This window comes from Strongylocentrotus purpuratus, unplaced genomic scaffold (assembly GCF_000002235.5).
Source record: "Strongylocentrotus purpuratus isolate Spur 01 unplaced genomic scaffold, Spur_5.0 spur5_scaffold_15, whole genome shotgun sequence".
Lineage (NCBI taxonomy): Eukaryota > Metazoa > Echinodermata > Echinoidea > Camarodonta > Strongylocentrotidae > Strongylocentrotus > Strongylocentrotus purpuratus.
In genome coordinates this window covers 9,223,784-9,294,213 of record NW_022145600.1, presented here as the reverse complement: position 1 = coordinate 9,294,213, position 70,430 = coordinate 9,223,784, and the positions used below count along the sequence as shown (strand labels likewise).

The 70,430-nt window shown below is 37.8% G+C and overlaps 2 protein-coding genes across 2 annotated transcripts in view; one reads left to right on the top strand and one right to left on the bottom strand.

Moving 5' to 3' along the window:
* Positions 1 to 608, bottom strand: part of LOC100890708 — an 8,339-nt gene extending 7,731 nt beyond the window's left edge. The window contains exon 1 of the mRNA XM_030985515.1: positions 400 to 608. The gene's annotated coding sequence lies outside the window, so the exon portion shown is untranslated. The remainder of the gene's footprint in view (positions 1 to 399) is intronic.
* Positions 609 to 17,892: 17,284 nt separating this feature from the next.
* On the top strand, positions 17,893 to 41,964 carry LOC115924010 (protein Skeletor, isoforms B/C-like). The gene is made up of 15 exons (XM_030985514.1): positions 17,893 to 18,085; positions 19,501 to 19,650; positions 25,117 to 25,189; positions 26,627 to 26,735; positions 27,327 to 27,498; positions 30,424 to 30,499; positions 30,828 to 31,059; positions 31,874 to 32,110; positions 32,546 to 32,684; positions 34,439 to 34,549; positions 35,989 to 36,228; positions 36,849 to 37,042; positions 37,770 to 37,797; positions 40,166 to 40,332; positions 41,739 to 41,964. Exons 1-15 carry the CDS (start codon positions 18,037 to 18,039, stop codon positions 41,922 to 41,924), a joined length of 2,163 nt encoding a protein of 720 aa, XP_030841374.1. The 5' UTR covers positions 17,893 to 18,036; the 3' UTR covers positions 41,925 to 41,964.
* The last annotated feature ends 28,466 nt before the right edge of the window (positions 41,965 to 70,430 follow it).

The following is a 70,430-nucleotide window of genomic DNA, read 5'->3' as shown; positions in this document are numbered from 1 at the left end:
CAGTACACTGTATCACATACGTACACCCAGTCACACAGTGGAAAACACTGACATGAAGACACAGTGTGAACAATTTGCCAAAATAGTTTAAACTATAGCCAACATCATGAAATGTTCACAGTGTGGTAAATTGGTGTGCAGGATTGTTTTTCCCTTGATTTAAAAAGGCAATGATAGAAAAAAAAATGTGGAATTATGAATCAACAATATCAAATCTTCCAAATAGAACCGATGAAGCTTCACTGCAACACATATAATATCATATCCTTACCTTGAAAAATATGAATAACGATTTCATGCTAGAAAGGTGCGATCGATTCTTTAAAACCGAAACGCAATCCATTTTATCAATGTCAGGCAACAAAACATTATAACGAAAGGTCTAGGCCTACAACTTACATGTGTCTCGTGCCTTTGTGAGTGGGCTTAACTCTGACGTGATAGTCTCCCAAGCTTTCGAGTGGTATCTCGACCTCCGGCACGATCTCGACTCGTTCTCCACATCGGCACTCTGGATACTGTCGATGAGGCTCTCCCAGCTTGCAGCTTACCACCGCTTGGAGGTACTCGGGTACCGGCTCCTTCTCGGGGACACGTGCCCGGCCTCCTCCTCCGGCGCGCGAAGCGGTCCGCGAACACCGAGGCGAGGACGTGATTTACGCCCAAGCCCACGCACAAAAGAACACAAATTAATACTTTATCCATGATAAAAGTTAAGGCCCGGAGTTAAGGGGGTGACTAGTTTCTTCCAGGAGAGAAGATGTTGTTTGTTTACTATTTACCCTATGACTAAATTAATGTTAGGCCTACTATGAGTCACTGTGACATTGATTTGTAAATACGTGTTCTTCCAACTACACCTTCTTGCGTTCTGATAACTAATAATTTGGCGAGTGTTTTACCAAATGTAATTTCCTAAAAGTTTTCCACTTGTTCGCAGAGGTGACGTAAGTAGCTTTGTGTGACGTCACTTGTTTTCAGTTGTAGGTTTTGTACCAGACTGCTGCTATTTAAAAAAGGAATACTGGGAGAGGGTGGGTCGTAAATGAAATTCACACGAATTCAACTATGAAATATGAACAAGGAAACAAAGTCCGACTGTTTGGTTTAAAAGGAAAGACTGTTTATTAGACTCATATCTAACTGAGCTAGATAAACTTCTGGTAAAAGGAAAAGCAACAGAAAAAACAAAAATCAGAGTAAGACCACGGGATTTTCTCGTCCTCATTCTAGGCGGTCTGTAAAATTCATCACAAATTCTGGGTCGGTCGGCACTTTTCTCGGTAATCTTACATACTTCCCTTCAAAATATCATGGCTTTACGCTGATACGTATTTAATAGCCAGGTCAAGTTTTCTGGTTTCTTATTAGAATTAATGAAACAGCTTGGGAAGACCAAAAGAGACTGGGTTGAGGGGTAGAAAAATCTAGTGGGCGACTTCGAACGAGGCTATTTAGCGCTCCACACATTAACGCAGTTGTACTGTTGTATCAGTAATACCATTGTATTCGAACAATAGATCTTTATGAATGGAAAACTTCTGGAATTTTCGAACCATTCATTTTGTTCCTACCTTGTCTACCTTTTGCAAATGTGTTGGGTCTCATTCAAATACAATTTGCTCTCGTAAAAAGTTCGCTTTGTGAATATAAATAGGATATATACATGTAGTTATCATAATATAGAGATATCGACTGTTACGAGAGGACTGGCTGTTTCTATACGCTCTAGGGAAATTAGCCTCTGCTGCTATCACCCCGAGTGTATCCCTACTAAAGGGTCCCGCCGACAGTTTTTTTTGTATTCTACTTCACAAGCAATGCTACAAACGTTGGTGGGGGAGGGGATCAAGACCCTCCCCCAAATATTCAAGCCCCTCCCCCCTCCCCCCCCCCAAAAAAAAAAAAAAATAAAATAAAATAAATTAAAAAAAATAAAATAAAAAATTGCGAGGCAAAAATTGTCATCAACAATATTGCGTGAGGATAATTATATTGAGAATTTCGCTACAGCAAGTTAGATATACTATTTTCATGTAAATGTCCCTTTATTCTAAAAATCACACCACTTTAGAAGTTAACATTATTAAAACTTCCTTACAATACGTCTTCATAATCAACTTATTGCCTCTTTCAAATATTTTGTTCTCTTCTTCGTGCTCAGAGTGAATCAAAATCTTCATTCCATTGCAAGTCCGTCTCTGAAAGTTACCAGGGACTAGCATAGGCTAGGGACAATAAAGTTTGACCTACCTCTGATTACACTCCTTTATGCTAATTTTAATTTTAGAATTTATTTTCTACTATAAGTCAATAATGACATCATATTTGTTCCAAGCAAACAGTGGTAGGTATTGGGGGTAATTCCCTGGTATCCATAGCAACAGGTGTCTAGGGTGACGTAGGTCTATTATCCAGAGGCGGGTTCAGAATTTTGTTTAAAAAACAAAAAGAGGACACAATATCCTTGGGGTGGTCTACTAAAGTATGCCACTTATACCCAAGTCACATCGAAAGACCAACACTACACCGACAAAGACCCGAACGAAAATATTACATTAAAGATACCATGTCCCTTTTGCAGCCAACATCAAATTCTGTAGAACATTGCAGGAATCATGAATATGTCATGTATGTCCTATTAATGACTGCTTTGAGAGAAATAGTTGTTTTTATAAGCTCAATGGAAGGTTAGAATTGTGCTATTGCCCGAGGCGTGCCAAGGGCAATAGCCAATTGAAACCATCCCGAGAGCGTATAAAAACGACTATTTCTCGAATATTAAAGCAGTCATTAATACTTTTATATGCCGAATAGAGTCAACTTATGACACCACCTTGGCCTTTATCTAGTTTATCTGGACATTTTTTTTTTTTTTTTTATGAGTGTATCTTTGAGAGTAGACTAAAAAATAAAAAATAAAAATAAAAAGACTTTTGTCAAAGGTGGGATTAGATCTCTTGCGCACCAACGAAGATGTGAGTAAAATCACCGCCTTAGACCGCTCGGCCATCGCGCACTGATACCAATTCTAGCAGTTTTCTCTAATCTATAGATTAAAATGGATTGAAAACGGCTTCGCGTGCTGGAAACTTCGCGGCAGCTCCATTAAACGGGCCCTTCTTTTACTTTTGCAATGCATTGGCACGAACTTAGATCAAGATCCATCGGCAGATGTTGTTTTTGGAAGTTTATTTCGTCTTCATGTCAACAATACAAGATAAAATTGTCGGTAAGATCGATCGAGATTCAATTGTATTGAAATTACCGACCATTCATCGCACACGTACGGTATCCTCCATCGCTCAGACCATTTTTTAACATGTCAACCTATGGGTATTTCATCAAGACTGAACTATTTTCCCGGTAACCATGGTTACTGGGATTTTAGAACTATTTTTTAGAACTATTACATGGGTTCGGAATTTACCGGGAATTTTACAGGAATAGTTAAAGTTTATGAATGCAATTTCGACCATCAGATGGCTGGATTTCTTAAGTGAGGTATATAATACCTTTAAGTCTATGGCCAAGAATCGGTCGGTTTGGAGTCGGTCTAAAGTCGGTTTGGCGGTGTGACTGAGGCAGGCGCGTACGCAGGGGGGGGGGGGGGGGTTATTATTTTTTTTTTTCAGTTATACCAATGACTGACCTAAAGAGTCGTTGCGAAATTTTAGCCCGATTTAAAAATGTTAACCCCCCCCCCCCCCCTTGAAAAAAAATCCTGCGTACGCGCCTGGACTGAGGTATAGAATATGAAGGGGCCGCACAGGCCAGTTGTGCCTCTCCTTTATTCCGCCACTGCCTATATCACATTACCCATGTTACCCTTCATAATTACAGTCTTAGGTCTCAAAATACCCGGTGAACAGCTGTACCATTGATGTAATAAATAGCATAGTTGTTACGTACATGACACCATTTTGATAATGCAAACTATATTTCGGGGGGGGGGGTGTGTATTCAACAAATTTACGCTACACTGAACCGACGCAAGAGCTTTCTACATGTTCTATAAAGTCTATTTAAATCATAGAAACATGATTTCATTGTTGAATTTTACAAGAAGTTTTAATGGATGTAACCTGATTCTGAACGAACTCAGAAATCTTCAAAACGAACACCAATTTCAATACAGACGTACGTCAGAAGAAAAAAACAAATACAAAAACATCCTGAACATTCTTTTCAGTTCTATTTGAAGAAGGCGGGTGGAACAATACTTGACTGTGTTTCAAAGCGGTTAAAAAACTGTTCCCATGGAAATGTTTGACGCAAGAATTGTTAGTGATCTAAGTAACTTTGTGGAATCGCGTAACCATATAGTAAAAGTGGCCCAGAGGCCCGGGAGACCGAATGATCCACGAATATCGGTCTCGTGAAACTTCCAAATAAAATTTGTGTCAGAAGGCCCATGAGACCCAAATTATCGTATCGAAGGGCAGTGGCGACACATAGGTCCAGAGGGCACCGAGTTATAGCTTAGGCCTTATGCCTATATTAAATCGATACAACATGCAAGGTAAATGGACTTAACAGTTGGGGCGGGTGTTCTGTCTTCTTTTCAAGTAGTATTTCCCCTCTCCCCTTTGTTCTATCTCTTTTCCCTTGCTCCCCTTTTCCATATTTCCCTTTATTTTCTTCTTTTTCTCTTTTTTTTCTGGTTATCCTCGTTGGTCCCCCTACCCTCCATGGCTAGTATACTATTGTGGGCCTTCGGTCTCAAAGTGTATTTAATGACTCGTGAACCTTTGAAATCGCCATCAGATTGGGTCCACGAGAGCGAAGGTTTTGGCCTCATGGGCCGTCCGTCTGGTGAACCTGTGGTGTCACCCATGTCGACTTTGACAGTCGGGTGACCAGCTGGGATATGATTTCTCTCTTCTATGGCCACAACGATCTCCAGTGCGTCCGGCCCAGACAATATAGAGTCTTGAAATGCTTACAAATATGTATTAATGATTATTTGAAACCGAGACGTTTCAGAACGGACAAACTGTATACATTTTCATCTTGTATCTAAATAAACCACAAATACTGTAATGGTATGTAAGGTGCCAAGGTCTATATTAAAGTGAGTGGATGTCACCTAAATGTGCATCATACGGTTCACAGTTTCACTCCTGCCGCGGCAGTAATGTTCTGTGGCAAGACGTTAATATTAATTTACCACTCTCCGTCCAGGTGCAGTAAATGGGTACCTATATAGTAGGAATGTATTCATTGAATGCTTTGAGCACCTTAGGTCAGCTGAGCTAAAGCTAAGGTAATAATAGTACTTTGAAGACGTCTTGAACATCCCCTTGGATGGATCATTCGCAATACGACTAATGTAGCTATTAGTAGTAGTAGTAGTAGTAGTAGTAGTAGTAGTAGTAGTAGTAGTAGTAGTAGTAGTAGTAGAAGTAGTATTACTATATCTTCGTGTTTGCCTTCACGCCCTCCCCTCCATTTCTTTTAAATAGGTGAAATGAATAAAGGTGACAGAGAGAGAGAGAGGAGAGAAAGCGAGAGACAGAAAGAGTTGACAAAGTAATGTGAGAACGAGCGAAAGAGAGGGAGGGAGGCGAAAGAGAGAGAGGGAGAGAGAGGGCGAAAGAGAGAGAAGGGGAGGGCATAGGGACGCTCAATACTCGAGTTCAATTTTTTTAAGGTCAGGTGCTTACGGATGATAAAAGACTCATTGACGTACATGAATGACGTACACAATCATGATCAATAGAAACAAAATCATGGAATTTGATTCGGTAAACATCGCAAAATCTGTAGGGTACAGTTGTCAATATTCAATAATCATTGTCAGACTTGAACATTGATTTTTACCATTTTATTTCGGTATTCCAAATACTGACCCATACTATTTGGTAGAAATGCGATAGATTCTTTTTTTCCTCAAAAAATAGTCAACGTTGAAGAAGATTAACAATAAAGAAAATAAAGGAAATCAATAAATACCAATACTTATGTACATCATTTTTTTTTTTTTTTTAATATTACATTAATTACCATGATATTTATCTCTATCATAACATATACTCTTTGATTTACTCTAACTTGATGATTAAGTTTTCGTTTCCTGAAATGAATTTTACGGTTTATTTCAGCTCATAAAAACTACAACCATCTATTTGTGTCATGACATAACTCTCGGATAAACTCTTCAAATACAGCTTCTGACAAGTCCCCGGTGATCGCGACGATGATGACGACGACGATGATGAAGATGAAGGCAGCACAGGAAATTAAAGGCTTCGCATTTCGAATCATGTGCGCAGGCAGCAGCGCATCGGATAAGGCTGTTGACGGTAAAGCCCTCGGGTTGTAAATTGGTCAATTCTACTAGGCAGTGGTCGGCGAGCACCCGGCCCGGACCGCCTGAGAAATCGCTTAACATCTGGAATCTCCGAGTTACGCTGTAAAGATTGGTACCAGCTCCTGAAAAAAGCATCGATGAACGGTCTGAATATTGCTTAGAAACATGGCTCACTAAATTTAGAAATTCACATGCCAAACTGAAAACTTGTAAGATAAAATTGCAATGGGAATCAGGCGCGTACGCGGGGGGGGGGGGGGGGGGGGGGGGGGGGGGGGGGGGGGGGGGGGGGGGGGGGGGGGGGGGGGGGGTTTTTTAAAAAACCCCCCCCCCCTTGAGTTTTTTTTATTGTATTTTTTTTTATTGTGAAACCCCCCCCCCCCCCCCCCCCCTCCCCACCCCCCCCCCCCCCCCTCCCCCCCCCCCCCCCCCCCTTTTGGATTTTTTTTTTTTTTGGCTGACCTAAAATAGGTGCCCTTACCCCCTTAACCCCCCCCCCCCCCCCCACGAAACAAAATGTCAAATTTTCCAATTTCGAGACCAAAAAAAAAAAAGTGTCCCCCTTACCCCCCCCCCCCCCCCCCCCCCCCCCCCCCCCCCCCCCCCCCCCCCACTGAGCGACTATTCGGCTGGCTGAGTCGTTGCGATTTTTTTTTAACTATAAAAAAAAATTAAAAAAATAAAAAAATGTCCGCTTACCCCTTAGGTTTTATGATTAATATGCCAAGGTCAAAGGTTGTAATAAAAGATAAATTGACATGTCAATATAGGCTTTTTATTCTCATCATTATTCCAGAACATGATAATTCGAGCCATAATCTTAACTGAATTGAGGCGGAGGCTAATTGGAGACGCAGTCGCGTTTATTTTCTTTGATAATTTGAATCAATGAATCATCACAAATATTAATTTCATGATCGAATTTTAGAACAGTGTCTCTTATTTACAATATATCATTATGCATGAGGAAGCAGTTCCCCACGAAATTGGTGTTTTGGTAGAAAGTTTTACTCATAAGAAATTTATCAAAGTATGACTTTATAGAACCAAAAATGTTCAAGATGAATGCTGTCATTGGCTTTGTCGCTTGTATTTTTTAAATTACCTATCAGTTTCTGCTTAATAAATGTGTTAATATATTTCATGAGTTTTGTCTGGGGCTGTCTTATTATCAAGCAATCTGCTTACAATGACAGTCCTTCTTCAGTAAATAATGTTATGATGTGTTATAATGTTTGAGGAAATTTAGTATTTTGTTACAGCTTATCATTTCGTCTTTGAAAATAACATTTGTATATATATATATATGTCAGTAAAATACTTATTGTACTTTATATTTTTGTTATCGAAAAACTGTGAACTTACATGAATGCAGAAGAAAATAAAATCAAATAAAATAAAATCAAAGATGTGATTGTATATTTTCATTCCAACTCAAATGTTAGATTAGACGCGTTGTTGACAATGTTAGACTTTGGGATGTTTGACAAAAGTTTTGTTGACATCCCGCCCCACTCATTTATACGGCATATAAATCACATCTTACGCGTCGCGTAAGATTTTTTAAATGATTAAAATTACACACATAGGCACACCCCCAACGCTCACCCACACTGTAAAAAAATATTAGTCGAAATAACTCAATAAAATTGAGGAAAAGAATTGCCTTATTTTTATTAAGTAAATATTACCTACGGCATCTTAAGTAGAATTTACTTATTTTGCTGAATAAATTTTTACTCAGTTAAATCGAGTTACATTAACGTAAATAATTTAAGTATTGTTATCATTTTAGATAATTAAAAAAAAGCTATGATAGGATTACATATTGCACGATTTGCTACCCATCTAATTTAACAAGTAACATCCACTAATCATTCACTACTTCTATTTAAGATTAATCACTAATCACTATAAACACTACTTCTATTTAAGATTTACATACGCTTCAATTCGACACATATTGAAAGGCTCCAAATTTTATATATACTTGATCGTAGCATCTTGATAGGAAAATTGGTTGACAATTTCCTGAAATATCAAGTTTTGATTTGTTTTGAACTGGGTAACAATTAAAAATTGTCTTGTCTTTGCCTAGCCATGTTAAATGAATTATTAAATGTTTTAAAGTCCTTAAATTTTCATTCAACCACAAAAAAGAATTGTTTTATTTAAAAAAGAGTTTAATTTGGTCTTAATGAATATTCATAAATTATGTAAATATTTCTATTACGCACTGCATCGGTCCTTACTTTAAAAAGATAAGAATAATCAACATAAATTGTTTGAGTAATACGTATAATTTCTGATTTTGAGTTAAAATTACTAAATTAATACAAGCTGAAATTACTTAAAGTTTTTATGTATTTGATTTTACTTAAATATTCCACGTATGTTCTACTAAATTGAAAGTTTGAGTTAGCAAGACTTAAATTTAGTGCGTAAGTGGCAAAACTAATGTTTTCAAGTAAATTCTACATGGAAAAAATACGTAAAAATTACCAATGAACAAATTATTTTTACAGTGCACACGGTAGCATCCAATATGCCTACGCCCATACACAACATAAAGGGCAGTCTTTGATAAATCACATAGTTTTACTTTAACTCGCTGTGATGAATGCATGTGGTCCTTACAACTTTTCAGATTATGCTTGCATCACCATTCTTGTGTGGACTCCAGTATTTTCATGGACGGAGTTATGGGGGGCCCGGGGGGCTACTAAAAAAACATTAAAAATTTTAGACTGTAATCCACGACAGTCTCTCCCCCTGTCCACACACATTTTCCGTGATTAGCTATACCGTTTCGCGATAGTGATACCGTTTCGCGATAGTTTTACGATGAAATTGTGTGTGTGGACGCTCACTAACGATACGTCGTATAACGAAACTAGTCTAACGAAACGCAGGTTTGGGCGTCGTTTCGAACTGAAACTCAATAAAGAATCACGCCTAATCACGCCTAATCACGGAAAATGTTGTGTGTGGACAGGGGGAGTGTAACTCGTGTAACTAACTGGGCGGGGCTTAACGTGACCTCGAGCGAAAGGAGACCAGACTGTACAGTTTCAGGATTACTTTCTTCTGTTTATGGACATCCTTGAATGTATACGATGATTATTTATATGAAGTTTCTTGTGTGTGGACACTTTGGAATTTATACTATGATTCTTTATACGACGTTTCGTTATAAAGTTTCGGGATAAATTGTTTTGTGTGTGGACACGCTGGACAAAAAAAAGAGAAGATAATAGTAGCGATAACGGGCACATTAAAAACAACAAAAAAGAGAGATAACAGAGACAAGCTCTCACTTTTAAAGGTATGTTTTTTAATCTTCAATCCCTTCGGGGTAGGTGGGTGCATGCAACCACAAATTTTGTGCACATCTTTCTTTTCGTTTATGTACTAATGAAGGTGTACCATAGTTTGGCCTGGGGAGGAGGCGTGTCCTGTGCATGGATCGAACAGTAATTCGTCATAATTATGATTCATTCCAGAATGAAAGACGAAGGTGATTGTGACGTAATCATTTGCGCACGCGTAGTACGGAGATCACATTCAATGGATAAAGACAAATAGCAAAATCAATAATTTCACTTTTCGTCTCTTGATAGTCTCCATATACGGGTACGGTTTACATTTGAAATGATCTGAAGGTTTTAGGCATGTTTTATTTCTTTCCATATTTAGCATATTTATGCGTTGTGGAGCTGTTTATATTAGTTTGCCTTTTATAGTTCACGGTTTAATATAGACCTATTGAAAAAAGTGTTTCCAATGCAAAGTCACAGATCATTACTATACTGGGGAGCCGTTTTAATCAAGCAAAATTCAGATAAGCACAAAAAGACAGAAAAAAGGAAAATGATTGAGGGTTTTCCACTTGGACTGTAAAGGGGTGGGGGCACCAGCGGGCTTTGTCCTCTGATATTTCACGATGTAAACAAATTTCGTTTTTCGGGCCACTTTTCATTCCACGTAATCACGCCGATCTTTGAGAACGAGCCGTTTTTATTCCCCAAAGATTTAATGTTCTGAAGGTCGTAAATCCGATAATTAAGCAGGGTACGTAATGAGCTAATTAAGAAAAAAAATCAAGGAGGGAATTATACAATTTTTCGATTTATTAACGCTTTTAACTTTTCTGAGACTCCGAAACTTCGGAATTATTCCGAAGTTTCGGAGTCTCAGAAATGTAAAAGCGTTAATAAATCAAGAAATTTATATTTTTGGTAAATTTATCTTCATTTAACAGCTAATGAAGATAAAGTTATCTTCGTTAACATAGCTAAATGAAGATAAATTTATCTTCGTTAACACAGTTTAATGAAGATAAATATATCTTCGTTAACAGCTAAATGAGGATAAATTTATCTTCATTAACAGCTAAATTAGGATAAATTTATCCTCGTTAACACAGTTTAATGAGAATAAGTCAGAAATGTGGGTGGTAGTGTGTGGAGATGTGAAAGAAAAATCAAGGAATCAGTTTGAGAAAGAAAAATCAAGGAATCAGTTTGATGAAATTTTGAGGAAAAGTGAACAAAAAATCGTTCATTTTGAAAAGATATACTGTTTATAGAAGATAAATTTATCCTCATTTAGCTGTTAAATGAAGATAATTTATCCTCATTTAGCTGTTAAATGAAAAAAATTATCCTCATTAAAAACTGTGTTAACGAAGATATATTTATCTTCATTTAGCTGTGTTAACGAAGATAAATTTATCTTCATTTAGCTGTTAAATGAAGCTAAATGAGGATAAATTTATCTTCATTTAACAGCTAAATTTACGATAAATTTATCCTCGTTACCACAGTTTAATGAGAATAAGTCAGAAATGTGGGTGGTAGTGTGTGGAGATGTGAAAGAAAAATCAAGGAATCAGTTTATGATATTTTGAGGAAAAGTGAACAAAAATTCGTTCATTTTGAAAAGATATACTGTAATATCGAAATAACGTCTTGCCCAGTATGTAACTTCGGACAAACGATCGTTCGGATTAAACACAGCATACGTTCAGACAAACGAACAATTTATACACTGTTGGTCGTAAAGGTGGAATAATTTTGTTTACCCCAATTTATGGAATGATTTTGACGTTGATGTATTCCTAATAGATCTAGAAAATAGTTTATATTCTCAGATTTTATTGAATAATAATATAATGTACGAGTGTTTGTTTGCGTGACTGCTAAAACATGTGTATGCTACTATGCTTATCAACTAGGGGACTTACGTCCTTAAGTCATAAATGACAGTAATGAGGATTAATGCCTCACAAAAGGGCACTAATATAGCACATCGACACGGTGTTTATCATGGGGCCTCACAGTTACGAGGCCATTGTTTTGCCTTTAAATCATGACTGTACGCAGCGGGGGCTATGGTAAGTGGCAGCCCCCACAAATAACATAAAAAGAAAAGAAAGAAAATGCAATATATTATTAATAATTCATTGCATTTTCCCCCGGTCCCCAAGAGGGAAAATTCCTCTGTACGACCATGCACAATGGTTCACGGCATGGCAACACAGAGGTTGGTTTTTTAGGGGGGACCGGGGGAAAATGCAATGAATTAGTTTATTTTTATTTGTTTATTTGTGGGGGGTTGTCCCCTACCCCAGGACCCGCTGCGTACAGTCACGATACAGTGGCAAAGCAATTGCCTCGTAACTGTGAGGCACCAGGATCAAAACCGTGTTGATGTGCTATGTTAGTGCCCTATTGTGAGGCATTAATCCTCGTTATTGTCAGTTATGACTTAGTTTATAACTATACACATCCTTTAGTTGTCACGCAAAACAAACACTCGTAAATAATTATTCAATAAAATCTGAGAATGTTTGCAGTAATTGTAGTTGTGGTCGGACGCAGTGATTTACTCAAGACAAGGTTTTACGGGAATGTCGCACTTTATTTTGGAATCTCTGGCTTCACATTTGTTACTTCATTTCTTTCGTATTCTTCTTTCCAAGTCTTTCATTCCATCATTCCTTCGTTCATTCCTTTGTTCATTCCTTCGTTCGTTCCTTCGTTCATTCCTTTGTTCATTCCTTCGTTCATTCCTTCGTTCATTTCTTTGTTCATTCCTTCGTTCATTCCTTCGTTCATTCCTTCGTTCATTCCTTTGTTTATTCCTTTTTTTATTCCTTTGTTCATTTCTTCGTTCGTTCCTTCGTTCATTCTTTGTTCATTCCTTCGTTCATTCCTTCGTTCATTCCTTCGTTCATTCCTTCGTTCATTCCTTCGATCATTCCTTTGTTTATTCCTTTGTTTATTCTTTGTTCATTCCGTGGAAACTGTGAACAAGAACGTAATAAAATGCAATTACTAAACAAGCTATGGGATATAAATGCCTCCAACTATTTGTTACATAAACCAATACTGAAAAAGGCAAAGTATAAATGTTCATTTATAGTAGACTAATCAGGTTCCAATGGCGGATCCAGGGGGGCCGAAACGGCCGCGGCTCCCCTATTGGCGGCGCAAAAAAAAGGAAGAAAAAAAGAGGAAGAAAAGAAAAGAAAAAAAAAAGAAAGGCGAAGAGAAGAAAAAAAAGGAGAGAAAAAAACAGAGAGAGATAGAGAGAAAAAAGGAGAAAAGAAAAAGAAGGAAAATTGTAGAGATCGAGCACAAAATAGGGAGCGCACAAAATTCTTCAGATAGCTGAAACAAAAAGAGCAAGTAAATGATGGCAAGTAGTTTTGTTTTTTAGAGATGGGCAGCAGAAAAGAGGGAAAGAAAAAAAATTGGGAAGGAGATGTTCTATCATAATAAATTTCTAAATATTATAAGATTGTAATAAGGAAAATTTTAACTTTTTAAAAACAATTAGTGAAGGGGAAGTTTTCAAATCGTTATGCAGAGTATTCCAAAATTTAGGGCCTTCAAAAATGAACGCGTTCTGTGAAGAACATGTTCTCAAAAGAGGTAAGTGAAACCCATCGGATTGTCGAGTGGGGTATCTATGAACAGCATGGTTTTTAAGGAACATATCATTAAACACAGAGGGCAGTATATCATTATTGTAATTAAACATAAATTGACCGAGCTGAAATAAGTACAAATCCTTAATTTGTAAGATGTTAATTAAAAAAAACAGAGGATCAGTATGGGAGCGTATGGGGGCATTACAGATAATGCGAATAACTCTCTTTTGCAGCAATAGAACTCTTTCCAACAATGTATGATGTGTATTGCCCCAAACTAGAAGACCGTAATTCAAATATGGCAAGATCAATGAAGAATACAGCATAAATAAGTGATGATTATGGTAAGTACAATTTAAGTCTATTAATAACACCAATATTGCGCGAAATGATTTTACAAATATTATCAGTGTGTGGTTTCCAAGAAAGTTTATCATCGACTGTTATACCCAAGAATTTGGTAAGAGGGACATGTTTCAAAGGGGTATTGTCAAAAATAATGTCAGAGGGTAATGAATCCAAAGAGTTAATTAATAGCATGTAGTTCGTGTTCTGGAGATTAAGTGACAATTTATTTGCTTGTATCCATTGCAATATATTTAATAACTCGGCATTGATTTTATCAACCAGGAAGTTACAATTTACTTTTTTAGCTTTTTATTAATTCTGCCTGTCCTTGTATGTGTGTATATATGTCTTAGTTAATGTAATGTCTATATTGTCTAATTTTGCTTTTAATTACTGAAGATTTTACTTTTGGGTTATAGAAAAAGGGGACCAGCCTAGTTAGGTCAATGACCTTTTCTGGTCCCTCACATCCCTACTCCACCCATTAATCATTTTTTAGTGTTACTGTTGTTGTTTTATTTTTTTTATTATTTTATTATATTTTATATATATAGTGCATTTTGTATAATTGTATTTTGAATGTTATTGGATGTGAAATAAACTGACTTGAACTTAAACTTGAAAAAAATAAATTAGTATCATCTGCAAATAAAATAAACGACAGGGAGTTAGACGATTTACAAAAGTCATTTATATAAAGAATAAAAAGTAGCGGGCCTAGCAGACTACATTGTGGGACACCACAACTAATATTGCATAATTCAGATGCATGCTCGTTTAAGTGTACATATTGCTGTCTGTTAGAGGTAACTCCTGAACCACTCCAAGGCCTTTCCACGTACACCATGATAGTGCGATAGTTTGTAAAGTAAAATTTCGTGATTGATCGTGTCAAAGGCCTTGGAGAAGTCCAGGAATGTACCTACAGTGTGTGACGATGTATCGATTGCGTGGGCAACCTTCTCAACAAAAGACATTAAAGCATGGACGGTGCTGTGCTTTTCTCTGAAACCAAATTAGAAGTTTGAAAATACATCATATTTTTTCAAAAAGAATATCATCCGGATATAAATTATTCTTTCCAAAACTTTAGGAAATGAAGATAATAAAGAATCGGGCGGTAGTTACCCACATCCAGTTTACCACCCTTTTTAAATAACGGAATAATTTTGGCTATTTTCATAGAATTAGGAAATTTACTATGTAAAAGTGATATATTAAGATGTGAACCAATGGATGGATGGGGGGGGGGGACTGAATTCAGTCAAGTAATAAGAGTCGAGAATGGTACAGCAAATCGTCTTCTTTCTTTAATAATTAATGAAACATCAAAGCTTCCACGCTTCGCGCGGAAGGGGAAAACTGCATTCAAACACGGATTAAGAGTCGAGAATGGTACAACGAATAGTGTTCTTCTCTAATAATTTAATAAAACGTCAAAGCTTCCGCGCTTCGCGCGTAATGGGGGGGGGGGGGGTGTGTGTGTGTGTGTGTGTGTGTGGGGGGGGGGCAGCGAGCTGCCCGAATATGAATTTTTGATATCTTTTCTAGTTTATTTTGGTAATAAATAACACTTTCACAAAATACATATTATGTTAAAATTTTTCACACCGCAGCATTGCACTGGGAGAAATATAGAATGAATATTTTGTTGGATTTTCAGGAAGTTTTTGATCGCTCGTTATCAATAAAGAGCAAATTCTTAAATTCAAACCAACAGTAAATCCTACATTATCATAACCAAGGAGTGTCTATTTCTGTCAGGCACAGTGGTGACTTACATCTATCAATACAGTACTGTGGAGTGCACTTGAAGGACACTTGACAATGTCATGCCTAGTCTTGTTTCAAGGCACAAGTTACACATTGTGAATCAGTTTAAACTGAATTCAAATGAACATGCATTACAATGTTAACTATTATTTAGATCTATTGGGAATAAATCATTGTTGAAATCATTCCATAAATTGGGGTAAAAAGAACTATTCCACCTTCATGACCAACAGTCTATAATTATTATCTATAACAAATTATTTTAGGCTTCCAAGTGTTACAATACATCAGTGTATTCAGTATCTTTAGCGCAGTACCCGGATGACTGACCAATATTGTTTTCGTACTGCTCAGTCATCCGGGAACTTCAACTATTAGTCTATCACACGAAAACAAAGCCATATTTACCGAGGTAAGTCAAATTTTGTTATTCCGCTAGTCAGCCTGATATAGATATTAATAACAATATTACATGGCTTATTTCGTGTGATAGTATATTGCTCTCGCTATGACAACATTGGACTCGTCTCCGACTCGTGCAATATTGTCATAGCTCGAGCAATATATTCTTGTAACATACTCAAAGCCATCCAATATATATATATATATATATATATATATATATTCAAAGTAAAGAACCCCCTCCCCAAATATTTTGTTGTTTGTGTGTGTTTAGATATGGCTACAACAACAAAACATAAACCAATACATAGAACTACAACATAGACAATCGGTCACACGATAATTGATAGATGTTATAAAGAAGAAGAATGAAAGAAAACAATGCTGTGGCTGTATCGATTGAAATGAAGGTCTGCATAAGTGCGTCAACTAGTAATAAGATATGGTTTTGTATGACGGTTTTATGTTCCGGTGATACTAATCTTCCGCCGTCTGTATTTTATACATAACAGCAACCAAATTTTGAACTTCAACCCTTGAACCAACACTTTACTTACCTCTAACGTTAACCCTTACCCAAAACCTAAACCTAAACCTCAACCTCAACCTAAACCTAAATCTATCCTTGAACCCAATCGCAAATAAAACCCTAATTGCCGGATCACCGCAGATGGCTGGCTTCGGATGCATTATATGGTGATAAATTGTGAGAATAACGATATTTTTCTGCTTTGAATAGGATTGCTTGTTTGTTGATGACCTTGTTTAGAGTCAAGTAAAATCAGCAATCGAGACGGACTTGGTGTAGTTAATATTTTGTTCTTTATGACACGATCGCATCTTTCTTTTTATTTTAGATTTCAAACAGTAATTTCTCTCTTTCTCTGTCTCTCTCTCTCTCTCTCTCTCTCTCTCTCTCTCTCTCTTATCCCCTCTCATTCTCCCCTCCCTCTCTCTCTTCCCCTTCTATCTCTCTCTCTCTCTCTCTCTCTCTCTCTCTCTCTCTCTCTCGTGTCTATTTATTTAGTTTTTAGTGTCCAAATTTCACTGTCTGTCTCTCTCTTTGTCTCTTGATTCCTCTCTCTCTCTCACTCTCTCGCTCTCCCTCTCTCCAAACCCTTTTCTTTCTTTTACGTCAGACCCTCTCTCTTTCTCCCCCGCTCTCACCCACTCTCTCCCTCTTTCTCGCCCTCCCCTTTCTCTCTCTCTCTCTCTCTCTCTTTCTTTCACTCTCTTTGCCACAAATATCTCTATCCCCCTTCTCTCTCTCTGTCTCTCTCTCTCTCTGTCTCTTCCCCCTCTCTCCCCCCTCTCCCTCCCCTTCTCTCTCTCGCTCTCTCTCTCTCTCTCTCTCTCTCTCTCTCTCTCTCGTGTCTATATATTTCTCTATTTCTCTCAGACCCTCTCTCTCTCCCCCGTTCCCACCACCCTCTCCCTCTTTCTCGCCCTCCCATCCCCTTTATCTATCTCTCTCTTTCTCTTTGTCTCTTTGCCAAAAATATTTATCTGGACAAATGCACACGTACTAAAGAATTCTAAAAACGACGCATGTACTATTATTAAATTATTAGTTTTCATTTTTTTTTGTCTACCTCTAGACTTCTCTCTTCCCCCTTTCCACTTCTCTCTCCTTTTTTTTTCTCTCTCTCTCTTCCTCTTTCTCCCCCTCTCTCTCCCTCTCTTTCTCTCGATATTTTTTTTCTCTCTTTCTCTCCCCTTTTCTTTCTCTCTCTCTTCGCCACAAATATTTCTCCGGTCAAATGCACAGGTACCAAATAATTTTCACAACGACGCAATGTTCTATTATAAACTGATTAGTTTTCGAATTGTGATTTCTACCTCTTTCTCTCTCTCTCTCTCTTTTCTCTTTCTCTCTCCCCATATCTCTCTATCCCTCTCTCTCTCTCTCTCTCTCTCTCTCTTTCTTTCTTCCTATTCTTTATCTCGCTTTGGCTCGACTATTTCCACGGGTAAATGCACAATCACTATATGTTTATAATTTTTTTTTATCGTGTTCCAGTTTCGGGTTGATACGGATGCGCATTATGATATTATCTACATTCCATCTCTATTCATTAAAATCACAGCTACTTTCGGTGCCATTAAATCAATACACTCCCTCTTATTTCATTTTTGCCGAATCAGTACCGGTTATTCGCAACCAAACCCAAACGGTGCGCCGTCAATTTCTGTGTGTATTAACAACTGTCACGCAAAGAGGAAGCGATCGAACTTTAGGAACCCGCCATTACCAACTTCAACGATGGCAGTCCCCAAAATGATGGTTGTATTGCTGGCACTATTACTGCATTGTAAGTATGTCATATGGATATTATAATTGATATCACAGTTTTTGCGACGCGTTGCTTGTTTTATGTGATTCTGTGTAGACAACCGATATTGTTTAATTTGATTTGATTTGATTTATTGGTTTCTGCTTTTTTTTTGGTTTTCATCATGCATTTTCATGAACATTATATAGTTTGATACAATCTTTCAAATGTTTAAAGCAAAGTAGCTTGACGTGCCCATAGCCCTCAACAACATTAACAAAAGGTAGAAGAGTGACTTGCAGAGAAGAAAAAGAAAGGGGAGAGAGAAGTTTTGGTTTTCTGTTAATACAATATTGTGTAGAACGAATGTGAGGGAATGGGATTGAACGGGCTTTCAATTTAAACAACAGGAACGATTTGTCACTCTGGAAATAATAGCAAGTATGCATTATGATTCATAAACAAAACAAAATATGGTAGGTATAGTGAGATATAAAACATAGATACTTTTAACAAGGAATTTAGAGTCCCTGTAAAAGGTCGGAAAAGGTCAACAAACTTTGATAATGCTACTACTACTACTTCTACTACTATTACTACTACTACTTCTACTACTACTACTACTACTACTACTACTACTACTACTACTGATAGTACTACTACTACTACTACTACTGCTACTTCTACTACTACTACTACTACTACTGTTGCTGCTAATGGTGATGATAATTAGGAGGAAGAGGAGGATTTTGATAAACAATAATAATGATAAAGATAATGATAATGGCAATAATAATAATCTTCATCACAATAATCATGATAATGATAATAATTATGGTAGTAATCTTAATATTAATAACAAAGTAATCATAGCGATATTTTGATAAGGATAATAATAGAGGCGATGCTATTAAGCCAACGATACAATTTATATCAGACATGATTTATGTAGCAAGAACACATTTATGAGATTTGCATACAAGAAAAAAAGATGCATTTGAACGAATATTCAGACATTTTAATCAATTATATATCAATTAATCAATTTATTACATAGATTACACACATGTGCATTAATATGGGGGGGGGGGGCTCTGGTCTGAGTCAAACATGAACTCCGTTGATACACATATTATAAGAAGGCTTTAAAATTAGTTAACGTGAGGAATTTCCTGTTTTTTGTACTATTTTATGACACACATTGGTTTCTGTAACTTTCTTAAATCTTCCTTGGTGTTTTTTTTCTGTTTTGTGATCGCATAATGTATATTGGTCATTGCACACTTCTTTACATATTGTTGTTATGTTTAATTCTGCTGTGTATTGTTCAACCTATGAAAAAATATTTTTTCTGTTGCATGATAACAGTTGACTTAATAAATTCAAATTCAGTATTCATCGATTTGCTTTTTAATTTTATTCACCCGTTTTTCCCCCCCCCCCCCCCCCCCCAGTGGCTTCCCACGCCGATGCTCAACCAGCTTATCACGGGAAACTGGTAGGGTCACTTAGTTCTTACGCTCACAGTGTTCAGGGGACGGTTTATGCAGAGGACGATAGGACTTTGAGAATCATTGGATTCTCATACGACGGGACTGCACCAGGTAAATGAGGCCTTGAAGATGATGATGATGATGGCTGTGATGATGGTGATGGTGATGAGGATGGAGATGATGATGGTGATGGTGATGATGGTGGTGGTGATGATGATGATGGTGATGGTAATGATGATAATGGAGATAATAGTGATGATGATGATGATGGTGATAATAGGGGTGATGATGATGATGGTGATGGTGATGATGATGATGGTGATGGTGATGATGGTGGTGGTGATGATGATGATGGTGATGGTAATGATGATAATGGAGATAATAGTGATGATGATGATGATGGTGATAATAGGGGTGATGATGATGGTGATGGTGATGATGATGATGATGATGGTGATGATGATGGTGATGATGATGATGATGGTGATGATGATGAAGATGGTGATGATGATGAAGATGGTGATGATGATGATGATGATGATGGTGGTGATAATAGGGGTGATGATGATGAAGATGATGATGATGGTGATGATGATGATGGTGATGATGGTGATGGTGATGATGATGGTGATGGTGATGATGATGATGATGATGGTGATGATGATGGTGATGATGATGATGATGGTGATGATGATGGTGATGATGATGAAGATGGTGATGATGATGATGATGATGGTGGTGATAATAGGGGTGATGATGATGATGATGATGATGATGATGGTGATGATGATGGTGATGGTGATGGTGATGGTGATGATGATGGTGATAATAGTGATGATGATGAAGATGGTGATGATGATGATGATGATGATAATGGTGATGATGATGATGATGGTGATGGTGATGATGATGGTGATGATGGTGATGATGATGGTGGTGATGATGATGATGGTGTTGATAATAATGTTGATGATGGTGATAATGATGGTGATGGTGATGGTGGTGGTTATGATGATGGTGGTGATGATGGTGATGGTGGTGATGATGATGGTGGTGATGATGATGATGGTTATGATAATAATGTTGATGATGGTGATAATGATAGTGATGGTGGTGGTTATGATGATGGTGATGGTGGTGATGATGATGATGATGATGAAGATGGTTTTGGAGGTTATGATGATGGTGATGAAGATAGTAATGATGATGATGGTGATGATGATGGTGATGACGATGATGGTGATGATGGTGATGATGGTGATGGTGGTGATGATGATGATGATGGTGATGATGGTGATGATGGTGATGGTGGTGATGATGATGATGGTGATGATGATGATGGTGATGGTGGTGATGGTGATGATGATGATGATGATGATGATGGTGATGATGGTGGTGATGGTGATGATGATGGTGATAATAATAATGTTGATGATGGTAATAATAAAGGTGTTGGTGATGGTGATGGTGGTGATTGTGATGGTGATGACGATAACGATGATAATGGTAGTGGTGACAATCATGATGATAATGAATATAACTAGAAAATAGGAAGGTGATGATAATGCTTATGATGATATTGATAATTGGGAGAAAAAAGTTCAGTATACAATTATTAACGTGCACTTTTACACACTTGAAAACTGAAAACGGTGTATGTACTGTAAAATCCTTATTCTAAACACAACTAAAAAGTAACTTCCCCCAGAGCAACTACTCCTAATTTCTGAACCGCAACATTTTTTTGACATATTAAGTTAGTAGGGACTGTGCCTGTGGTTTTTATTTAATTCATGCGTGAAAATCAGTGGTATCTGGAAGTTATGCTTAAAATGAGCGTATTTCAAAATTCAAAAGATTTTCATTTTTCTCGCGTACTTATGGCAAACCAAAAGGGTTTATGTTTATCTCTTGTATCTCTTCCAACATACATATTCAATGTTTTCATATGTATGTCATTATAATATATGCATCTTTTCAATATGTTTGTCTTTTTAATATATTCATCATTGTATATGTTCATCCTAAAGCTATTTTTAGTATTTTTTAAATTTATTCATCTATTCAATATGTTCATCATTGTTCGGAAGGGGGGGGGGGACACTGGTTTTACCTAATAGTTTAGAGAAGAAATGGAGCTGTTGAAAGAAAAACAATACCAATACCAAATAATATAAATTAATATAAATGTGTCCAACTTTAACAAATACTACTATTACTACTACTACTACTACTACTACTACTACTACTACTACTACTACTACTACTACTACTACTACTACTACTGATGCTACTGCTGCTGCTGCTGCTATTACTACTACTACTACTACTCACTGGTGTACTGATGGGGGGGCATGGGGTCAGTTGCCCCTTAACAAATTAAAAAGTGGTTTATTGTCAATTCGATACCAGTGATTTACAATGGATGCTAAAATGGCATGGTTTTTCCATGACCTTCCGGGGGCTCTACCCCTGAACCCCACCAAGAGCCCTACGACGGGCCCCTGGTTGCTAATCTGACAGTAATTAAATGCCTAAATACCCTGAGCTTCCGGGGGCTCCGCCCTCTGGACCCCACCAGGGCCCTTAGACGGGCCCCTATAAATGCTCATTTTTTTTTACCGTAATAAATTGCCTACAAGAACCTAATCTTCAGGGAGGCTATACCCACTGGACCCCACCAAGGGCCCCTGGATGCTCATTTGATCGTAATTTAATGCCTAAAACACCTAAGATTTTTGGGGCTACGCCCCCTTTACCTCACTAGAATTAGTGACCTGCATGCCAGTGTCACAAATAAGGTATCAAAATATGCTCATCCGACCGTAAATAATTGCTTAAAATCCCCCGAGCTTCCAGGAACTCTGCCCCCTGGACCCCATCTTGGGCCCTAAGGCGGGCCACTGGTTGCTATTCTGACCGCTAATAAATGCCTTAAACCCCTGAGCTTCACGGGGCAACGCCCTCGGACCCCCGCTTGGGCTTTGCCCTGGGTCAATTTACGCACCACTTGCTTCGCTCGCTTTGCTCTACCTGATAGTAAATACTTTAGCCTCACCCCCCCCCCCCACTTTGAGAAAGACGTTCCACGGGCCCTGCATGTAACATGTTAGAGTGGGGGTGATGCAGATTGTTTGCTCATTACGCCACTGCTCCCTCATCCCTCGCATTTCGTCCCCCCCCCCCCCCCCCAGGCCATGAAAAGGAATCGCCGCCCCTGCTGTCTATACCATTATACTATCTATACTCCCTATATTAGTAAGAGCATGTACATTACGAAGCTTATACCGTCGCTCTGTTACGTTTCAAAAGGTCATGAGGGTAGGGATAATACATTTGTAGGTTGAGAGATGCTTCTTTTTCAGCAGAAAGGAAAGACGCGTTAAACTCTATTCAGTTTAAAAGTGGTGTTTAATAAAAAGGGCTCTTTCTAGAAAAGGGGCACTTATAGTTAGAATTGTAAAGAAAAAAAAACATTGTATAGAAAGGGGCACTTTTCGTGCTTGTGAAAGTCTGGGTATTGTTCCTCGCCTACCCACTGCTCCACTGACTTACATTATACTGGGAAACCTGTTTAGCCGCTCAAATTTTAGATTTTTTAAATATTAGTTCATTTTGTTACGAGAAAGGGGGAAAAGAAGTGAAAGGGGAACTTATAAGCATAATAAAGGAGTACTTAACAGTAGGGGCACCGTGGGTTTCAAAAAAATGTCAGAGCTAAATATCGGTCGGAGCGATTTTCAAATTTCAGGGGGCAAAAAAGAAATTATTGCTCACATATAGTTTTATGTAGCTTGATATATCATGGTAATTTTGAGGGAAAAGCGATAATCGTTCGCCTTTGCTGCTCTTCAATACTACTATGACAATCAGTATTAAATATTTTGTCAAGGACTAATGATAAATTCGTTTAACAGTTGATTCCCTCCGTTGATTCTTTTGTTTGGATTATTTGGCGGGGAGAGATAGACGTGAACGGTCTCACGCTTAACGACGTTGTATTTTTATTCTTATTTGTTCGTCGTCCCTACAATGCTGTTCGAATATAAAAAACAGCTTTTATTGTTAGGCTTCCCGAAAGAAGTTTCAATTGTTGTTAAGCAATTTTTGGTTGCACCCTGTAGATTATGATGATGTGTTTGATCTTGTTTTCAATAACAAAATCAAACAGATGATAATAGACCAGTTCATGGTTAGCATATGTCCCAAATGACCCCGAATATCCACAGATCTTCAAAACATGAAGAGGCCCCACTTTGTACATTTTGAAATAATCACTCTTATGTAGCGATGGAGGTGGTACATGAATTGCCTTTGCTTGCCTTTGCTTTGCTTTTTCATGGAATGCACTGCTTTTGCATAAACGAATAATGATAAAGGGACTGTGCATGTGGTTTTATTTAACTGGGGGCTTGGGTGCAGTCGCCCCCCCAATAAAATTCAAACGTGGTTCATTTCTAATTCGATACCAGTGATTAACAAATGTTGCTGAAATGACATGACTTTCCGGTATTTGTTCTCACTTTTTTTGTAAATTATACTTTTGTATATACGTTTGTTGGAAATGACAAATTCCTAAAATTACAGTAAGTCAATAAATAAGTATCAGAGCCCTCGAAACGGCGGGTCTCCGCGGGGCTCGAGCCCCCCTCCCCCCCACTAACACACACCCACACACTTAAAATAAAGTAGGCCTATGTTAAAGAATGAAAGAAAAAATAGTGACCTGTCAGTGTCTCAAATGAGGTATCAAAAAATGCTCATCTGACCGTAATTAAATATATACAACCCCTGAGCTTGCGGGGGCTCCGCCCCCTGGATACTCATCTGAAGGAAATTAAATACCTAAAACCAAGGACCCTGAGGCGGGCCCCTGGATGCTCATCTGACCGTAATTTAATGGCTAAAACCCCTGTGCTTCTGGCAGCTTCGCCCCTGAACCCCATTAGGGGCCCTAAGGCGGGCCCCTGAATGCTCATCTGACCGTAATTTAATGGCTAAAACCCCTGTGCTTCTGGCAGCTTCGCCCCTGAACCCCAGTAGGGGCCCTAAGGCGGGCCCCTGAATGCTCATCTGACCGTAATGCCCATGGACCCCACGCCAATTTACGCTCCACTCGCTTCGCTAGCTACGCTCTTTCTGGTCGTAAATACTTTAGCCCCCCCCCCCCCCACTTCGAAAAACGTTCCGCTGGGCCTGCTTGTAACGTTTAAGACTCGGGTGGTAATGCGAAATTGTTTTCCTCCCCCTCTAAACTGCTACTATTAATACTACTACTAATACTACTACTACTACTACTACTACTACTACTTCTACTACTACTACTACTACTACTACTACTACTACTACTACTACTTCTACTACTACTACTACTACTACTACTACTACTTCTACTACTACTACTACTACTACTACTACTACTACTACTACTACTACTACTACTACTACTTCTACTACTACTACTACTACTTCTACTACTACTACTACTACTAAAACTACTACTTTGATGATAACAACGCTCATTAATTTCTATGCCTCACATTTGTGTTCTCCATCTCTTCTTATGCTCATCAATAGATGCGTTCCTATATGGAGGAGAGACGAGCTCACCATCCGGCGCTGGCTTCATCATTCCAAAAGAGGATGGAACGTAAGAATTTATGTTTGATAGAAACAAGATTTTAAAGACTTTCAAAAAATCAACCTTAGAAAGTTTCAATGCCCTCGTCGGCCACCTTCGGAAATGCGCGAACATTATAATGAACAACACCGTAAAATCAACCTAGGGCAAGTTTAAAAGCCTTGTCCATCCTTAATTGAAATGTGCGAACGTCACAGTGACGTATAAGTAATGCGAATATGATTTATATGGGGTATATATTGAACTGGCTTTGTGGTGATTTCTCGAAAGACTTTGTGATCGTTCGTACATGTGTATTTGTCTTTTAGTCATTGTAATTCTCTGTCCATATTTTGCACTGTTTCCCTCCTTTCTCTTTCTTTTAAATATCTCCCTTAATATCATAACTTAAGTATCCTTTCTAATCTAGCTCTCCATCCTCTCTCTCTCTCTCTCTCTCTCTCTCTCTCACATGGTGCACCCGCAAACCTACTGTCAATTTGTTTAAAGCTAATTGTAATGTTTCCTTTTAGTCACTTATGCCTGGATTACATTTGGCTTGCGATTAGTCTACGTTGCCCGTATCCTGCTCGTATCCCCTTTTCCGTTCGGCCTTTGTGCGGAGGCAGGAGGCGGCCGTGAGATTTTCGTACGGATTCACGGGCTCCGCAGCCTTTACGATTTTGTTTCGCGAGAAGTTAAACAAATTTGAAATAATCGTAAGCCCGTAGCCCGTATACATGTCGTAGGTGGCATTGCACAATCCCCGCACGGGCATCGCCCGGAGGCCTCGCACTGATTGTGCAGCAAACGTACGATTTTTCGGTGAACATGGGGACAAAGAAAATCGTACGGAGATTGTAGACGCATGGGGCATTCGCACGGCAATTGCACAGCTATCGCAAGGTTGCTGTACGGTCACCGCGCCTTCTCCGCGCAACCTTTGCACGGAAGCTGCACGGGCTCCGTACGATTTCCGTGCGGAGGCTGCGGAGACTGCACGGCTACTGCATGCAAATTGCACGATTTCCGTACAATCTCCGAGCAGCCTCTGTACGGATTTGCCCCGGCCTGCCCCCGAGGGCCAATACAATAAATGGCACGATGCTCGTAGATAATGTAAACACAAACATCGTAGCCCGTAGCCTCCTATGATGACTACGAAAAATCGTAGACTAATTTATCGTACGGCGCCCGGGGCAAATGTAATCCAGGCATTAACTCCACAATCATTACCCCGTTTTTAGCATTCTTGTCATTGTGGTGCTCTAGTATTATATTCATGGAATGAATTCGTGCCAGGTATCAATTTACCTCACATGGCGTGGCAAAATAATGTAGATTAATGTCTTGCCAAAGGACATTAGTGTCGCGGTGGGACTCGAATCACAAACCATGTGATCCACTGTCCGGTAACGTATCCACTAGATCAAACCTCCATAAATTATGGTTCTTGTTTCATTTAAGCGAGGAAAAACTGGGCTCTTACTCCAACGTCGATATCACGGTAACTCTACCGTCGTCGAAAACTGTCTCAAACCTCGCCTGGATCTCGGTCTGGTGTCGACAATTCGGGGTAATTATCTATGTATCTCCTTAGTATCAGAATAAGTATTATGATAACTCTGCAAGTGTTTTTGTTTGTTATTCTAAGTACTGTATAGGGCCTATGTACGCGCGTAGCCCAACATTGTGTATATTAAATCCCTACCCTCGCCTCCCCTCTGTTCGCGTTCTACATCACCCCCCCTCCCTCTGTCCCCTCCTCTTCCCTCCCCTTCTCCTCACTCTCCCCTCCCTTCCCTCCCCTCCCCCCCTCCCCTATTCTTCCCTCTGTTCCCGTTCTACCTCGCCTCTCTCTCTCCCCTCCTCTTCACTCCCCTCCCCTCTCTCTTTCCCCTCCCTTTCCCTCTACTCCTCCCTTTCCCTCCACTCCCTCCACTCACTCCCCCTCTCCCTCTGCCCCTCCTGCAAGATTTAATAATGCATGAAATTGAAAATGCATAGCTGAAGTTTGTTTTTTTGTCTTCATTAGATCATTTTCCTAGAGAAAACTGTCTAACCGTCTATTAGCAGTGGAGAAATAAGAGAAATAATTAGCACAACTTCTTAGGTCTGAACAAGCTACATTATGATGACAATTCTAATATTTTCCGTTCGTTTGCAGGTCGACTTTGGGCATGTTTCATTTCCATCGGCTTTTGTCCCACCTTCCCCTTACGACCTTGGAGCTCTTGGATTCTCCCCACGCGTCCACGGAACATCGGCCACCGCTGTGGTGGTACTCGACCCCAAGAAAATAAGATTTGAAAACCTGAACTACGATGGATTCGGTCCGGGTAAGATACCAATGATTCGATAAATTTCTTGCTTCACCTCAGTACAGTACAGTACAAAGTCGATATATTAAACTTATGAGTATTTCATTAAAATTCTGACGGGTTGACCAATAATTTGATTCAGTTAGTAATTGACAGAGAGAACGATATTAATTGATCGAATGGTTGATAATGGTAAATTGTTATTGTTTACTGAGCCCATAATATTTGCTTCGGGCCTTGTTTCGTCAAGGTATATGAATAGTGATTGGGTTGTGATTGATAAGTTTTAGGGATATAGGGTCAGGCTTAAATTTATGTGTAGGCCTGTGATCTAGATCTATGCATGGTAGCAGAAACATGGACAATAAACAAGGCCATAGAAAATAGAATAACATCTTTGAAATGTGGATCTACAGAAGAATGATGCGGAAAATATCCTGGAAACGAATGAAAACAAACAAAGAGATATTGCATATGGCAGGGCGTAAACAAATTGCACTAGTAGGATTAGTTAAGGAGAGAAAAAAAAATCAAATAATTTGGTCATGTTAAAAGGCACCAAAGCCTCTTAAAGGATGTATTGGAAAGAAGAGTGGAAGGAAGAAGACCTAGAGTGAGACCCAGAATCAACTGGGAAGAGAATGTCAAGAACTGGAGTGGACTAAAACTGCAAGAGTGCACCATAATGTTAGAAGATAGAGTGAAATGGAGAGATGTTGCAATCAACCTCCGAACCGGGAGAAGGTACCAGGGGCGGCGATCCCGGGGGGGGGGACACGTCCCCCCCTCGAGTTTCTTAAGGGGGGATCGTCCCCCCCTCAAAATTTCAAAAAGTGCACACTCAAAATGTATAGCAAATACTGAATAAAGACTGCAACACACTTTTAGGCTCTGGAGGGCCCAAAAGTGCAGCGTTTAAACAAATAAAAATGCAAAAATCTTCTCACTCGGGAGCTACGCTCCCTCGCATAATATCCTTCAAAATGTAAACGTAAATACCGAGAAAATTGAAGGGTGAAAAAAAGTAAATTGCTAACGTTTATACTATAGTTTTTCTAAGGAATATAATTCTCAAGACACAAAACTTAAAAAACCTGTGAGGGGGTAGTCACTTCCGTCACCTTCACCCTCTCATTCACTATGCTCCCTCGCATTTGCGTACTGATGGGGGCGGGGAGCTTTTGGGGCAGTCCCCCCAAAAAAATTAAATTCAAACGTGGTTATTTCTAATTTTATACCAGTGATTTACAAATGTTGTAGAAATGGCATGATATTTCCCTGACCTTCCGGGTTCCCTGCCCCCTGGACCCCACAAGGGCCTTAAGGCGGCGCCTTGATGCTCATCTGATCGTAATGCCTAATACCCCTAAGCTTCCAGGGGCTCTGCTCTCTGGACCCCACCAAGGGCCCTAAGGCGCCCCCTTGATGCTCATCTGATCGTAATTTAATGCCTAAAACCCCTGAGCTTCTGGGGGCTCCGCCCCCTGGACCCCACCCCAATAAGTGACCTGCATGCCAGTGTCACAAATAAGGTATCAAAATATGCTCATCTGACCGTAATTAAATGCCTAAAACTCCTAAGCTTCCGGGGGCTCCGCCCCCAGGATGCTCATCTGACCTTAATAAATGCCTAAAACCCCTGAGCTTCATTAGGCTCCGCCCCTTGACACCCGCCGGGGATTTGCCCCTGGACCCCACGCCAATGTACGCTCCACTCTGCTTTGCTTTGCTCTACCTTATCGTAAATACTTTACCCCCCCCCCCCACTTCGAAAAAACGTTCCCAGGGCCTGCGTAAAGTGTAAGAGTGGTGGTGATGCAGATTTTTTCTGCCCCCCCCAAAAAAAGAAGGTTTTTGCCAATTATGCCACTGCTCCCTCGTCCCTCGCATTTCGTCCCCCGGTCATGAAAAGAAATCGCCGCCCCTGGAAGGTACTAAGATAGAAATTCCACCGGTGCAAGAATTGCATGGTTGAACGCAGAAAAGATTCGTTATATTAGGATAATTAGGAATTAGAGTCCATAGTGCATGCAGCAAACTGTATTTTGCAGAAGCGTACTTACTGGGCTGGGTGGGGCCTAAGTCTTGCAGTAATCTCCTTTTAATTTTTCATTGCTGGATCACAAAGCCATCTGAATCGTCTCAGAAATCTGTCCTTTTCAATTGGTGATCAAAACATTCCCATTTCCTCAACAATTAGGGACCTGGGGGTCGTGTTTGGTGGGGAAATGAAAATGTCTGACCATGTCACCAACTTATGTCGCACCCTGAACTGGCAAATATATAACTTAAATCGCATCAGAAAGTACTTAGATCGAGAAACATGTCATAATGTTGTTAGAGCACTTGTGTTCTCCAGGCTTGACTATGGTGGATGCTTACTTGGGGGTATAAGTAAGAAGGACCTGGGCAGACTTCAACGTCTGCAAAACAAATGTGCCCGTCTAATCTATCAAAAACCAAAATGGTCTCACGCCACCCCATTGTTGCAGGAACTACACTGGCTCCCAGTTGCTGATAGAATACAATACCGGATACTTGTTCAAACTTTCAAATCTATGTCGACCACCCTTCCTGTATATATTTCCTCACTCTTTCAGCAACAGAGAACATCCTATTCTCTTAGGTCTTCATCAGCTCCTACCTTTGTCATTCCCAAATCCCGTAAACAGGCTGGTTTCAAATCCTTTCAGTCCTTAGCCCCACGTCTCTGGAACAAACTCCCCTCTTTCTTAAGAAACAGTACTTCACTAGATTTCTTCAAAAAACATCTGAAAACTTACCTGTACAACTCCCTTAAATTGTCAAAAGTATAGGAGAGCAGCGCCTTGTAACCTTTGGAAAAGGCGCTATATAAATCCAATTATTATTATTATTATTATTATTATTATTATTATTTTAAATTTCATTTGAAAATAATTAAATAAATCCTGAATTTTGCAGACGCTTACTTTTGGGTTGGCCCAGGTGACACACCAAACAATGATGGGGATTACAAAATACCAGATGAAACGGGAAGGTAAGATATCATCATTATTCTATGACAAAATTGCATATGGGCTTATCTTGAGTAAAAGGGGGCATATTTCGTACGTTAAACGGGACACTTATAGGGTACCTGAACAAAAAATGGGGGGGGGGGGGGCTATGTGCCTCCCCCCCCCCCGGCACACCGCCTGTGATAACGCTACTACATCTACTTATTGTTACTAGACTTTCTACCATCATTATCATCATCATCATCATCATTATAATCATTTGTAGGCCATTTGTTTGTATTATGATGCGGTTATCAAAAGCAAACACAGCATATCAGTGGTAAATTAATCATAATTATATTCCCTTAGTTTACAGATAATCAAAGGTTACTCTGGAGTAAACGTCACCGTGACTCTCCTTGACAATATCACTGTAGCCGACATTGGCCATATCGGACTGTGGTGCGTCGCATTCACAGAGGATTTCGGCCATGTCGACATTCCTGGGCTCAATGTTCTCAACATTCCACCCTTGCCGCTGCCGACACTTACTACAACGACATCGAGTACGACGACGACAGCCAGAACGACTCCCTCGATGGTAAGACGTAGATTCAGCGTGCCGTCAAAATCGGTCGTACAGCAAGTGTTTCAAGGATAATTGCTCAATATTCTACAACACCCGAATTCTCAACTTAAACTCTGGGCCGAACATCATACCTAACCCTAATCCAAGCCTAACCCTTACCCTAACAGTAGCCCACTGTCCTTGAAGAAATAAATCTCGGAGCTCGTAATATATGCTAGTTTCCTATCCAACGAGGATTAATCTGAAATGAAATTAATCATTGAGAAACAAACCAGAAGGAGCATTCAAAATATACTTCCATGATCAGTGATGTCCCTTTTCTTTCACTTATCCTCCTCTTGGTTGCCATGCACCATTTCCCTTGAGTTTTTGTTTTAGAGGTAGGCCCCTTTCATTATTTTGTTAGGAATGATGATAGTTACTTGAATTTCATAATGAACTTAGATCCATTCAGCCAGTGGCACAGATTTACTGGCCTCATGGGGGGGGGGGGGAGGGTGGCAGTGGCATTGGTATTACTTTTCCGGTTGCGGTTCCCTCTCTCCTTTTCTTTTTCACTCCCCCCTCTCTTTCTTCTTCTATATTTTTGCCATTTTTTTGATAGAAGGCCATGTCCTCCCATTTACTCCCCTTGTTCACTCCCTCCCCCCCCCCTCCCCTCTCTTTCTTCTTCTTTATTTTTGCCATTATTTTGATGGAAGACCATGATCTCCCATGCGAGCCCCCAGAAGCTTCGCCACATGCCTACAGCAAAAGAAACAAATGTATAGCTCATTTATGGATTGGGATTTTGACAGCGAATACTTGCTATATGTCCTATTTTCAGGAGTTCTGCAATTGCGAAACGCTGTTCGTGGGTGAGCTTCAAGTCTGTTGGTATATTGACGGAACCGACATCGTTATCCGTCACAGTACACCCAGCGAAGCCGGGAAGTACACCGCATTCGGCGTGAGTGGATCTCCCACGAGCACGCTGATGCCGGGTGGCGACGTCGTGGTCACCTTCGTCGACGACAACGGAGTCGCACAGGCCGTTGATTACCACCTCGGCTCCAGGGCTCAAGTAAGCTTTCCTCTGCAGTCCATACCATGTTTACAGTGCTTATCATGCATATTCAGGTGCATGTATTGCTATAAACGGAGGGGGGGGGGGGGCGGGTTGGGGGGGGGGGGGCGTGTTGGGGGCGGGTTGATGGGACGAATGTCCATGCCACCGGTTACGTCAGCTCCTAGGCTTCCGAGTCTCCAGAAAATCTTCCCTCCACTGCATCCTAAAAAAATATGATTTCCTAAAAAAAAAATCCTATCTGATTTTAATTTGTATTTTATATATATATTTCAATGTTAAATCACTTAAATTATAATTCTAAAAACATTCCCATATGATATGTATCTGTAGTACTATGCACGTACTGCTTTGCAACCCTAAACACTTGAGATGTTTCAACACCTTGATTTTACAACTGCTATCTCTATCATTACTCTCTGTCTTATATAGTGCTCACCTCAAAATGGCGGTGGAGCGTGCCCCGACGTCATCTCATCGAATTCGGCCAACAATGACGTCACGCTAGTCGAATCATCGATTGATAATGGAATGACCCATATAGTTTATCGAAGACCATTGGCAGCTACTGGTAAGTCATGAGATCAGATCTCCTATGTGAGATATGGAACCTGTCAATTTATGGACAATTAAATTGCTTTTCGGTTCATAAAGTATGACGCCCTCTGGTTGCATATGGAAACGTTTGCTTGGATTTGTCTCATAAAAGAAGTTGACCACAAACTGACTCCCACACGGTTTTGAGTGCTCAGGGGTCACGGGCCACTGGCTTCATTGGGCAGGTAGTGCCATTATGTGAATGGGTAAATTAACTATTACAAAATGAGGGGACACATTACATTGTACAATAGGGACACACATTGTTTTTATTGTGCAGAACATACTCTTTTATTGACTTACTTATTGAATGAAACTATAAAACCAAAATGCAGTTTGTATTCTAACAATTTGAGTACAAAGAATAATAACAGGTGAATGAAATGCATAAACACCACAAACACCTGGGAAGGAAGCATTCATAAATTTGAATAGGCCTAGTTGATAAACGACTCCGCATGAAACTATAAAACCAAATTGTAATTTGCGTTCTGGCAATTGGAGTAAAAAGAATGAGGTGAATAAAATGCTTCAACAACACAAACACCTGGGAAGGAAGCATGATGCTGTGAGCAAATTGGAGTGGGTAATTACGGGCATATAATTATAGGACGGTACATAATTTGCTGAGGGCTTAGATATCTTAATCTGTGACAAACCTCCCACCCCCCCCCCCCGATGTAAATGTTAAAATTTTGAGGGGAATGCTTGGCAAATTAGGGGTCGAACACCCTGCACCCCCTAATGGCCCCAACATCACTCACTTACGGGAAGCTTACAGTAGATAAACATATTCAATTCATCCTGAAATGACTTGGGAAGATCTGGGGAGGTTGACTGCCTCGGAACCCTATGAATACTGCCGTTTTCCTTAAGTCCTAACATTAGTGGTCTTGTATCCTGTTAGGGCAATGGGTAACGACTAACGGGACGTTTAACATTTCGTTTTTGTGTCCGGTTGACCCACACTACGCCCGGGATAGATTCATGGAAGAGAGGGTTGAGTTCTGGTAAAGATAAAACATAATTTGTGAGCCTTTTCATTAATGAATATCGTATACATTTACCCTAAAAATGGCGGCTATTCTAAGGACCTCATATTCAAAACATATCCAAACAATGGCTGAAAGGTTTCGATCAAACACTTGTAGGTAGTTCCGTGTACCCGTTTCTTTGTGCAGTGCATGGGATCTTCAGGAGTTTTCAATTTTGATTCCCCCCCCCCCCAATTCATTTTGTTCATTCCAAAACTTCACAATATACACTAATTATTATGTACTACATTATCAAACTTTTCCACTTCTTTCAGATAGTTTCTGTCACAATTGTTATCGTATGACCACTACTTAACCTAATCAATTTCATTTTCAATTTCAATTTTTCAATTTATTCATGTTTCCGACAAAACATTACAAATCGATTATAAGCATTTAAAACAAATGTAAGAAATTCATGATGTCTCATCGGGGAAAATGGGGTTTAACACGTTTAGGACGAGTCGCTACTACATCTGTATAATGTAGGCTCTTTAATTGAGATACCCCCGCTTTAATAAAAAAAAAAAATATTATTTCTATGCGCCGTCTACCTAGAAATTCTATTCCGAGGCGCATCGATTATTACCCCGGCTTTAGCCTAATGGCTGCCATTACAGCGCTCCGGCATGTCAAGGAATTAATTCCTTCCATGTACCCATGATAATGTACCTAATTATTGACCTTATTTCAGATGCGACTTACGACAAAGCAATCTCAACAACCGGACCTACGTACATGATCTGGGCTCAAGGGTTAATCAATGCTGATGGCCGTGTCGCCTATCACTCACAGCGCTCTCCAGGTAATAAAATAAGATATTTTTTGTATAATCCAAAAAAGTCTAGAATGAATACAAAGTAAAAGAAAAACATGATAGTAAGGAAAGGAGGCATCAGTTGTTTGAATTATTGCTACTGAGGATGAATATTATGATGGTGAGTTAAACCAGGCGAAGAGGATCGAGAGATTAAGAAGGTAGGTAAGTAAAGACTGTACAGAGATAGATATTCCAAGGCTTGAATTTGTCATTTGTAATCAGGATTTATTCCTCCTTCTTCTTGTTCGTGTGGATCTTGCATATGATTCCAATCAATGCCTACAATATTCAAGCCCCGCCCCCCCCCCACTCAGTGTTATTTAGGGTACGCATATGCGTGTTCCCTCCTTTTGAAAACACCCCCTAAGTCCGGTGTGTAAAGTCCTTTTTGTGTATGTACGAGCCGGACTTTGGTGCGTAAAAAGTACCCCTTTACTGGATATTTTGGTAGCACGCATGCGGTCATTCCGACCACGGAGTGGGGGAGGCGGGGGGGGGGGGGGGGCGGGATTCAAGCAAACGGCAGATTAAAGTATCGGGTGAATTTCAACAGGAACTGCATTTAATTTGGAATAACCTATTGGAAATGCAGTGCGTCTGTAATATCAAACTTCCTATGGTGGCAGGAGTGGGATAGGCTGACAGCAAGGAATTCCAAGGATATTCATCCGCGCATATCTGACCCAAGTTCAGCTTCTGAGGGGTGATATCAGGAGGGAAAGAAGCCATTAGCTTCAGACAGCAATGAATATCCAGGTTGTCGGCTCAAAACCCTGTGGCAGACCTTGCAATAAAACCTGAGGGGGGGGGGGATGTTTCACAAAGACTAAGATCGACTTTAAGTTGGACTTAACTATGGCAGGCCGTTCATGCCACTGTTTGCTCTCACCGTTTACTGGCATTGGTGTCTCAAGGGACGTATAAATCGTGGATCCAAATCTACAGAATTTACATGTTTTGATAGTTCATTATTGAAGAAAAAAATATTATCTAAAGATCACAATTGAGAGACCAAATGTGAGAGCAACTAGTGGCATGAATGGCCTGTCATAGTTAAGTCCAACTAAAGTCGATCTTAGTCTTTGTGAAACACCCCCCCCCCCCCCCTCGGAAGGATCGAGACACTATGAAGGAAGATGAAGAGCATCACCAGGGTGGATGCTGAAGATTCAGAGAAGGACCATAAGGGAGATGAACGACTAACCCACACAGCGTGGGGAAAACGGACGCTACTCGATGACGATGATAATAATAAGGTAGCAGCGTTAGAGTGGCACTGTCTAATTGTTGTTTGTTTTCAGTGTTTAGCAACACTACAAGCATGACAAAGCAAAAGTGAGCACTGGAATGATATCATGATAATCATAATTCTCGAAATAGTCATAAGAACTGTTTTTTTTTAATCGCCCTGCTATTGTTTCCAGGTAACTCGAACCCCCAGATCGACTTTAATCAGGTAAGCTCGACGTGTGCTCCTGTAAGTGAGACAACGACTGCACCTAGCAACCCCTCAGACACCACGACCACACCTAGCAACCCCTCCGAGACCACACCTTCGGAGGAGGAGGGCTGGACCATTGAGGGCATCATGGAGACAGAAGATGCAACGTTCACGGTGGAGATGGGATTGACAGGAGGTCAGCAAGGGTACAACTACATCACCGGTAATTCAGAATTAGTAGATATAGTTTATGAACTGGTGGTATAATCGAGAAGGGATGCTAGATCCCCCCCCCCTATACCTCATGACTGGACTCTCCACTATCTGAACTCTAATTTGACACTGTATCTTAAGACTGGTATTTGTTTTCTCTTCAGTACAAGACACCTAAAGATTGTCATATTCATAATTGCTATCACCTCGTGTTATAATTTCCATTGTCACCACCACCACATGCATCATCGTCATCAACATTATCGTGTTCAATCATCAGATAACCACTACCACGACCCACTACGTCAAATCTACTATTATTACCACCACAAAGAACGTCGATCCCATCAAAATTAATATCTATTTATTTCATTTAATAGTTATAATCATTATTTATATTTATTTATGTATCTATTTATATTCATCAATTAATTTATTTTTCTATCAATTTGAATATGTATTTATGTGAAATATTTGTTTATCTATTATAACATTATATTGATATGGTGAGGCCTATCCAACATATAGAAACCAATACAATAAAATGTAGACAAGACTCTAATAAACCTGGATAAATATTTTAAAAAACGTTGACATCATCATGATAACAAGATATTTGTCTTGGTATAGGATCCGTTGGCTGGGGCATTGCTTGGTTTATCAACGGCCAGCTTATTCCTGTTCTCACTCTCAGTCGCGGTAAGACCTACACTTTCTTAGTGAGCGGAGGAGATGAACCGTCAGTGAACGCTAACTATCATCCATTCTACATCACCGATGACTCTGCTGGAGGATACGCCCAACTCTCGCAAGATGAACAGCAGGTAATGAAACCCTGGTGGTATCACTTCATAATCAAAGAACCAATGCGTTAGGAGAATCGAGAATGGCGTCTTTAAACAAAAATTCTTTACATACTTTCAAGAACATTCAAGAAAGTGATAGATAGAGAAAGAACGAGAACCTAGAGGGGGAGGAGAGAGAGAGAGAGAGAGAGAGAGAGGGTGGGGATGGGAGAGGGAAAGAACGATAAAAGATGATTACTTTGGCGTTTCTACATCACCGATGACTCTGCTGGAGGATACGCCAAACTATCGCAAGATGAACATTACGTAATGAAACCCTGGTGGTATCACTTCATAAGCAAAGAGCTCATGCGTTAGGAGAGTCGAAAATGACGTCTTTAAACAAAAAGTTGTTAAAATGCTTTCGAGAACAGTCAAGAAGATGATAGATAGAGAAAGAAAGAGAAAACCAGAGAGAGAGAGGGAGAGAGAGAGAGAGAGAGAGAGAGAGGGGGGTGGGGTGGGAGAAGGAAAGAACGAGAAAAGCTGATTACTTTGGCGTTTCATCAACTAAGATCGATTTCATATCTCTGTTTCCCTTTCGAACAGACGACCCAATCCAATTAATTTAAGATTAATTTTAAGGCTTGATGAAACATTCTCCTGGCATGAATTATTGCGAATTGAGAAAAAGCAATAGATATATTAGATTAAGCAAATATAAATATTGTCATTGTTTTCACTTCTCTTATTTAATCTTTAACAGAATATCACAATCTACGCGGGGCCGGAAGGTAAGGTTTCCTTGATCGTTTAAAAGCGATTTTCCAAACAGATCTGTTGTCTATGTTTTGTATTTCAATACCTGATGAATATTCATGAATATACATTTAACAACTAAACTATTCATACCCCATGTAAACTTGATGTTTTGTTTTTGCTTTACGTAACTCAAGAATGAAAGTTGGACTGGTTGAATTTATGGCCTTTGATGAATACTTTTAGATGTAAGCTTTTATGATACATTCTTAAGGAACATAAATCGGGACAACTAAATTTTTCACATGCTTAAACGACTACAAAACTTCGTAAGCGTATTCATAATTTAGTTGTTCTGAGACTGTTTTGTCTTTTACTGTTCATTTTCTTATAAATGTCATTATACTAGGATTGATCAATCGTCCGTGGTTTTTCTTCTAATCATGTGCCATAATTTATCATATAGGCATTTCCTTAACCTATATTTAAACGTCTCTGTCCATAACAGTTTCTGGTTAGTAAGATTGGTGCATACACTGTAAAAAAATAATAGTCGAAATAACTCAATAAAATTGAGGAAAAGAATTGCCTTATTTTTATTAAGTAAATATTACCTACGGCATCTTAAGTAGAATTTACTTATTTTGCTGAATAAATTTTTACTCAGTTAAATCGAGTTACATTAACGTAAATAATTTAAGTATTGTAATCATTTTAGATAATTAAAAAAAAAGAAGCTATGATAGGATTACATATTGCACGATTTGATACCCATCTAATCTAACAAGTAACATCCACTAATCATTCACTACTTCTATTTAAGAGTAATCACTAATCACTAACACTACTTCTATTTAAGATTTAACCGTATATATATATATATATATCTACCACCATCACAAACTATTACATACGCTTCAATTCGACACATATTGAAAGGCTCCAAATTTTATATATACTTGATCGTAGCATCTTAAAAGGAAAATTGGTTGACAATTTCCTGAAATATCAAGTTTTGATTTGTTTTGAACTGGGTAATAATTAAAAATTGTCTTGTCTTTGCTTAGCCATGTTAAATGAATTAGTAAATGTTTTAAAGTCCTTAAATTTTCATTCAACCACAAAAAAGAATTGTTTTATTTAAAAAAGAGTTTAATTTGGTCTTAATGAATATTTATAAATTATGTAAATATTTCTATTTCGCACTGCATCGGTCCTTACTTTAAAAAGATAAGAATAATCAACATAAATTGTTTGAGTAATACGTATAATTTCTGATTTTGAGTTAAAATTACTAAATTAATACAAGCTGAAATTACTTAAAGTTCTTATGTATTTGATTTTACTTAAATATTCCACGTATGTTCTACTAAATTGAAAGTTTGAGTTAGCAAGACTTAAATTTAGTGCGTAAGTGGCAAAACTAATGTTTTCAAGAAAATTCTACATGGAAAAAATACGTAAAAATTACCAATGAACAAATTCTTTTTTACAGTGTAGTATTTAAAAAGGCGTGCCATGTTCTTTTTATTCGTTCCTACTCCACCGTCTCTTTCTTCTTCCCATGCTTTTTTTCCCATTATTTTCTTTCTCTTCGTTTAAACTTTCCCATTTTCTTCTCTATTACTTATTTCTTCTTCTTCTACTCTTTCTGATCACTTTTGCTTTCTCTTTTGACGAGTTCTCTTTTCTTTTCCACTATCACCATCACCGTCACCATGACAATTAACATTATATTTTTTTGGAATGAAATCCTGTTCAGTGATTGGTAAACATAGCATCATGTGACCAAACATAACATTGTTATGATGTTACCGAAAAAGAAAAATATGCTATACTGTGACGTCATCCATGGTATAGTGCACTATACCATGGCACTATACCATGGATGACGTCATAGATATTTTCTTCCAAGACACTACTGTGCATGCATTCAGCAAGCGAACAGGATTTCAAATGCTTCTAGCGGGCAACTCGGGGGTGTCACGGCGCTTATGCCGTGCAATTTACGGTGAGCCGCAGTAACTGCTCCACACTACTGCAGTATTTGTATAGCGCCAGCTTTAATTCAGTCTTGAACTTGTGGATTCCACGGTGACAGAAATTATTATAATTATATTATGGTTTGAAAAAATAAAACAAATATATCATGCACTATTTCAAGCCACTAGTGAAATTATGGATTCCTCGGCGACATAAATAGTGCTATTCCTGCCACCTCGATCCATAATTTCAACTAGAGCCTCTCAGTACATGGTATTTTTGTTTACTGTTATCATTACCATCATTATCATCACCATCGTCATCACAATTTTCATCATTTTACGTCTCATCATTTTCCCATTGCTTCTCCAATTATTCTTCGTATTCTGTTAAATTCATCGCTGACTCTTTAAAAAATAGAGGGCCCACTTTGTCAATGGGAAAGCACTGATGAGACTGGAAGCCCCGATGACTACACATCATTCGAAGACTACAAGAACACCTTGACTGTTGTTTGCCAGCCCGGTGAGCCTGGCGAACTCGTGTGGACCGTACCGATGGACGCCCCTGATCTCTTGTACTATCACGTAAGAAAGATGAATCTGGCTGATAGCCAAGACATCGTGAACTCCATACTTTACTATACACTGAACGACCTTCCGGCTCGCGCATATTTTTTTTACACAACTGTTTAGCCACTTCAGTCAAATATACTGTGCAAACGACTAGAGACAGAGTCTAGCATTACCCTTCGCAATTTTGTTGGATAATTGCTGGAGCTGTACATGTGTATAGGGTCTACATAGTTTTACTTGTTATTTGTTTCGGGTTAAATCTATCCTCTCTTCTCTTTCATTATGTATTTCTGTGTTCTCCTTCAATCTATCCTCTTCTCTTTTGTCATGTATTTCTTTCTTTTTTCTTCAATCTATCCTTTTTCTCCTTCGTTATATTTGTTTTTCCTTCAATCTATCCCCCAGTTCTCCTTCGTTATGTATTTCCTTTGTTCGCCTTCATTCTAACCTCTTCTCTTTTGTTTTATGTATTTCTTTGTTTTTCCTTCAATCTATCCTCTTCTCCTTCGTCGATCATCTATTTCTGTGTTTAAATCTGATATAGATTACGTTTCTCCTTCTTTATGTATTTCCCTGTTTTTCCATAGCCTATATCTATGATCCTCTTAGCTCTTCAATTATGTATTTCTATGTTCTTCCTTCTTGGAATTTTTTCGCGAAAATGGCTAAACAGTTGTGTAAAAAAAAAAATGCGCTTCCGGCTCTCACCGGTTGTTGTTGGGAGATTGGGGGATAATAAGGAAATGTGATAGGCCTATAATGAAAACGAAACTGAAATAAATGGAGGAAGAACAGGTATTGAAATGGCTCGATCTTGGTAAGGATTGCTAGATAGCGCTTGAGCCCATCTCTCCATTAAAGCCCCACTGCACTTTTTATATCTACCTTAATTGCGCCTCTATACAGCCAACAATGCCTAAGCGGTACCCGTTGTTCCCCATGATGCCCTTTTTCTTATGTTTAATAGTTGAGAGCTGATTGATGAGATAACCACCTGCCAGTGACCATGCAGGGGGTCTAATCCCTCCATGCCGAACTAGTGCAGAGGGGCTTTAAAAGGAGGGGCGCCAAGAAGATCGCCCCTCATACTCAGTAAATGTCTGGTATACAGAAATATGAAGTATTTTTATCTTTGGGCATATTTATGTCGTTCAATTGTTACCGCATCGGGTTTTATAGGCGGTCTACTATAGCTCAGCTGCGTCATGTTTGCACGCACGTGGCTAATTATTTTTAATCTCTCTGAAACGTTGCAGAAACAGACCACTCGCATGTGTCAGTAGTAGGGAGGTATATAATTTAATCGGTTGCTGCAAAGCTTAATATTTTTCTTCTTCCAATCATGCAGTAATTATGTTCATTTGCACTTCGTGTTTCCTCACTCGTGACCAGTTATCATAAACTTTTGAAATTCGTAGTGCTACACCCATCGCTTCCTTGGCTGGAAAATCCATCTGGTGGATGGTGACGAGAGTCCCGGTAACCCTGGTGGACGTGTGCCATCGATCGCAAATTCGCCGCCCGTTGTTGCTGCAGCGTCACTTTTCGCTTCTCTCTCACAGTACCTGGCAGGACTTGGCATGTGGATTCGCCAAAGAGCATGATTTAGCAGTTTGATGACCCTAAGTAAGATCTAACAGTTCTGCTAGAAAAAGACGCGCCTTTCGAGAGAGAGAGAGAGAGAGAGAGAGAGAGTGTTTTTATTGGAGTTTTTATTAGAATAGAGTGACATAACCATTAATTCTCATGGATTTCTAACTACCCTCTCCCCCTCCCAAAACAAATATTGTCCAAGGCATTTTCTTTGTCCCGGGTCTGTTCCACTGGAAATCTTAGTGCAGTCTTAGAAATAAACTATACCAATATGCTTATAATAAAAATATTCCAGGTCATTCCAAAAACATTTACATTTCGATTTCCACATTTCTTTGACTCCTACAATTTTCCATGATGATGAATTTCCCTTTTGGATAATTAAGCAGCGCTAGATGCCCAAAGAGAAAATCAATCAACATTTTAGATTAATAGGTAGGCCTACTTAAATGTTATGGTCATTTTGCTAAGGAAGAAAGACAAAATATACTGGGTTTGGCATCATAGAACGAATAAAACAAATAAAGAAAGGTGCTTCAAATTATCATATTAGGAGTCCATTTACACACCTATAGTGGGATCTTATCGTCGCAATTGAATAAACTGAAGTCAACTGGAGGTGAATATTTGTGCCAGATATTCTATTTTGGGCTTAGTTCTCTGTAGTTTAATTTAATTTAATTGTTGATCCATCGAAATTATGATGTACCAAACATCTGGCCGAAGAAAGTTTTAAAGCCACATTGACTATGTTGTATGATAAGATTTTGTTTTAAAGGTGTCACTGATTATTGATTGTAGTTTACACAGAGCAACGCTTATATTTGTTTGTAATATTCTTGAGAGGTTACAATTTTTTGGTATAAACGCTTGCACATTTTATGCATGATATTTTTTTCTCAGAAGATCGATTTAATCCCCAAGTAAACCTTGTAGAAACTGTAGTTCATATATATTTATATCTTAGATGTAGCTATGATGATCAATGATGTAGATAATTCATTTTATTTGACTACTAAGAAACTAAGTACATGTATATGTAGATTATATTATAACTATAAACAAAACAAACAAATAACCCTGATATATATATATATATATATATATATAATCATGTATAGGTCTTTTAACATTGTTTGTTATTTCATGTATTTGTAATTCTTCTCTTTTTTTGGTGGAAAGGGCCTCTTAGAAATACAGTATTAATACTGAGAGAGTTACCTTGTTTAAATAAAACGAATAAATAAATAAATAAATAAATAAAAATAATTGGACCTTTGACTTAAGGGACTTGGTAACATTGTAAAGATGAAAGAAAATGCTAGATGTACAATTAAAGATAATCTGAAAGCTTGAGTGAAAACGGACCATTATTAACAAAAAAAAATTGAGAAAAACTGATCTGATCGATTCCTTAATTCTCCCAACTATATTATTACAATTAAATTACATTTTAGGTGAACGTAAATTGCCACAAAGCAATGAATTGATTCTATATACCATTTCAGACATTTAAGTGTTGAAAGTTTTTTTAAGCCGTTTTTGTTGTTGTCTTATTTGCATGGAAAAACGGTTGGGAAAATTTACTGTTCAACACTGTTAGAGGGTGTTGACCAGTGTCGCCTTCGTAGAAAACCATTAATATCTTTGTGGTTTGAGATTATTTTTTTTCCCAGGATTTTTTGCATGTTAGAGGGTTAGTACAGTAGAAGGAAGATGATAAGTAACATTTTATTATAAAATCACTCAATTATTTAATCTACCTTCAACAATGTTATCGAGTCACTTTAATACTACTAATAATAATGGTGGCTTCTTATATAGCGCACATGTCCGTCACGTTGTGACGCTCCTGGCGCTGCCCCGATTATTACCCTGGCTTTAGCAAGGCAGCCACTGCGGCGCACTAGCATTTCAAGGAATTAATTCCTGCCAGGTACCCATTTACATCACCTGGGTTGAGTGTGGCAAATGTAAGGTCCTGTAAGGTCCTGCATTAGAAATAAAAACTAATTTTAAGTCTATTTAAGAAATCTATAATTTACATAGTGCAAGTTACAAGAGATTTACAAATTGTGTGCCTATTTTTATGGCTATTCCCATAACACAATTCAGTTATGTATTTACTTCGATTTACTTCAATACGATTCAATTGAATGAAATAAATTTCCTTTATAATCAAGATAACCCCAAGATTAATTGAAACTCTGTTCACAATGAAAGTGAAGAAAAGGATTAAATAGAAGCGTAGAAAAGAATGGGAGAACAGAACAAGTAACCTAACGTATGAGAGAGATTTGTCGGTATATTTACTAAGAAAGATGATATATTATTAGGTGATACGTACGTAGACGTATCACCTTTTGATTTCGTCAAGATTTTTATTATTTATTTATTTATTTATTTATTTATTATTATTCTTCCTCGAATTTGTTCGCAGGATATCTCAAGACTGAATAAAGCCATTATCATGAAACTTGCCATGATGATAGATCTTAGTCTAACTTAGAACTGCTTGACTTTTCAAAGACTCAAAGTCATTATGACGTCATCTAGGCGCCATTTTGTGAAAATCAACTTATGATCATATCTTCATAACGGAAAGTAATTTTTCATTCATATTTATCATGAATAAGATCAATATTCGTCCGGTCAATTTCAGGTCAATAAACGTGCGCAAATGCGCGCGGGCGCGTTCGTCCGCGCGTTTACGCGCGCGCAAAAAATAAAAATGCTCTAAATCATCTCAAATTTTTTTTGCATACGTTTCAGGCCATATGGAGCATTTGACAAAAAATCATGCACACGCGCATGCGCGCGCGTTTTTTGTGCGCACTAGCATTTTGTAACATAGAATTGCCAAATTTTCTATTTCAGCGTATTTGGCACATTTTTCCAAGCATTTTGATAATTTGTTCACCTTTTAATAACGCAATGAGCGTCCGTCAAAGTTGACAGCGCGCGCGGATCTGCATTATCTTTATCCACAATATATGGGCAAAAACATACCTATACAAAATTCATTGTAACTCTTCAGAATAGATATGAACTCCCAATATGTTTTCATATGTTGATAAATCATGAGTTGGAGATATGATTTCATGTCTCATTTGATCCTCAATTAACTCATGATGTCATCATAATGGCCTCCGAACTCAAAATTTAAATTTGCATATTATGACGTTTGCATATTTTTGGAAAATTGATTGTATCTCTGAAAATATCGATTGTTTTTCTTCAAAATTTTGATATGTTGTAGCTGAGATAATTTCCTACAAATATAGTGTACATAATTTTCCTGTTTGACAAAGGTATCATGGCGTATTTTTGCAATTAAAGGAGGCATGTCAATTTTTCACATTTTGCGTGTATTGTCTATGGGACATGACTATTTCTCAAAACTGCATTCTACATTTCCGTCTTTCGCGAGCAACATCTCCGTTGTTTTGACTTTTTTTTCGGTGAGCTTCGAGTATGTTGTAGCTGAGACAATGAGCTATCTCCAATGTGTACTTCATTTTTCGATCATATGCCGGGATCATGCTCATATTTTACTTGCAAAGTGGGATTTTAGAATTCCATTTTCGTTTACGTGTAATCGCTATGGGAAATGTTTTGGTAAATCGGTAACGCACTTGACTTCCGACCTTGAGATCCCGGGTTCGAGTCCGGGTGTCTCCCCCAAAAAAATTCTGAACTTTTTTTTTCTTGTTGACCTTTCACTGTACCATCTCCTTTAATTATTCGAACACGTAGAATCGCAAATAATGTAATAAACAACCCTATTTACTTTATTGTTTCCCTATTTTCACTTAATCCATCCCTGTGGGACATAATTTTTTCTCAAATCTGGATTCTACATTCCTGTCTTTTGCGAGCAATATCGCCGTTATTTCTGCTTGGATTTTGTTGATTTTTGAGTATGCTGTAGCTAAGACTATGTGCTATCTAAATTACCCCTCATTTTGTCAATAAGATGTCAGGATCCCGCTCATGATTATGATCTTCATCATGATCATCATGATCATCATTATCATAATGATGATAATCATTTATCAATTACATTTTCATTTCTTTGAATAAGATAAAATCGTCAAAATGTTATCTTCATGATGTAAATTAGAGTCAAAGGTGTAACTGGTTACTGCGCAGGGTCAATGGTCATATTTTTTCAATCTATCTTCCCTAGATCCATAATGATCAAGGGGACACAATTTAAACTTGACATATGGATAGATCTTAATGGATGAAGCATTTCATGAAATAATATGATATCGTGTAATGCATTCTTTATTATGTAAACCATTAGCATACGTATCACCTAATTCGTCAAAGTGACGAATTAAAGTCTAGTTATTATTATTATTATTATTATTATTATTATTATTATTATTATTATTATCATCATACTCATTTTCATAATAATAATTGTTATCAATTTAAATGAGGGTAACAGATATAGACAAATATATAATATGAGTGTGTGGGAGTATGTGTGATCATGCGTGCGTGCGCGCGTATGTGTGTGATTGAGAAAGAGAGAGAACTTATTAAGTCAGTGTCATGTGTTTAAGTGGTTGCAATCCCTTAATAATCTATAATAACTACTCATTAAGGCCTTTATGAATATCAAATCTCCGTGTAAAACTCAAATTATAATTCTAATTCAAGTAATTTATTGATCAAAATCCTTACATTGGGGATATAGGATTTTTATTTAAATTCAAAGCAAACCAACAGCAGTAACAACGAAAACTTAATAGAAGCATGCTGAATGGAAACAATTCAAACAAAACCTCAAGAGAAATAAGGCAACTAAAATTTAAAAAAATTGAACATATATACACCCGACAAAAATGATTTCGCTATCATTGTTAACAAAACAAAAACGCAAAAGAAGCATATTGACTAGAAACCAAACTTCTACAAAACAATATAAATTTGTTTTAAAATGTATTTGATGATACTTCACAAAATGTAAGTTTGCTAACTAAATTGCCAACTAAATATCATAGGACCCTCAAACGTTGAAAGTCAAAACAGAATATAAGTGAAATGAATGGATTTGTCGATCCCCGAAATGCACGGATAAATACCGAAAATTACACTTGTGACATGGATATTCTTTCCGGCGGCCATCTTGGATTGCAAAATGGCTGCCATCTTAAGAAGAGTTTTGGATTTAAGGTTGTCTATCCCTTTAATTTACAGCATACCAGTGAATATCATGATATATTGACCGATTATTTAGTTTTGATAGGATTCCCTCCGTTGTTGAGGTTCTGGGTTTTTTTTAGCGGATAGTCTTATGCTTAGCTTATATTCTGTTATTTTTTTTCTATTTTAATCCTAGCAATTCTGTGGTAAAATGAATTTTTATTGGTAATAGTGTATTCTTCATGTTTACAGAGGATGGATTGTGTTTTGAAGGAATAACAATGCATTTTGCAACATTTCACTTTTGACTTGGCCCCATATGATTAGTATTGTTTGTAACGGGGATTAAACAGGCTTTTCAATTATTATGGCAGGTGGGTTTTTGGTTGCGGTTTATGAACCTCAACTGAGATAATGATTACAAATCACTTAAAAAGAAGAAGAATAAATTGTCAAATGACACGCTTATTACCCAATAATAAGAAGCTATATATATGAAATATGAAGGCAGTGTGTCACAGAAAAAACGAAACTGAGAATTATCGATGTTTTATAATAACTAAATCATAATTTTAATCACTCATGCGAGAAATATGCATTATATGAGTTGCATCAAGTGAAATAGGAGGATCTAAGCTTTACAAATATGTGTCATGTATTAATTATAATTGATAATTATGATAAAACATCGATAATTCTCGGTTTCGTTTTTCTGGGACGCACTGTATGGTATACAAGAAAATAAATAATTTGCAAGCATTAATAAAAATTCACTTAATCATTGATAAAAAGGTTTTGTTAAAAAATGATAACAATATAACCAAAAGCACATCTGGTAGACTGTTGAAAGCAAATAAAACTTAAGTATTTCCTCTCTTTAACATAAACATCGACAGTCCAATGGGTACAATTGTTATGTCTGTGAATCTTACACATTAACACAGTACACCCATACCCTTTTTATAAGTACATATTAAACACACTGCAAGTATCAGAGTAAAAATGTTGTCTTGAGATAAGGAAAATGTCTGTCTGTGAATCTTACACATTAACACAGTACACCCATACCCTTTTATAAGTACATATTAAACACACTGCAAGTATCAGAGTAAAAATGTTGTCTTGAGATAAGGAAAAAACTCATTTTCAATGAAAATTGTAAATCTTTAACTTAAAAAGCTAAAACGAAGTATTTTTCGCTTGTATCATTTTATAAGTACACGGTGGAAGTAGAATTATAACATTACACTGATTTTATCATCTTACGAGCTGGTCTCAAAATTGTAAACAATCACACTGTACACTGTTGTGAGACTAATGCTAAGTTACATACATTTTTAAGGTTATACACGATCAAAGACATATACTTGTAAATAATTTTTTTGATATGATATAAATCTTTGAACATAAATGAGTTGATGAAATCGATTAGTAATAATTTTTTTCTTGTATCAAGATTGTCATGAAGAATTTAGAGTTACATCTCACACGCATATATTCATGATAATATGCTTGTAAAAGGGCTGCATGTGAATAAGACACACCCATTGCATTATTTGACGTGATATTATGGCAAGTCTAAGATATTTGGCAATTCGGTGTCACGTACTTTAGCAAGTTAAACTAAACAATGACCATGATTAAAAAAGCATCATTCATTTCATATTTGATCTGCTCCAAAGCATAGCACAGCCATTGGCTTGTACAAATGAGCATCCTTGATACTTTCAGGCATACAAAAACATGTGATCAGTCCATGAATGTCTTGAAGAACAAAGAGCATTAGAGCAAATAATTAGACACACAGGAGTAAGTCAAATTCCCAAGCAACTGCCTTTGAAAACTATGAAATTAGGACGTTTAATAAGAGAATTCCGACCTGTGACCTCTATGCACTCACATCAATGGACAGAGATAGACATTCCTAGTGACAAAATATACCTCAAGGATGTAGTAAGCAAATATTAACCGACTACGAGGGTAATGGTTCAAACTATTATCGCCGAGGTGATAGTCACGCCCTCCAAATACTTGTCTAGATGATGAATTCTTCATTTGTTCAGAGGGTGGATTGTGTTTCGAAGGAATAACTATGCCTTTTGCAGCACATCACTTTCGACTTGACCCCATATTCATGAGTACCGTGACTGCCACAGTCCATGATAACATATTCATTATAAATGGGGCATTATTGTAAAGGTAAAAAAGGTGGCTTTTCAGTTTAATACCAACGTCAAGGATGATTATATACTAACAATGGAGATATCAACGCTCGAATATGAATTGCAGAACTTTTTTTTTGAGGAGTTTATCACGATTGGTGGCTCCTTTTTAAGTATTGGCGGCCATCTTGGACGCTTTTTGAAAATCATTCCTGTTCGGGGGTCCGATTTTTTTAGATTTTAGAACATTTTCCTGATGTGTAACACTTCTGGAATACTGGCCATTTTTGGGGTCGGGAAGTTTTTTACCACAAATTTGCCAGAGTAGAAGGAGAGCAGATATAATTAAGTTTAATAACCGTTGAAAAGCAACCAAATATAACTGGAACATATCAATAAAAACAGAACCGCAATAAAACGAAACTGTACAAATCATTTCAAAACAAAATGAGATAGAAGAGAATTATATTATGATTATCAAACGATGAAAACAACAGAATGAAAGTCGAGTGAATCTATTAAAAAGGAAAAGTTAAAGACAACGGGGGTTGCTCGTTTTTGCGGAGGTTCCGTAAGTTAATTATTCCCGAATACAAACCTCTCCTACCGAGGGGGGGGGGGGGGGGGGGTCATAGTTCTGAAAATAATAATAATTTTTCCGAACATTTTATGCATTACGAAGTCTCGTAATTCCGAAAATGGAATGAGCAAATGAACATCACTGAGAAAAGAACTGAGCATGTATCATCGATCTCTCAGTTGCATGTATGTATCAATGAAAAGTACTACACACAGATAATTAAAAGGTGTTCTTGGGGAGTAAAACGAAATTGGAAAAAAAGTGAGCCCCCTATTACACATTTTAGGAAGTAAAACACGGAAATACGCAAGGGTGTATATTTGAGGGATGTAATTTTACACCCTATTTTAGTCAGACGAGCTCTGATTGGTCAGTGCATATGCGCATGCGCTACAGCAATGGCGCATCGTGTCAATAGAGGTACTGCCAAATGAAGACAAATTAGCACAATTCACATAATTATTTTAGTCATGTTAGGGGAATTATTCCTTTGGGCATATTATTTGTGTGAAAGTTATCCGATCAAGAATAAGGGGTTGTATCGAAGGTTATATTCGATAATTTAATGAAATTAGCAGAAGTGTTGTTTTACTAACTAGTACATAATTGTCTTCTTATATTTTTTTAAGTAAAGGTAAGATATTCGGTATGGCAGGATTGTGTATTTAGGAACCGATACGTTCAGCCATTAGTTAGTTCTTACAGTCTGCACTTGTGTTGAGTTCACACTAATTGTTGTTTAAGTAAGCATTAAAGCCTTTCAACATATAACTCGACATTCTGGTCTGATTTCTTTAGAGCAGTGAAACGCAGACAAAAGGGTGAGCATCAGTGACTGTTAGGTGATTACGAAGCGTGGATGATTAATTGCTTGAGGGATGACCAATTGGTTGATGCTGTGCATAAAAAGGGTGTAGATTTACTCCCCACAGGGTGTGGAATCGATCATAAAGGGTATAAAATTCAACCCCACGGGTGTAAATTTGAACCCATTTTTCATGAAAATGGAACCACAAGGTGTTAAATGCAAATTTCACTCCTTAAAGGGAATACAATAATAACCTTGGGGTGCAAATTTACACCTCCTTATGAATATTTTTTGTTTACTCCCTACATTGGGGAGTAAATTTACTCCCTGAGGGGTGTCACTAATGTGACACGCAGCTACTCCCTATAGGGAGTCAATTTACACCTACTTTTCTCTATAGGCTGTCTCGATCTTTGCCTTGGCCGTTAGGCCAGGCCTTTTCAAAATGTACACATAAGAAACATTATCTTGCTACTAACATGTAACACTAACAATAATAGCTAAAGTGAGTATTTGTCAAATGCTACAGTAAACTGTAACTAATTAGAAAAAGGAAAAGGAACAAGAAGAAACAATTATTACGTACACAAACGTTCTACTCATTCGGAATCAAATCATTGGTCCTTAGATTAATGGTCAAACTTTTCACTAATTCATTCCAGAAAAATTCTTGTCCTCTTTCTTCATTTGGCCAGTGAAAATAAGGTCTGCCATCACTGAGATACAACCTCGCCAAGAACGGTATCTCATCGTCAGGGATCTCTTCGAGGAAGACCACCACAACGAATTCGGTTTGTGTGTCACTCACGTGGTCCATTGCAGTGCGGAGCTTGAGCATGAACCAGCGATCGCGAACGGCAGCTCTGCTGAGCACTATGACAGTCTTGTAACTCCTGCTAACCACGTAGTCAACGGAATCCAAGTAGTGCATTCCTGGAACAAGGTCGTCATCACCAAACACGTTCCTCTCAAACTGCGGGAGCCGTTCTTCAAAAACCGGTTGAAGCTGTTCGCGTATCCAATGTTCATCGTCGTCGTAGAAGATGATGTTTAAGTCAAACTCGTAGTCGTTGTGGTCTCGAGCGTCCCGTAGCTCGTTGTACCCGAGGACCGCCAGCTTCAAGAGATATAGTTTGAACCTTATCTGCCATCGATTATGATAAACGAATCCGACAACTACCACGAAGCAAATTGCGGCGAGTGAAAGCACACAGATAAGAACAATGTTGAGCCCACAGAGTTCATTGGGATCAAAATCAAGCAAAGGTTTTCCCCCAAAGGAATCCAAAGATGCTAACGAACAGATAGTCTCATCTTCATGAAGCAGCTGTATAGGGCCACTTAGCCAATCAAGAAGCCACTTTAAATCACAGTTGCAATTGATTGGGTTGTTTGAAAGATCGATAGAAGAAAGAGAGGGTTTGATTGGTTGGAATGTACTTTGGTTGAAACTGGTAAATTTGTTATTTGCTAAAGACAGAGTTGTAAGTTTTGCATTGTTTGAAAATATAGCTTCATCGAGATACGATAGGAAGTTTCCTTGAAGGTGCATGCTTCTGACTTGCACCAACCCTCGAAGTAAATCCTGATGAAGTTGGTAAATGTTGTTTCCTTTTAAACTAAGCTTCTGAAGCGATATCAACCCCAGGAAAGTTAGATGGTGAAGGTGTTCAATAGAGCAGTACTCTATACTCAGTTCTTGCAAAGCGGACAGCTTTCTGAAGATGAAAGGAGGTAAGCCATTTCTAAGATGAGAATTCTCACTCAGATCCAAGGTTGTAAGGTTTAACAATCTATCGAAAATAGATATATTCCTCCAGTCATCCCAAAGATTAAAGACATGAAGCACCGAATCAATCAAATCTAAACTCACAAGAGATCTTGTCTTTTTGAAAGATTCTCCAGGTTCCAAAGGGCTCAAGGCGGAATACATATTGTTCATGGAAAGCCATTTTAAAGCAGGGGCGTCCAGTCGCAATCGAAAGACAGCGCATTCAGATATATTGATGGCTTGGAGCTTATCAAGTCCCGATAAAGAGTTTAGTGTAATGGTAAAAAGGAGTTCATTGAAATACAGGTCTAACAAGGTCAAATTCCTTAGACCAAGAAATGTATACGGAGTAATTTCTGTCAAAGAATTTCCAGCCAAGTGCAGTTCGACTAAATCTACAGTCCACGTTTGACTACCAGTGTTGATATCTTCTAGCTGGCAATATTCCACTCTTAGAACTCTCAAGTCCTGCATACCCTCAAAGTAGTCCGGTTCAATCCTGCTTATATAATCATTGCCGAATGACAGTTCATAGACTTTCGTCAAATTCGAGAAGACAAAAGGATACAGATCATTCACTTTGTTATACATGTATGAGAATTCCAGCAAATGGATAGGCCAATCACGCAATGGATCAAAGAAATTGTCCGGAAAGGCACCAATAGAGGCATTAATTATCACAATTTCTTTTATTTCAGAGTGCGAAATTCCGGAGAACAAGTCTCGGAAAGATTCAAATGTAACGGGATAGTCTCCAACAAACAATGTACGGACATGTAATGATGCGACTACATCCGGGTCAACCGACAGGATTGGGTTACCTTGTAGGTTTAAATAACCAACTTGACACACGAAATAAAAATCGTCTGCATTAATATGTTCAATTTGGTTGTATGATAAACTAACATACTCAGATGTACCGCAAAAGCTGACATTGACGACTTTCAGGTGATTGCGGTAAAGTCCCACGTTTTCTAATCGTGGGCTCCATTTTAGAATATCGTTAGGGAGCGATTGCAAGTTCGAGGACTGCAAGAATAGAGTGGAAAGTTTTCTAGCGCATCTAAGAAGGCCTGTTCCTGGAAGCACAAGATGAGGGTTGAGGGACATATCTAGGTACATCAGATCCTTGAGGGAGTGTAAAGCCGTCCGTTCTATCACCCTGATGTCATTTCGAGAAAGGTCCAAACTAGTGATCAGAGGATATCGCTTAAACGACCAGCTCAAGAGAGAGGTGATGTTGTTTCGAAACAAGTCAAAACGCAGAATATCATTAGAAAGATTTTGAGGAACCGAATTAAGTCCCCTGTTCTCGCAAGAAGCTGTCTTTAGCTCAATATTCAGTTCACATCCCAAGCTTTCCCGATCAAATGTTGACGGGGTCAGTAAAGAATCTCTTCTTAACGTCTGTAATGTCAAGGGTAAAAGAAGACAAAATATCAAGAACGGGAGACGAAACAGACCGTCGTTAAACGCCATCATGGTGCTAGCTAAATTCCTTCTCGTTGTCTGCCTACGGATATGATAGATACAAAAATTGACAAATCTAACCTAAAGTCACAAATTTGTTATTGCTATTCAGGAAGTGCAACGACATGGAAACTTGATTTATATGTACTTCCTGATTTGGCCATAAAAAGCAAATAAAAACGTGAAAATTGCAACACGACAACCGAAAGTAGCTCACAACGCTTTGCCATAATGTTAGAAGCATTAACTCATAAATGTATTTAGGGAGATTGTGTCACTTGTTTTTGGTTTTTCTTCCATCAGAGGCGGCATCAGTGGCGGCGTCAGAGGGAGGGGCTGGGCCTTGCAGGAAACCAATAGCTTATCAATTAATCTTCTCACAAGCAAACTCCTGTACAGATATAATATGTAATATACATGTATGATTCGATTTCATTTTTTGATAAGAATCCCCCCCCCCCGATACACAAACACACAAAACAAAACAAAAAATATTTTTGAAAACAATTTTTTTTCTAGATTCATGGCATACGGCCAAAGAAAAATTGCTTATAACTCCATCAAAAAAATGAATGAAATCATCTTGTATTGTATTTTTGAAGCAGTCAATAGAGGTATTTTCTCTTTGAAAATATTCATGGCCCCATGGAACATCATCCAAACATTTTAACTAGTAGAGTTCGTTTATTCACTTAAAACACTGCGTCTCCAAAGTGTTCTCGTCTTTGGCTTACCACCCCGCCGCTCCTGCCCCCGCCCCCATGTTTCGATAACACTAGACCCGCCAGCAACTGCCTCCTTGCGGTTAGTGCAACCATTTTAAATCAGCATGCAAAGTTCTTATCGACTCTTTCTATTTCTGTTTCCTTTTTTAGAGTAAGCCAAGTGATATTTACACGAGAGAGATTCCGTCAAAAGGCACTGCACTGCAAATGATGCAAATTAAAAGATTTAATTCGCATTTTAGTACTTTTAATTTCTCTTCTTGTGCTTTATGTATTTTACAAATGCATGTTTACTGATTGAAGAAAACAAATCACCTTAAAAACAATTGTTTTTCTTTTCACTTATTTTTTTAATAGAGTAATTGTTGGCATAGTAGTGATGAAGTATAGTGATACCTAAAGTGAAAAAATCTGACCGTTCGATTTGAGAGATACATGTATACAAAAACTAACGGAATAATTATGGGCTCAAACATTCAAGTCAAAATGCCTTGGAACTGTAAATATCGGAACGATATTTGTTCGAACATCCCTAATTTTAAAATTGTCCTAGCACGTCTTATTAACCATTCAATTGAGATGAAATATGACCAAAAAATGTTCAATCAGCAATGTAGGAGAGGGAATCTAGTGAACTTTAAAGATGAAAGTATTTGAAAAATACCTTTAATACTCTTTCAATATTTAACTTGAAAGCTAACATGCTTATGTCTTTTTTATGACAAATAGATTACTATTTGCAATGTTTCTGATTTGCTATCTGATCTCAAAATTCACGTTTTCTATTTATGAAAATGCAGATTTGAATTAATTTCCTTATGTCATATTTCACTAAATCAAATTTCACTTTTGAACATGGTATAATTCGATACCGTGCACAACGAAAGATGTAGGTATTCAAATATCATCTAGTCACAAAGCGGCATTTTTTGGACGAAATCATCATCTTCATAAATATAATATACAAATCATACGTGCATGATACAGGTATACTAAAATTGTAAATCTTTAAATCAAAAAGCAAAAAGAAATATATACGCCTGTATCAATTCATAAGTACATAGTGGATGTAGAATAATAACACTACTCTGATTTTACAAGCTGATCTCACAATTGTAAACACCCACACTGTACACTGTGAGACTAATGCTTTTTGTTTGTCCTTCGTCTTATTTCCGCCTCTTTTGTATTTTTGTTTGTTTAGTGTTTTCTTAAGTAATTATTTTTTTGGGTATTTTTTCCTTCTTTTCCCCTTTATTTTTGAGTATTTGAACATTTCTCATGTTCCATAGACTGCTCTTATTTATAACAGGGAATCGTCATTGTACAAGCTGAGATTTTTTTACTAGATTCCCCCATATTTCACCACACATATATTTGTCTAATTCCAGTTTAAATACCATGCAATTATATGTATATCTCCGTATGTTAACTCGACTGTGTTTTTTTACTTTCATTACCTGATATTATTGTATGTATTTTTGACACCTGTTGAAAGAACAATTCTTGTGATTCTTATTGTTTATTGCTTTTGATTTATGTCATGAATGTGAATGTGAAATATGAAATAAAATATTAAAAAACTGAAGTAAAACTGAAACTGAAGAATGCTACAGCTACATGCATTTTCAAAGTTGTATATTATCAAAAAAAGATACTTGTAAATAAATAAATAAAACACTATGATATCAAATTCTAAATATAAATGAGTTAATGAAATGGATCAGTGACAATTTTTTCTTGTAGCAAGATTGTCATGAAGAAAAGGTTACATCACACACACATACAAACATTAAGATCACATTGTTTGACAAAATGCTTGTAAATGGCTACATGTAATTAAGACACGACCATTTCATTATTAGAGGTGATATTATGGCAATTACTTTAAGACATTTGGCAATTCGGTGTCACGTACTTAAGCAAGTTAAACGAAACAATGAACATGATTAAAAGCATCATTCATTTCATATTTGATCTGCTCCAAAGCATAGCACAGCCAATGGCTAGTACACATGAGTATCCTTGATACTCCCAGGCATACAAAAACATTGGATCAGTCCTTGAATGTCTTGTAGAACAAAGAGCATTAGAGCAAATAATAAGACATACGAGAGTAAGTCAAATTCCCAAGCAACTGCATTTGAAAACTATGAAATTAGGAGGTTTAAGAAGAGAATTCCGAATTCCAGTGACTCCTTACTAAATAACTTTTGACCTCTATACACTCACATCAATGGACAGAAATAGACCTTCCTAGTGACAAAATATACCTCAAGGATGTAAGAGGATGGATTGTGTTTTGAAGCAATAACTATGCCTTTTGCGTCATATCACTTTCGACTTGGCCTCATATTCATGACTACTGCCACAGTCCATGATAACATATTCATTGCAAATGGGGCATTATTATAAAGGTAAAAAAGGTGGCTTTTCACTTATACCAACGTCAAGGATGATTATATACTAACAAGGGAGATATCAACGCTCGAATATGAATTGCACAACTTTTTTTGAGGAGTTTATCACGATTGGTGGCTCTTTTTTTATATATTGACGGCCATCTTTGACGCTTTTTGAAAATCATTCCTGTTCGGGGGTACGATTTTCTTAGATTTTAGAACATTTTCCTGATGTGTAACACTACCGTAAAACGTTTTTGGCGGTTGGGAAGTTTTTTACCACAAATTTGCCAGAGTAACTAGAGAGCAGATATAATTAAGTTTAACAACCGTTGAAAAGCAACCAAATATAACTGGAACATATCAATAAAAAAAAAACAGAACCGCAATAAAACGAAACTGTACAAATCCTTTCAAAAAAAAATGAGATAGAAGAGAATTATAATATGATTATCAAACGATGAAAACAACAGAAGGAAAGTCAAGTGAATCTATTAAAAAGGAAAAGTTAAAGAAAATTATTCCCGAATAAAATCTCTCCTACCGAGGGGGGGGGGGGGGGGGGGGGGGGGTCATAGTAATTAAAATAATATAGGATTCATTATTCCGAACATTTTATGCATTACGATGAAGTCCCGTCATTCCGAAAATGGAATGAGCAAATGAACATCACTGAGCAAAGAACTGAGCATGTATCATCGATCTCTCAGTTGCATGTATGTATCGATGAGAAGTACTACTACTTGTAAGTCTATCTCGATCTTTGCCTCGGCCTTTAGGCTAGGCCTTCTCATAATTTACACACAAGAAACATAATCTTGCTACTAACATGTCTATACAAAAAACAATAAACGCTAAAGTGAGTACTTGTCAAATGCTAGAGTAAACTGTATGTAAATTAGAAAAAGGAAAAGGAACAAAAAGAAACAATTATTACGTGCACAAACGTTCTACTCATTCGGAATCAAATCGTTGGTCCTTAGATTAATGGTCAAACTTTTCACTAATTCATTCCAGAAATATTCTTGTCCTCTTTCGTCATTTGGCCAGTGAAGAAAAGGTCTGCCATCACTGAGATACAACCTCGCCAGGAAAGGTATCTCATCATCTGGGATGTCTTCGAGGAAGAGCACAACAACGAATTCGGTCTGTGTGTCACTCACGTGGTCCATTGCGATTCGGAGATTTAGCATGAACCAGCGATCGCGAACGGCAGCTCTGCTGAGCACTATGACAGTCTTGTAACTCCTGCTAACCACGTAGTCAACGGAATTCAAGTAGTGCATTCCTATAACAAGGTCGTCATCACCAAACACGTTCCTCTCAAACTGCGGGAGCCGTTCTTCAAAAGCCGGCTGGAGCTGTTCGCGAATCCAATGTTCATCGTCGTCGTAAAAGATGATGTTCAAGTCAAACTCGTAGTCGTTGTGGTCTCGAGCGTCCCGTAGCTCGTTGTACCCGAGGACCGCCAGTTTCAAGAGATAGAGTTTGAACCTTAACTGCCATCGATTATGATAAACGAATCCGACAACTACCACGAAGCAAATGGCGGCGAGTGAAAGCACACAGATAAGAACAATGTTGAGCCTACATAGTTCATTGGGATCAAAATCAAGCAAAGGTTTTTCCCCAACGGAATCCAAAGATGCTAACGAGCAGATAGTCTCATCTGCATTAAGCAGCTGTATAGGGCCACTTAGCCAATCAAGAAGCCACTTTAAATCACAGTTGCAATTGATTGGGTTGTTTGAAAGATCGATAGAAGAAAGAGAGGGTTTGATTGTTTGGAATGTACTTTGGTTGAAACTGGTCAATTTGTTATTTGCTAATGACAGAGTTGTAAGTTTTGCATTGTTTGAAAATATAGCTTCATCGAGATACGATAGGAAGTTTCCTTGAAGGTTCATGCTTCTGACTTGCACCAAACCTTGAAGTAAATCCTGATGAAGTTGGTAAATGTTGTTTCCTCTTAAACTAAGCTTCTGGAGCGATATCAACCCAACGAAAGTGAGGTGGTGAAGGTTTGAAATATCGCAGAACTCTATACTCAGTTCTTGCAAAGCGGACAGCTGTCTGAAGATGAAAGGAGGTAAGCCATTTCTAAGATGAGAATTCTCACTCAGATCCAAGGTTGTAAGGTTTGACAATCTATCGAAAATAGATATATTCCTCGTGTCATCCCAAAGATTATAGACATGAAGCACCGAATCAATCAAATCTAAACTCACAAGAGATCTAGTATCGTTGAAAGATTCTCCACGTTCCAAAGGGCTCAAGGCGGAATACATATTGTTCATGGAAAGCCATTTTAAAGCAGGGGCGTCGAGTCGCAATCGAAAGACAGCGCATTCAGATATATTGATGGCTTGGAGCTTATCAAGTCCCGATAAAGAGTTTAGTGTAAAGGTAACAAGGCGTTCATTGAAATACAGGTCTAAGAAGGTCAAATTCCTTAGACCGAGAAATGTATATGGAGTAATTTCTGTGAAAGAATTGCCAGCCAAGTGCAGTTCGACTAAATCTACAGTCCACGTATGACTACCAGTGTTGATATCTTTTAGCTGGCAATATTCCACTCTTAGAACTCTCAAGTCCTGCATACCCTCAAAGTAGTCCGGTTCAATCCTGCTTATATAATCATTGCCGAATGACAGTTCATAGACTTTCGTCAAACTCAAGAAGACAAAAGGATACAGATAATTCACTTTGTTATACATGTATGAGAATTCCAGCAAATTGATAGGCCAATCACGCAATGGATCAAAGAAATTGTCCGGAAAGGCACCAATAGAGGCATTAATTATCAGAATTTCTTTTATTTCAGAGTGCGAAATTCCGGAGAACAAGTCTCGGAAAGATTCAAATGTAACGGGATAGTCTCCAACAAACAATGTACGGACATGTAATGATGCGACTACATCCGGGTCAACCGACAGGATTGGGTTACCTTGTAGGTTTAAATAACCACCGTGACACGCGAAATAAAAGTCGTCTGCATTAATATGTTCAATTTGGTTGTATGACAAAGTAACATGCTCAGATGTACCGCAAGAGCTGACATTGACGACTTTCAGGTGATTGCGGTAAAGTCCCACGTATTCTAATCGTGGGCTCCATTTTAGAATGTCGTTAGGGAGCGATTGCAAGTTCGAGGACTGTAAGTTCAGAGTGGAAAGTTTTCTAGCCCATCTAAGAAGGCCTGTTCCTGGAAGCACAAGATGAGGGTTGAAGGATATATCTAGGTACATCAGATCCTCGAGGGGGTGTAAAGCGGTCTGCTCTATCACCCTGATGTCATTTTGAGAAAGGTCCAAACTAGTGATCAGAGGATATCGATTAAACGACCAGCTCAAGAGAGAGGTGATGTTGTTTCGAAACAAGTCAAAACGCAGAATATCAATAGATAGATTTTGAGGAACCGAATTAAGTCCCCTGTTCTCGCAAGAAGCTGTCTTTAACTCAATATTCAGTTCACATCCCAAGCTTCCCCGATCAGATGTTGACGAGGTCAGTAAAGAATCTCTTCTTAACGTCTGTAACGTCAAGGGTAAAAGAAGACAAAATATCAAGAACGGGAGACGAAACAGACCGTCCTTAAACGCCATCATGGTGCTAGCCAAATTCCTTCTCGTTGTCTGCCTACGGATATGATAGATACAAAAATTGACAAACCTAACCTAAACGAGTCACAAATTTTGTATTGCTATTCAGGAAGTGCAACGAAATGGAAACTTGATTTATATGTATAAGTACTTCCTGATTTGGACATAGGAAGCTAATAAAAACGTGATTTCAAATAAAATTGCAACACGATAACCGAAAGTGGCTCACAACGCTTTGCCATAATGTTAGAAGCATTAACCCATAAAAGTAATTAGGGGGGTTGTGTCACTTGTTTTTGGTGTCTCTTCCATCAGAGGCGGCATCAGTGGCGGCGTCTGAGGGAGGGGCTGGGCCTTGCAGGAAACCAATAGCTTATCAATTTATCTGCTCACAAGCAAACTCCTGAACAGATATAATATGTAATATACATGTATGATTCAATTTCATTTGTAATAAGAATCCCCCCCCCTACACACAAACACACAAAACAAAAAATATTTTTGAAAACAATTTTTTTTTTCTAGATTCATGGCATACGGCCAAAGAAAAATTGCTTATAACTCTATCAAAAAATATATAAAAAAATATCGTGTATTGTTTTTTTGAAGCAGTCAAAAGCCCCATGGTTATCATCCAAACATTTTAACCAGTAGAGTTCGTTTATTCACTTAAAACACTGAGTCTCCAAAATGTTTTCGTGTTTGACTTGCCACCCCCGCCGCCCCTGCCCCCGCCCCCATGTTTCCATAACACTAGACCCGCCATCAACTGCCTCTTTGCGGTTAGTGCAACCATTTTAAATCCGTATGCAAAGTTCTTATCGACTCATTCTATTTATGTTTCCTTTTTTAGAGTAAGCCAAGTGATATTTACACGAGAAAGATTCCGTCAAAAGGCACTGCACTGCAAATGATGCAAATTAAAAGATTTAATTCGCATTTTACTTTTAATTTCTCTTCTTGTGCTTTATATATTTTACAATGCATGTTTACTGATTGAAGAAAACAAATCACATTAAAAATAATTGTTTTTCTTTTCAATTATTTTTTTAAAAGAGTAATTGTTGACATAGTAGTGATGAAGTACGTATAGTAATACCTAAAGTGAAAAAATCTGACCGTTCGATTTAAGAGATACATGTATACAAAAACTAACGGAATAATTATGGGCTCAAATATTCAAGTCAAAATGACTTGGAACTGTAGTGGGGCGGGATGGAACAATATTTTTTCGAACATCCCTAATTTTAAAATTGTCTTAGCACGTCTTATTTAACCATTCAATTGAGATGGAATATGACCCAAAAATGTTCAATCAGCAATGTAGGAGAGGGAATCTAGTGAACTTTAATGTTGAAAGTCTTTGAAAAATATCTTTAATACTCTTTTAATATTTACCTTGAAAGCTTTCATGCTTTTGTCTTTTTTTATGACAAAAAGCTATTTGCAATGTTTCTGATTTGCCATCTTATCTCAAAATTCATGTTTTCTATTTATGAAAATGCAGATTTTAATTAATATCCCTATGTCATATTTTACTAAATTAAATTTCACTTTTGAACATGGTAAAAATCGATGCCGTGCATAACGACAGATGTAGGTATTCAAATATCATCTAGTCACAAAGCATTTTCTGGACGAAATCATCATCTTCATAAATATAACATACAAATCATACGTGCATCATACAGGTACACTACAATTCGTCCTTGTTTTCACGAAGTGACGGTAGCGAGGAAAATCGTAACGCAAAGTGAATGCAATTTTTTTTCACTACCGTCACTTCGTGAAAACAGCGACGAATTGTACATCTTTAACTCAAAAAGCAAAAAGAAATATATACGCCTGTATCAATTTATAAGTACATAGTGGAAGTAGAATTATGACACTTCTCTGATTTTACAAGCTGATCTTACAATTGTAAACACCCACACTGTGAGACTAATGCTTTTTGTTTGTCCTTCGTCTTATTTTCGCCTCTTACGTGTTTTTGTCTTTTAGTGTTTTCTTCATTTTTTATTTGTTAGTATTTTTCCTTCTTTCTCCCTTTAATTTGGATTATTTTGAACATATCTCATGTTCCATAGACTGCTCTTATTTATAAAAGGCAATCTACATTGTACAAGCTGAGATTTTTACTAGATTCCTCCATATTTCACCACAAATATATTTGTCTAATTTTAGTTAAAATACCATGCAATTATATGTATATCTCCGTATGTTAACGCGACTGTGTTTTTTTAACTTTCGTTACCTGATATTATTGTATGTATTTTTTTAAACCTATTGAATGAACAATTCTTTTCATTCTTATTGTTTATTGCTTTTGATTTATGTCATGAATGTGAATGTGAAATATGAAATAAAATATTAAAAAACTGAAGTAAAACTGAAATTGAAAAACTGAAGAATGCTACACAGCTACATGCATTTTTAAAGTTGTACATTATCAAAAAAAGATACTTGTAAATAAATAAAACACTATGATATCAAATTCTAAACATAAATGAGTTAATGAAATGGATCAGTGACAATTTTTTCTTGTAGCAAGATTGTCATGAAGAAAAGGTTACATCACACACACATACAAACATTAAGATCACATTGTTTGACAAAATGCTTGTAAAAGGCTACATGTAAATAAGACACGACCATTTCATTAATGGCAATTACTTTAAGACATTTGGCAATTCGGTGTCACGTAAGTTAGCAAGTTAAACGAAACAATGAACATGATTGAAAGCATCATTCACCTCATATTTAATCTGTTCTAAAGCATAGCATAGCCAATGGCTAATACAATCGAGTATCATTGATGCTTTAATGTATACAAAAACATTGGATCAGTCCTGTAGTCTCGTAGAACAAAAACATTTAGACAAATAATTAGACACACAGAAGCAAGTCCAATTCCCAAGCAACTGTATTTGAAAACTATGAAATTAGGACGTTTAAAAGAAGAAATAATTCAGATTTCCAATGACTCCTTACTTAAAAAACTTTTGCCCTCTAAGCACTCACATCAATGGACTGAAATAGACCTTCCAAGTGAAAAAGTATACCTCAAGGAAGTAGTAATCTTACTCCAAACCCAGTACAACACTTTCATTCATAGCCACGCCCTCCAAAGCCTTGTCTAGATGATGAATTCTTCATGTGTTCGGAGGATGGATTATGTTTTAATTTTGCAGCACATCACTTTCGACTTGGCCCTATATTCATGAGTACTGCCACAGTCCATGATAACATATTCATTGCAAATGGGGTATTATTGTAAAGGTAAAAAAAGGCTGACTTTTCAATTATACCAACGTCAAGGATGATTATATACTAACAAGGGAGATATCAACGCTCGAATATGAATTGCAGAATTTTTTTTGAGGAGTTTATCACGATTGGTGGCCCTTTTTAAAGTATTGGCGGCCATCTTGGACGCTTTATGAAAATCATTCCTGTCCGGGGGTCCGATTTTTTTAGATTTTAGAACATTTTCCTGATGTGTAACACTACCAGAAAACGTTTAAAAGTTTCGAAACTGTAAAAGGGTTTATAATATCGAATGTTCGTAATTCCGGACACTGTCCGTGTTCAGAATTACGAACATTCGATATTATGAACTCTTTGTCCAGTTTCGAAATTATGAAATTCATGAATTTACACGGTATAGGGTAATGTTTGGTTTTCGGGATTAGGACACTTCGGAAAGCGAAATGTAACCAATAAAACATAATCGAGCAAAGAACTGAGCATGTATCATCGATCTCTCAGTTGCATGTATGTATCAATGAGAAGTAAGTCTATCTCGACCTGGCCTTTAGGCTAGGCCTTCTCATAATAGAACCATTATCTTGCTACTAACATGTCTAAAACAAAAAGCTAAAGTTAGTACTTGTCAAATGCTAGATTAAACTGTATGTAAATTAGAAAAAGGAAAAGGAACAAGAAAAAACAATTAAATGGCGTACACAAACTACGAAGAGATGACAATATCTCCTTCATCGATCATGATGCTTTATGATGTACGTTCTACTCATTTGGAATCAAATCGTTGGTCCTTAGATTAATGGTCAAACTTTTCACTAATCTATTCCAGAAATATTTTTGTCGTCTTTCGTCATTTGGCCAGTGAAAATAAGGTCTGCCATCACTGAGATACAACCTCGCCAGGAAAGGTATCTCATCGTCAGGGATCTCTTCGACGAAGACAACCACAACGAATTCGGTCTGTGTGTCACTCACGTGGTCCATTGCAATGCGGAACTTGAGCATGAACCAGCGATCGCGAACGGCGGCTCTGCTGAGCACTATGACAGTCTTGTAACTCCTGCTAACCACGTAGTCAACGGAATCCAAGTAGTGCATTCCTAGAACAAGGTCGTCATCACCAAACACGTTCCTCTCAAACTGCGGGAGCCGTTCTCCAAAAGCCGGCTGGAGCTGTTCGCGAATCCAATGTTCATCGTCGTCGTAGAAGATGATGTTCATGTCAAACTCGTAGTCGTTGTGGTCTCGAGCGTCCCGTAGCTCGTTGTACCCGAGGACCGCCAGTTTCAAGAGATAGAGTTTGAACCTTATCTGCCATCGATTATGAAATACGAACCCGACAGCGACTACAAAGCAAATTGCGGCTAGTGAAAGCACACAGTATAGAACAATGTTGAGCCTACATAGTTCATTGTGATCAAAATCACGCAAAGGTTTCTCCCCAACGGAATCCAAAGATTTTAACGAGCAGATAGTCTCATCTGCATTAAGCAGCTGTATAGGGCCACTTAGCCAATCAAGAAGCCACTTTAAATCACAGTTGCAATTGATTGGGTTGTTTGAAAGATCGATAGAAGAAAGAGAGGGTTTGATTGGTTGGAATGTACTTTGGTTGGAACTGGTAAATTTGTTCTTTGCTAAAGACAGAGTTGTAAGTTTTGCATTGTTTGAAAATATAGCTTCATCGAGATACGATAGAAAGTTTCCTTGAAGGTTCATGCTTCTGACTTGCACCAACTCTTGAAGTAAATCCTGATGAAGTTGGTAAATGTTGTTTCCTCTTAAACTAAGCTTCTGAAGCGATACCAACCCCAGGAAAGTTAGGTGGTGGAGGTGTGAAATATAGCAGTACTCTATACTCAGTTCTTGCAAAGCAGACAACTGTCTGAAGATGAAAGGAGGTAAGCCCTTTCCAAGATCATAATTCTCGCTCAGATCCAAGGTTGTAAGGTTTAACAATCTATCGAAAATAGATATATTCACCGTGGCATCCCAAAGATTAGAGACATGAAGCACCGAATCAATCAAATCTAAACTCACAAGAGATCTAGTCTCGTTGAAAGATTCTCCAGGTACCAAAGGGTTCCAGGGGGGATACACAATGTTCATGGAAAGCCATTTTAAAGCGGGGGCATCCAGTCGCCATCGAAAGACAGCGCATTCAGATATATTGATGACTTGGAGCTTATCAAGTCCCGATAAAGAGTTTAATTTAAAGGTGGCAAGGCGTTCATTGAAATACAGGTCTAACAAGGTCAAATTCCCTAGACCGAGAAATGTATATGGAGTAATTTTTGTTAAAGAATTGCCAGCTAAGTGCAGTTCGACTAAATCTACAGTCCAAGTATGACTACCAATGTTGATATCTTTTAACTGGTTATATTCTACTCTTAGAACTCTCAAGTCCAGCATACCCTCAAAGTAGTCCGGTTCGATCCTGCTTATATAATCATCTTGGAATGACAGTTCATAGACTTTCGTCAAAATCGAGAAGACAAAAGGATACAGAACCTTCACTTCGTTGTTTGAGAATTCTAGAATATGGATAGGCCAATCACGCAGTGGATCAAAGAAGTTGTCCGGAAATGCAGTAATAGAGGCATTAGTGATCAGAATTTCTTTAATTTCAGAGTGCGAAATTCCGGAGAACAGGTCTCGGAAAGATTCAAATGTCACGGGATAGTCTCCAATAATCAATGTACGGACATGTAATGATGCGATCACATCGGGGTCAACCGACAGGATAGGGTTACCTAGTAGGTCTAAATAACCAACGTGACACACCAAATTAAAAGCGTCTGCATTGTGTTCAATTTGGGTTTTTGACAAATTAACATACATGACTTTGAGGTGATTGCGATGAAGTTGCACGGATTCTAATCGTGGGCTCCATTTTAGAATGTCGTTTGGGAGCAATTGCAAGTTCGAGGACTGCAAGTTCAGAGTGGAAAGTTTACTAGCCCATCTAAGAAAGCCTGTTCCTGGAAGCACAAGATGTGGGTTGAAGGATATATCTAGGTACATCAGATCCTTGAGGGGGTGTAAAGCCGTCCGTTCTATCACCCTGATGTCATTTCGAGACAGGTCTAAACGAGTGATCAGAGGATATCGCTTGAACGACCAGCTCAAGAGATAGGTGATGTTGTTTCGAAACAAGTCAAAACGCAGAATATCATTAGATAGATTTTGAGGAACCGAATTAAGTCCCCTGTTCCCACAAGAAGCTGTCTTTAGCTCAATATTCAGTTCACATCCCAAGCTTTCCCGATCGAATGCTGAAGGGGTCAGTAAAGAATCTCTTCTTAACGTCTGCATTGTCAAAGGTAAAAGAAGCCAACATATCACAAACAAGAAACGAAATAGACCGTAGTTAAAAGCCATGATTGTGCTACCTAAATTTTTTCCCGTTGTCTGCCTAAAGAGATGATAAATAACCATTGGATAAAGCTAAGCTAAACGAGTCATAAATTTGTTATTGGTATTCAGAAAGCTCTTTTAAAAAAGCGCAATGAAATTGAAACTTGGTCAATGTTTACAAGAACTTCCCAAATTGGTCATAGGAAGCTAAGTAAAACGTGACTTCGAATACGATTGTCAAACGATAACCGAAAGTGGCGCAGATCTTGCTTTGTTATTAAAAAAAATATTGTTAGAAGCATTCATATAGTCAACTCATAAAATATGTTGGGCGCACTTGTGGTTTTTTTTCTCTCTCTGTCATCAATGCCGGCGTCAATTAAGGCGGAGTGGGGGAAATGTAGGAATTCAATAGCAAGCAAATAATTTCATCACAAGAAAATCCTGGACAGATTATAATATTTTTGCAGAAAACTGTTGTAAGTAAGGACTTTAAAAAAAAATTGTTCATATTCATTCCAATTTCAAATTCTCTCCGGATGTTTGGCAAACGGCTTTGGTTTTCAACCCCTACCCCAAAATAAAAAGTGTTCAAAACCTCCTTTTTTTAAACAAAAAAACCTCGTGTATTCTTTTTGAAGCAGTCAAAAGAGTGATGGACCTATGTTTATCTCTAAATATTTTAACCAGTAGTGTTTTTTTTTCTTCACTTAGAACACTGCGACTCCCGATTTGTCTCGTCTTTGGCTTACTCATCCGCCCCCCCTCCACACGCGTTTCTAAAATACCAGACCCGCCAGCCACTGCCTCTTTGCGGTTAGTGCAACCATTGTATATCCATTTGCAAAGTTCTTCTCGACTTATTTTATTTTTATGTTTCCTTTTCGAGAGTAAGTCAATTAACATTTACACGAGAACGTTTGCATGCACTCAATCGCAAAGGATGCAAATTAGTAGATTTCATCAACATTGTTCTTAATATATTTCCTTATCTTCTACCTTTTATTTTACATATCTATTATATTGATAGAAAAAAATCATACTGTCTCAGTAACACTATATTTTCTTTTTTCGTTTTTAGAGCAACTCGTTTATAGTAGTGCCCGTGGACTTCATGATGAAATATACTGATACATAAAAAGAAAGAAATCTGACTGTTACATTTGAGAGAAACATGTATACCAAAACTACACGGGATAATTATGAGCTCAAACATTCAAGTCAAAATGCGCTTGAACTGTTAAAGTGGGGCGGAATGGCAACAAAATTTGTTTCAAACATCCCAAATTCTAAAATTGTCAACACCGCGTCTAATTTAGCATTTGAGTTGGAATGTAATATGACAACAACATTTAATTAATTTTGGATGAAATATGACCAAAAGATATTTCAATCATCAATGTTGAAGAGAGAAATCTAGAGACGAAAGACTTTAACAAATATCTTTGATACTCTATTAATATTTATCTTGAAAACTTATATGATTTTGCTTTTTCATGATAAATAGGTTACTATTTGCTCTGTTTCAAGTAGATATACTGATTAGCCATCTGATCACACCATACATGTTTTCTAATCATCTTTCTCATATTTCACTAAGTCAATTTTCACTTTTGAACATGGTAAAAATTGATACCGTGCATAACGAAAGATGTAGGTGTTTAAATATCATCTATTCAAAAAGGATTTCTGGACGAAATCACCATCATCATCAATTTAATTTACAAATAATACGTGCACGATACAGGTATACTTTTTCCTTTATTTAACGTCACATCTTTGCCATCTTTAATTTTTGCATGAAACTAGCTAAGTTTCATCACTTATCTAACACGCTATTGAAAACTCAAACAATCACATCTTAAAAGGTAGTTGTCTAATACAAGCGAAATTGCCAATTTCTTGTGAGTAAAAAGTCCCCAAAATGTACCGAATCCGTGGGGGTTTGCTTCCTCATGCGTAGCATCTTGCACATAAGGTCTAAAATAAAAACTTGTTGTATTGCCTTTGGGTGCCAAAACATGGGTCGGTCGGTCGGAATTTTTTTTTTTTTAAACTTTTTTTTGTCGCCCTCTTTGGGCCGATATTTTTCAGTTTTTAATGTTTTTTCCGCCCTCTTTTGGCTGATATTTCTCAGTTTTTAATGCTTTAAAGACCGTCAATACTACTGGGCCAGAAGGGATTAGACCACACAGCGAGGTCATTGACAGGTGGCTATCTCGTTAACTCAGCTCTCAACTAACATAAGAAAAAGAGGATCATGGGGGACCAACAGGCACCGTTAGGAAAGTTTTCTATATAGAGGGAGCAAGTATCTACAAGTAGGACAGTGGGGCTTTAATACATGTGTTTCAGCGTCATCATTCCATTCATCTTTTTCACCTCATAATAATCCATGGTTTGCAATGTTGTGTTGATCGAGATGTTTACGCTAGTAGGATTTCGAAACTAGGGCAGAAGACGAGTGAGAATTTGGGAATGATTTGATTTCATGCATTAATATCCCTTTTATCCCTACAAACAAAATACTTTTTTTTTAAATTCATTAATAACCAAAAAAATCTAAAAAAACGGTTTAAAAAAATAAAAAAAAACTTTTTAAAAATGCCGACCGTAGATTTTCAGATTTTGGGGTCGGTCGCAAAGGCAATACAACAAGTTTTTATTTTAGACCTAAGAAACAGTGTCCTAAAATGTGTTCCCCTAATTAATCATTTCTGAGGATTCATTAATTCAAATAATCAAACAATACTAATTATGCGACTGCGTCTCCACTATGCCTTCGCCTAAATTCAGTTGAGATAATGGCTTGAATAATTATTGAAATATGATGACATTAAAAAGCCTATAACAACATGTCAACTGATCTTTACAACCTTTGACCTTTGACATTACAATCCTAAAATCTGATCACTTGTCTCCCTATGGCGACGCAAACTAGTTACAAATGTTTAGCTAACACCTATAATAGTTTAGACAACCCAAAATCATAATGCACCACCTTAGGTGGGCGGAGGCATAAAAATGTCAAATCTCATCCTGCCCTAGTTCTAAGACAATTAAGACAGTCGTCGATTACCTAAACTAACCAAATTCTCAACTTCAACCCGGGACCAAACACATAAACCCTATACCAAATACAAATTCAGTTCCTGAGCAATGGTCGCCAGATCAAAATTCGAATCACCTCGCCTCAGTTGGTGTCATTTCATATTGGCT

What these genes read in the sequence shown, in the direction of transcription:
- LOC115924010 (XM_030985514.1), top strand. Translation starts at nt 18,037, where the DNA reads ATGGCAGTCCCCAAAATGATGGTTGTATTGCTGGCACTATTACTGCAT. An exon ending in ATACGACGGGACTGCACCAG is followed by an intron (nt 19,651 to 25,116) that starts GTAAATGAGGCC and finishes GCTCATCAATAG; the next exon opens with ATGCGTTCCTATATGGAGGA. An exon ending in ACCTCGGCTCCAGGGCTCAA is followed by an intron (nt 32,111 to 32,545) that starts GTAAGCTTTCCT and finishes TGTCTTATATAG; the next exon opens with TGCTCACCTCAAAATGGCGG.